This window comes from Trematomus bernacchii, unplaced genomic scaffold, assembly GCF_902827165.1.
Source record: "Trematomus bernacchii unplaced genomic scaffold, fTreBer1.1, whole genome shotgun sequence".
Classification (NCBI taxonomy): domain Eukaryota; kingdom Metazoa; phylum Chordata; class Actinopteri; order Perciformes; family Nototheniidae; genus Trematomus; species Trematomus bernacchii.
The window spans coordinates 10,136,662-10,197,722 of NW_022988043.1; the positions used below are offsets into that span (position 1 = coordinate 10,136,662).

The 61,061-nt window shown below is 39.9% G+C and overlaps 2 protein-coding genes across 10 annotated transcripts; both read right to left on the reverse strand.

Moving 5' to 3' along the window:
• Positions 1-254: 254 nt before the first annotated feature.
• On the reverse strand, positions 255-13,643 carry rassf2b (Ras association domain family member 2b). The gene is given in 12 exon segments (XM_034118400.1): positions 255-2,044; positions 3,456-3,553; positions 3,682-3,803; positions 3,930-4,083; positions 4,242-4,384; positions 5,554-5,672; positions 6,404-6,456; positions 6,458-6,556; positions 6,999-7,074; positions 7,570-7,643; positions 8,958-9,000; positions 13,447-13,643. Coding segments are annotated over 10 exon segments (987 nt in total). The 5' UTR covers positions 7,623-7,643; positions 8,958-9,000; positions 13,447-13,643; the 3' UTR covers positions 255-1,974.
• Positions 13,644-14,503: 860 nt separating this feature from the next.
• slc23a2 (solute carrier family 23 member 2) lies at positions 14,504-59,583 on the reverse strand. 9 transcript variants are annotated; one of them, XR_004554956.1, is made up of 17 exons: positions 35,714-35,909; positions 34,644-34,692; positions 32,479-32,696; positions 30,886-30,984; positions 29,975-30,091; positions 28,428-28,585; positions 26,204-26,295; positions 25,690-25,757; positions 24,288-24,469; positions 23,332-23,452; positions 22,119-22,275; positions 21,642-21,789; positions 21,432-21,537; positions 20,437-20,704; positions 19,202-19,297; positions 18,494-18,826; positions 14,504-16,770 (listed from the first exon to the last, which is right to left on the reverse strand). XR_004554956.1 is itself a non-coding variant. In XM_034118052.1 (16 exons), exons 2-16 carry the CDS (start codon positions 34,690-34,692, stop codon positions 18,561-18,563), a joined length of 2,145 nt encoding a protein of 714 aa, XP_033973943.1. In that variant the 5' UTR covers positions 59,290-59,583; the 3' UTR covers positions 14,504-18,560. The 9 variants fall into 9 exon arrangements, 8 of the variants coding, with proteins under 8 accessions (XP_033973943.1, XP_033973944.1, XP_033973942.1 ...); XM_034118052.1 differs by lacking the exon at positions 35,714-35,909 and adding an exon at positions 59,290-59,583 and having other exon boundaries at positions 14,504-18,826; XM_034118053.1 differs by lacking the exon at positions 35,714-35,909 and adding an exon at positions 59,286-59,583 and having other exon boundaries at positions 14,504-18,826; positions 32,479-32,693.
• Positions 59,584-61,061: the final 1,478 nt, after the last annotated feature.

A 61,061-nucleotide genomic window follows, 5' to 3' on the forward strand; every position in this document is an offset into this window, starting at 1 on the left:
GCCCCCTGCAAAAACAGTGCTGGAAAGAGCAAATGGAGCGAAATGAGGCATGGCTAAAATGCAGGATCTGTTTGGTATTTTGAAAAAAAAACTATATTTATATACTTTATATAGGTATGGCCCTACAATATATTGTTCAAATATAGCATGATAGGTGTCCTTTATCTTTCGTTTTAATTATTCAACCTAATATGGAGACCTCAACACCCCACAGACCTGAACGATGAGAGATTACTGATACACACAACAAACGCTTTCTCAAGGAAACCTCTTTATTTGTTAAATAATAATCATTGTACGAAACAAAACTACATTTTCCAAGTAGTGGCATGAGTTCTTCTCATTTTACAGATCATTGTTTTGTAAAAAGACAATACAAAAGCAGTCACTAAAAATATAACATGCACGCTCTCAGAATCGCACACACACTGACACACACACTCTCTTGATGACACTTAATGCATTGTACGGCAAGATTATCAACAATGCTGATAAGAGATACCAGGCAGACAGAAGCAAAGCGCTGTACATGTGGAGGCAAAAACATTCTTCCAACAAAGATGATCATCGGCTAGTTCACAGTCTTGTGGGATTTCATTGTGTTGGATGTAAAAAAAAAGAAAGAAAATGACCTCCATGAATATTATTTTGTGCAGACCGTCCAACCCTGTCCAGGAGTCATTGTGTGAAGGCGATGCTGAAACGTGTTTTCCTGTGCTTTTTGAAACCTCCTCATGACATCTTCTCGTCATCTTTCATAAGGCAGGATTGCAAGTGAGAACTACAGTCCAGAAATCAAACAGGGGCCCCACTTTTCTTTGAAAGGGGCAGTGTGTGAGTTTTAGTGGCATCTAGAGGGGAAACAGCAGTATGAATACTCCAGGAGCGTTACAGAATAGTGGCCTTCAGGATTTCTATCTGGGAAACGCCCAGAGCTGACAGGAGATCATACTTTCACCACACGATATCTCTTCAGTGATCGAGAGGATTTATTGTTTTTTCCAGCCCTAAATAATGAATACTATCCTCCTTTGTTTTAAATGTGGGTTCTCAAACAACACAGAATGGTTACCCAGCTTCAGCATCAACAAATTCTTTTTCTACTTTTATTATTTACCCACTGGTGTTATTTATTGAGCTGTGCTGGTTTTATTACCCTCAGACAGAGCAAGCTGTTTCCAGTCTTTGTGGTGTGCTAAGCTAACCAGCTGTTTTTATACAAATATACAAGAAACATTCAACTCTATTCAAGAAAGTATTTGACAAAAAGCCAAACTTCTCCTTTAACCTCAATCATAAAATGTCCTTAACATTCAGTTTGAACGTCTGCAGCAGAACAACAGACTGACGGTCACAACATAAACAGATTACGTGTTGACTCAACCTTGAATAATCCCCGCAGTGAACTTCACAGCTCAGGGTCGGTTCAATTCCTCCAATCACAACATTACCACGTTCTCAAAGAGCGAGGAACATGAAAGGCACGCAGCTGGTCGTTTCACACCAACAGACACTGTGCGTTCTGACGTTGTGCTGAAACCACTACAGGGACTTTATTTCAGTTTCATTTAGTTTGTACATTTGTGCTTTAAGAATACCATTTACAGGCACCTTATTAGAGCCAAAGTACATGATGTTTGTGCTTACGTTGTGGGTATCAGCTTGCAATCTGAAGGGTAAACAGAAGATGGGTGTCTCATTTTGAAAAATACAGCACTGAAGTAGAGGAATGTCTTTCTGTGTGTGAGGACAAATATAAAAGAAGACTATTGCTGAGATGGTCCCACTTAACATGCACATGAATAAAGCATGTTCAACCTTTGTCTGTAGGTTGATTTGATTGAAGGGTTTAGAGAAAACAGGACTCCATGCAGGGCAGGAGTTCAGGAGGAGTAGGGTGACCACTGAAACACGTACTTCTTGTCATGTTGTCACAGACGGTGGGGGGTGTGGTCCTCTGACAGTTAGAGGAGATCACATACACGTCGAGCCCTCTGGAAGACACCCCAGCTGCTTCTCAATAATACACCGCAGGTACGTATACCTGCAAGGAAAAGCAGAGACATTAAGAGAGAGAATAATTAAATAAGGGTGATGTGTGACACAATTATTAGCAAAAGGCTCTACTTTATGGCGCATTTCCATTACAGTTTAGGAACTGGGGTAGTATCTATAGTAACGCAGTGTAGGCGGAGCCGTGACGTGATCTTCAATGAGAACCCCAGAAAAACAACACAGCCGTTAGCTGTTAGCACTCAGAGCTCACAGCTCCTCATATCTGTTCAGAAACTAGACAAAAGTTAAACAAGTACAAACCACAGACTGCCTGTGTCATGGCGAATACAGTCGCTGCTTTATTTATGTCTGTATAGGCCGTTGTTGTGAGTGTGGACGGTCGGAGCATATACTGCGTTATCTCCATCTAGAAAAACACGCATTTTGAAAGGTTTTTCGCCTGCCGTCTGTCTGCAGACTTGACAAAGCATTAATTCATGGTTTTTACTAACCGGTATCAGTATGTTGTTACTTCGGCATCATTTTGAAACGTGTATTACAATTAAATCACGGTCAAATATGTCCATCTTGTTGTAGTTGTAGCCCCCTTGCCAGCGATTCTCTCTCTAGTTTAGCATACTCAGCCCGACTCAGCCTCGTTGTCTCTGGCCCTAGACCCACGATTTTATGAGGCCAGAAAGACTGTGAATTAGGACCCGCCGGCCGGTACTAGGCCAAGTGGAAACGCAACCAAAGACGGGCCGCTGACGTCACAGCTCTCTTAAACCGTGCTCCGCGCTGTAGTGGAAACGCGCCATTAGACTCAAAAAACAACAACACATGTGTTCAAATGAATATATTATTCAGATCAGCCACAACCCAATGGACATCCAAAGCCTTCAATATGAACCAGTTTAATCTTAATTGATGCTTTATGTCAATGCCATTTGTTGATACTTAGAAATAGTTATAGTATTTGACAAAAAAGGCAAGCAAGCAAATTACAACATGATTGTATTATTTCTCCAAAGATAGAGTTTTTTTGTTGTTGTTGCAGTTTTTAGATGCTCTTTTCATTTTGTTCTTGTGTTTAGGTATTTTAATGCCGGTGAATTTGAACTTTGTAACATTAATTATGGTATAGCTTTTGTACTGCAATCTTTCTTCATTAGCCGTTAACAGATTTAATGCTGTTTTGCTTTTGTTCAACACACCAATAGAGTTGTAGGTATTTCTAAGAGATCTGTGTTTACTGTTACAGAGAAGCCGTGAAAATGTGTGACAACAAAGAAAAAGTGTTCACACATTTGCAAGAGAAGTCTTCTGGATCCCAGTTTCCTAAAGCGTGTCTCAGTGATCGAGAGAAACTGTAGATTGCATTTTTAGTTCGCTCATAACATCCGATACACGTGTTGTAATTTGGATTAAGAGGAAAAAACCTAAATTATATTTTCTTGTACCTTCTCCTGAGTTTCTGCACTTCTCTGTCCTCCTCCTCCTTCAGTTTAGTGATGAAACTCTGCAGGACCGGCATTTCAAATTTGATATACTGCGCCACCTGGTGGATGGGAGCAGAAAGATAATGACAAAGCACAAAAACAGGAAGACTAATGTGAGGTAACAGGAACACAGAGGAAAGGAGGAAGACATGTTCATATCTCTGTGACAATGAATGCTGGGATTTACATCATATGTGACTTCTTCTCCGAGGTCCGCCTCCATGAGGAACACCTTGCAGACCTGCTCACAGGGACCCTGCATCACTCTGAGCACCAGAGGGTGGTCCGTGCGCTTCAGCTTCGCACGCTCTGAAACACCAACACACAGAGAAATCAGTCAACAGAACAACAACAACTACTCATAACAAATACCATTGAAGTATTTTCCTCATTAACAATTCTTTCCCTTGACAAACAAGAAATAAACTCACTCACCTCCACTTGTATGGACCAGGTAGAGCGCAAAATCATCGGGGCTGTTTTCAATTTTGAACTTGTTGAGGAGCACTCGCAGCACCTGAGGCGTCCTCATGCAGCTGTTGATCCGGACATTAGTCACTGAGCCGAAAGAAGGAGTGAACACCGATGTCTGCAAAGAAAACAACACATGTTGAGCTTTCTTTACACACTTCATGTGCGTATATTTGTGAACAGATTCTGCCAAACCCAGCCTCAGTTTAAACTCCCTGAAACATCTGTCCAGTGTTTACTTCATGTCCCAGACTCTATAGAGATCCGCTCGATCACCTTATGGTTGTAGAAGTGTCCGTTGATGGAGAAGCGATGGCGTCTGATCTTCCTCTGGTCGCTGGGCGAGCGCCGCTGCCCCCGTCTCAAGATGCCGGCGTCGCTCTTCGTCCTGAGGAGCTGAGCCGAGCTCTCACTGTCCTCTGTCCAATCAACAGTCAGTATTACAGTCAATCAGTGCTAATTCATGGGAAATGGACTGTATTTATATGGCACTTAAAGATTTTAATTGCCATTTCTACACTGTAACTTATGAGCATATGACATTAAAACCTTTGAATCACTTTATCCAGTCTTTACGACCCCTCAAAGCGCTTTACTTACTACAAGTCATCATTCACCCCTTCACACAGAGCAACGTGCCACTTCGGGAGCAACTGAGGGTTAAGTGCCCAAGGATACATCGACATATTGACCACATGGCTAGGAACGAACCCACAACCTCCCGATTGAAAGGCAACCACACTCCCTCGCAGTTCAATTACAGTTAAATTAAGCAGTGGTGGGCAAAGTACTTAGGTATTTAACATAAGTACAAGTAAACATACTGTTATAAATAAATAAATAAAAAAGTCTTCATTGAAATATTTGCTTAAAGGAACTAAAGTACGGAAGAATTGACTTAAAGTACTCATTCAACTTAATTCATTCTGCTTGTGTTTGAATTTATGTTAGAATTAATCATCTAAATCTGCACAGAGACTAGTTACTAATAATGTGCATGAAATGTATAACATTTAAAAGTACAATATTCAATTTAGAAATAAACTAGCATAACATGGAAAAGCTAAAGGAAAGTACCTCACTATTGCACTTAGGTACAGTACTTGAGTAAATGTACTTTGTTACTGTCTATCACTGGAGGGAAATGTAACATTTTGTATCACCGTTGTCTTACGCAAACCTTGTACTCCCATGAAATGATACAGTATACCCCTTTAAGTGTTGAGAACCTCTGATCCAACTAGACAGACTGAAAATAGGCTTTAATTCCTTCCACATGCAAAGATGCCATTTTAGATGCAAGAGGTTTCCACCCCACAGCAACGTTTAAATAAAGCAGCTGAGGGTTAATCAGAGATTTGGTCCAGTGTCTTTGTTAAGGTTAAGTTAATTTATTCTGATGGCGTAATGCAGTCTTTTTTTGTCGTGACTTTCAAGCCAAATAAAACAAATGAAAATGATTTATTAATACAGTTTGCCTGGGATTCATTTTGTTCACGGTATCCCATAGTCATGAGATTGATATACCATATGTTTACATATTTATAATGTTATATAAATAGAAATTATATAAAATGAAGCCCCTCACCTTCTGCCTCCTCTTCCTCCATCTCCCCGCCGTTCTCTGGTTGGCTGTCGGGGGCTGTCACCTCCACTGTGGGGGGGCTCTGCTGCGTCGTCTCTTGACTGTCAGTGCCGTTGGGGGAACTTCAACAAGGAGAAGGGAGAGACAATAACGTCAACACCAATTCCACAGTCTTTCACAAACACACACACCACCTAAACACACTTAAGGTACATCCCTGTCGTTTAGTTTCATCTTGTGACAGCGGTTCCTCTTTGTTGATACAGTATTTTGTGACGGTATTTCCTTAGATATTAAAAGTAATATTTATTTATTTTTGAATTTATGTTCAAGCATATTAAGTAAGTTGGCCTCTATGAAACTTTTTGTTTAAGCGGTTGTATGCATGTTTCTTCTTGAAACTGATAGTGGGACCTTTTAGTTGCCAGTAATCAATGCCCCTAATAAACAGCAACTTAACAGCTTTGATTTAACTGTGATTTAGTTACTTTAAGGTTAACGTCCCTTCACATGAAGGGTTGATGTTATTTTAAATGTCAGCTGCATGCCCGTGAGCTCAACAAGAATAGCTTCTTCAGATGAATGGGATTACAGAGCAGTAATGGGGCTTGAAGTCTAATGACACAAAACTCTAAAATCCAAAACTGAGCCAGACGTGGGTTAAAAGGTTCACCGTTGTCTCTGTAGCATTGCCAAGAGGATTTAGCAAACTGAGGAAATCCATACATCTTATTGAACCTTATTTTCCATCAGACAAACCAGATACATAATCTATATCTGCCGCCCCGCTGACCCCCTGTGTATCACCATTTCCGGTCAGAGAGGTGTAACGGGATCCGTCTGGACCTCTTACCCCTGACTGTCCAGGTTGCAACCCGAGTGCCAGGACGTGGAGGAGGGGGGGGGGCCGGATCCGCTCGTGGTCATCCTGCATCTGAAGCCTGATTGGTCGCCGCAGGCCCCAGAAGATATTCAGCAAACCCTCGACGATCAGCTCCCCCTCTTCCTGCTCAAGAGAGAGGAGCCGTGGTCAATGCAAACACATAAATAAACACACACAATGGACGTTTATTACCCCTTTGGGATGCAGCCTATAATGGGTAGGGTATATTAAATTGCACTGAATGAGAGAGAGAAAGTAAAAAGGGAGACAGGAAGGAGGGAGACAGACGGTGAGGAGAGCCTCTGTTGAAAAGGCAGATGATGAAACCTTCAAATAAGAACACACACACACACACACACACACACACACACACACACACACACACACACACACACACACACACACACACACACACACACACACACACACACACACACACACACACACACACACACACACACACACACACACACACACACACACACACACACACACACACACACACACACACACACACACACACACACACACACACACACACACACACACACACACACACACACACCTCTCTGTGTCTGAGCTGCAGATTTTGTCCATCATAGTAGAGGTTGTACGTCTTCAGATGTGAGAGGACGGTTGCCCTGGAGACAGAGATGTTGAATCACTGAGGAGGAAATGCTGCGTCTTTTAAGCAAACTTATGCTAACCTATAAGTCAAGTATATTTTAATGAAATGTCAAGCAAACTGTAAATATATAAGTGCTTCACAAAAACAGACATAGATTTACATGCGCATAGACGTTTTTTATTTTTTGATCTTCTTGAAAATATTATATTTGTTGGTGTCTCGTAAGTCTAAAGTATATGGGCTGGTACTTACTGGTCAAATACTTATTTACTGCATCCTTAAATCAACCAATAATTGTATGCATGTTCGGAAAATTGTCAGAAGTGTAAAGTAAAGTTAGCTTTAACATGAAATGATGAACAGGCTATAAAACCATCATTATTTCACACAATGTGATTTAACACCATACATTGGATGTTTTAACAAAGGTTTACAATGGGGAAAATAAACTGTTATAAGCAGGCGTTTGTATACAAGGGTCAGAAACAGCAAGGTATTTAATCCTTACTTCCTGATGAACTTGTTCTCTCCGATCTGAACCCCAAACTCTGTATCATCCATCGTCAGTCAGCATGAGAGGAGCTGAGGGACAAAGAAGCAACACAGAGATGAGTTCAAACTTTTTCATCCGTCTGATACAGTCTCATGACTCCACATGACCAGCAGCCAGCAACAGACACAGAGACAAGAAGCCCACAGAGGAGGAGGAGGAGGAGGAGGAGGAAGAGGAGGTGAAGCTCCTTACATTAACAATAACAGCAGATCATATCTAGTTCCCTGTCAACGTATTTCCTTCAGGAGACAGATCAACTCATAGTTAACAGCAGACAATCCAAACACTTGGTGTGTGATGGAGGGAGACAGCTGCTCTCTTCCTCCACTTTCCTACAATATATATATTCTCTTTCCTGTCAGCCCTTTAATTCTCTCCTCGTGCACACTTGCAGCTGTTTTAAATGGCACTCAGCCATCGCCCTGTAGAGTTTCCCTTCCCTCTCTGCTGGATGTTTGTGTGTTTCCGTCTTTGAGGAGGCAGGACAGGAAGGAGAGGAACAGGTGGAGGACACATGTGATACTCTGCCGCCAAATCCTTTCAGCTGCTTTAACGTTTATCCCAGAGCAAACCATCATATGCATTTATCGATCACATGTGTTCCCATGCACACAGTATGTGCAGTATATCTGTGACATAAAGTCATGGAGGAATGAAAAAAGCTGTTTCATGACTCATCCAAGAGGAGTCATCTCCAACTCCCAAATAAATGAGTCGACTTTTTTTTCCTGGAACGAATATTGTTCTCTGTCTTTTAAAGCACTTCAAGCACTTCCAATGTACCTAAAGCAACATTTACTCACTCCCAAAGCCTTTATCATCACATCTAATATTAAGATATTTTATAAAGTGGCTTTACATGAGTGCTTATGTAGATAAAACACTAAATGTGTTGAAAGTCAAACATTGAGTGAGTTTATTCAAATTCAAGATATTCCTAGATAAGGAAATATGAGAGAGAGAATGTGTTGGCAAACAATTGACTAAATGATGTTGTTTAGACTCACTGAGCAATGAAATGCTTCACATCTGCTTTGTAGCGTCCATGTTGTTTCCACATCACCATGACCTGATTCAGCATTATTCGTGTTCTTTTTGTACAAAGGTACCAATGGTTTCCATTCATGCTGGTATAGGATTCAAATAAATGAGGGGTCTTGAGACATTTGTGTATGCTGTGTAATCCATTGCAGTGAACATCAAGTTCTCATTGATTTTAATATTATCGTTGTTACAGTTAAAGTGCAGAACACAGTGACTGCCTCTATGACATATCAAATATCCAGACATGCTGCCAAATAAACGTGGTGTAAATATCAGTAGCAAGACTACAGTGATCTTACCGTAGTGAAGACGGTGTGATGTTGATTCACCAGAGAGAGGGAGCTGGAGAGAGAGAGAAATGTTTAGGCAGGTGGTCTCTTTACGTATCCTCAGGTATTAGCAGATTAGTGTTGTCTTCAAACGTCTTTTCTTGTGACAGCGATCAGACGAGGAAGAAGTGGGGGCGTTTAAAGGAAGTGCTCCCCTTCCGTTAAATCGCTTCCTCCTTTGCTCAGTCAGTCACACAGGAAACTGACACTCGCCCTGACATGGCCCAAAACTTCCTCAATTTAAGCAGCTCGGATGATTTATCATGCACAGCCAAACAAATAGTTATCACACACAGGAGTACAGGTAGAAAAATGTATAATACACACACATAAGCATTTTATGCTCTTATCAAGCTCCACTTTTGTGGAATCAGCTTCCAGTTTGTGTTCGGGCGGCAGACAGCCTATCCGTTTTTAAGAGTGCACTTAAGACCTTCCTTTTTGATAAAGCTTATAGTTAGGGCTGATTAGATTCAGCCAGAACAGATTACTCCTGTTCTGGCTGCCTTACACTGGCTCCCTATAGAACACAGGATAGAATTTAAAATTCTTCTTCTCGCCTACAAAGCCCTTAATGGGCAGGCGCCATCTTACCTTAAAGAACTCATTATACCCTACTGTCCTACTAGGGCATTGCGTTCCAAGAATGCAGGGTTGTTGGTTGTTCCTAGAGTTTCTTACATCTTACTTCTTCCTTCTCTCTGTCTGTACCTGTGTACTCTCATGTTCCGCATAACCCAGCATCCCGACATTTCTTTTTGGTGTCTATCTACGCTGGGATCCTGAGTCGTGGCTGATCCTGAGTCCTGATCTGAGTCCTGGTTTTCGAGTCGTGGCTGAACCTATCACTGCGGTCCTGCCTGACTCTCATCATACTACTTCCCTGATGGCTCCCACAGGATTGTTGACATCCTTGTGGATTCATCTTCTTATTATAGACACATGCATTTTCGAACATTTGGTCTACCTATGTTGTAAATGTATTATCTTTTCAATTTACACACGGCATCTATTGCACATCTGTCCGTCCTGGGAGAGGGATCCCTCCTCTGTTGCTCTCCGTGAGGTTTCTCCCATTTTCCCCTTTAAACTGTGGGGTTTTTCTCTGGAGGTTTTTTCTTATACGATGTGAGGGTCTAAGGACAGAGGGTGTCGTATTGTCATACTGATATTCTGTACAAACTGTGAAGTCCACTGAGACAAATGTAACATTTGTGATATTGGGCTATATAAACAAACATTGATTGATTGATTGATTGATTGACATAACTGCCAATATCCTCATCTAGATCACACACATGCCTAAACATTGTAAACAAAGATATTTAAAACCTGACATGTGGAGTAATGTAGCAGCTTTCAACACACAGTGCTGATATCAAGAGCCTGTCAATCTCTGAAATAAATGTGTTCAGTTATTGTGGATTAATTAATTATTAAACACCAATCAGCCCAGCCCCCTGCCAAGGCCTATCAATATTTCAGCACCTATATTAGCCCTGTCAAGCGCTCTGAAGCTCCGCCGTTCAGCGACACAAAGGAATCATTAGTCTTTAATACTGCCGCTGTGGTCAAGGGCGCTGTGCTCGTAGCGTCTGAACCAGCGGTCAGACAGAAGGGCGGCCGGCTGTCCAACCAACACAATGTTTTAATTGTGTCACAAGACCAACGTGAGTCAACTATCTGACATCTGATAGCAGCGATCCCTCTCTGATGTTACCTCAGGATATAAAGATCAAATCAGACATTTAACCTTTAAAGCTGATGAGTATCATTCCCTGTCGTAAATAATGTTAAGTATCTGCTGTTGGTGTTAGGATGCCGAATAAAAGTCATATCATCTATAGCAGACATGTATTCCCTTGAATAGAGAAAAACATTTTAAAATGCATGCAGCTTTCATAAAGCAACAGCAAACGCAAGTTCTGCCTTGACATTTTTACTTCAAGTTTAGAGTCTTCTGAAGATGTAATTGTTTTAAATACTTGTATGGTTACCTAGGTGCATAACAAAAAACAGTTTCAGACCAGTCATAGCTGTTCTCAAGTTATAACCAGAGGACCTGGTCTCTGTGGAGATGATCTGTGTGACATTTGATGGCTGCAGAAAGCCACCGCTGTCTCTGCCTTTCGATAGAAACCAACAGCAGCAAAATAAATGCAGCCAGACGCAGACAGCTGACCCAGTCCTGTTTCTTCTCCAAATGTGGATCTCATTGACTTCCTGAATCCCCCTGTGCCTCATTAAAACATCAGCCAATCCTCAGCCTCCATCTCCTCCTCTCTCCGTATCTTTACGTCTCTTTGTTGCCTTCATCTGTTCAGTTGTTCCTTACCTCACTCACTTGATTTATCCATGTTTTTCAGATTTGTGAAATATGTCCTCTCCCGTCGTCTGGACTGTTTTTCCCATTCAGTTCTCTGCTCCGTGTCCTTTGAGATTTCCTTGTGAAAGACTAGAAGCCATCCACCATGCTATTAAAACTCATGACCACAACTTCCTGACTTCCCCGCCCCCCCCTCCACTCTCTCCCTCTCTCTTTCATTGACACACATGCAGGCTTGTTTTCTGCCCTCTTGCCCTGTTGCCTCTGAACCTCCTCTGTCAAAGTCTCTGGCTGAAATGCACAATGAATGGCTCTAAACCTCCTCCTGTCCGCTTTCAAACCCACCACCTCCCCTGCCTCCAGCCTCCGCATTACTATTGCTCTGCCTCACTATTGTCAGCATTGTCATAGCAACACGAAAAACATCTGAGCTCCAGAAACTAGTCCACAGCACCGAGCCAAAAATAGTGTGTGTGTGTGTGTGTGTGTGTGTGTGTGTGTGTGTGTGTGTGTGTCTCCTGCTCCTCGTTAGGAATACTGAGGTTGTCAGAAAGCGCTGCAAGAATCTAAATATGGCTTCCAGATTTTCTTGATAAAGCAGAAAGTATTCGTGCCCCCTTGCTGACTGTAGAGCTGCAACGATTTGGAAGAAGATGTGTTTCTGCAGCTGTTTTGGTGATTGATCAATCATTATTACAGTGTTTTTCAAAGCCATATATGGCTAAATATTCACTGGTTCTAGATTTCTAACACTCAGTGTTTAATTATCTGCAAATAGGGGTCTCTTGATCAAACAATAAAGAAAGACAGTTTTGGGGCATTCTGAAGAAGCATGGGATCATGGGAGTTTGCAACTGCAGTCAGCTTGTCCTGGTTAGGTAAAGTATACAAAGGGTAAAAGTCGACATTACAGGCAATTACAGATTACATGTTACTTGTTAGACGCTTTTATCCAAAGCATACATACTCAATACTGTGGGCAATCCCCACAGGAGCAATTTGGGGTGAAGTGTCTTGCCCAGGGACACAACGACATGCTGACTGCAGTGGGGTTTGAACCTGTGCTCCCCTGATCCCAACACCAAGGCTCTAACCACTGCGCCACACGCCTCCCAGATGAAATGCTATGTTATTTTGGTTAAAATGAGATATTTGTTGGAAACATTTGGGATATTGGACATTACGGTTTGTAAATACGCAACGTAACAGTATATTTAACATAGGTTTACTCGTTTTTAGACATTTTAATGAGGAATAGTTAAAACTTTTAATTAATTTGAGTGAAAATGTAATAGTGTTGTATTCTTATATGATGCTAAATCAAATATCTTCAGGTTTTGGACTGTTTGGTCGGACAAACAAGACACTGTAAGATGTCACCATGGACTATTTTTGCTATCCATTGCAGTCGTTGTTGACTGGATACTTCATTAAAGATTAAGAGAACACTCAGTTACTACCTTATCAAACACCTACCTAAAACTAATGCAGTCTAGTATCACACTGCTTCAAAGAATCCTAATTATAGTCTTGTTTAATACTTAGGGTTGTTAATTCAACTGAACAGTCATTCTGGAGCTTGTGGTGCTGTATGATTGAATGCAGACCTCTCTGAAACAGTCTGAACAAACACTGAGCCTTACAAGCTTCATCGAGGTTTTGTTTATGGAAAGGCTGTTATAGTTTCACAAGCTGTACAAAGCCAGAACATTATTCACTTTCTGTCTATCCAGCCTTATGTGTGCCGAGAGGAGTCTTATTGCTTGTTATGTAACCTGTTTTTACTAACACAGCTGTATGCACACTCCCTGCTAGAAACCAAATGTAACTAAAACAGAGTTTTTTTTGTCATTTTATGCCCTAATTTTAGACATCAGTGCTACCGAGCATGCCTTTCATCACTGCATGTGATTTAAATTCACCACACAGCTCATACTAGAGATTGTTTACTCCATACATTTATCGAGTGTGCTTTTATACAATAAATACATTTATCTAATTTGCATTTAATGTCGTGAAAACATTTTAAAGTCTTCTTTCTTGTAAAAACACACCAACGCAGAGACAGCATCACGCTACAACGAGGCTCCAGCGTGATTCCTGCCGACTTTAAGAGCTCATATCTCGGCTTACCTAACCCCGTAAACGCAGGTTCTCCGGTTCTCCTCCTCGGTACGGCTGGCCTGTCTTTTAACGGTGAAATCCTGGGTTAACTCGTTCGCTTTTCCTGTCGTCGGAAACAATCACAGGGGCGCGTGCATCCAGGAGGAGAGCGCGAGAGGTCCATCTGCTGTGGCGGAGCTCGCGCACAGCAGCTTCGGGGGGCCCGGCCACGAGCCAATCAGATCGCGACCCTGACGCCCCTTTGTTCGCGCAGCGTGCGGAGATCAGTGAACATGAAAACAATGGCAGAACCGAGCATGCGCAGTGTGGAGACACATTTGGCATTTGATCTTAAATGTCCCGTGATAAACTCAAGCGACCTATTCAAAATAATAAACAAATGTTCAGTTTTGAGGTAAGTCAACATTTTGTTTTAACATAATTTGATAGTCATCATTTTTGCTTGAGTTTTTTTAAACATCTGATGATATTTTGGTAATTGCTAACATTCCATACATGTTTTCTACAATAATGACATAAACATTTTGATAAAATAAAAATATATTTGATCTTGGACCATTAGCAATGATGGTGATGGTTAAAAAAAACATGTTATCTTCAATTTGCTTCTGGGGAATTGTGATGGGTGATTTTCACAGCTTCATGTTTCATAGACTTAAGTCATAAATAAATAATCTTTAGTTGCAGCCCAAGGACTAGTTTTAACACCCAGTTAACGAGAGGAGCTCAAGATTTGTTAAAGAAAAATTAAAGTCCCTTACTGTTTTAGTTAATGTACATTATAAGTGTATATTCCCAAACAAAAATCACAATAAATTACATTACCACACCAATTGCAATTAATTGTTATCTCCAACTGTACAATATTACTTGTATTATTTAAAAAAGGTACATTCTTTTATATTTTTATCTAAATAAAAAAAGGCTTTGCTACCTGAATCATGTCCTTTAACAGGGTTACACTGTATTCTATAGAAATGCTGTATTGGTAGTTAAAATGCATTTCTAACAGTCACAGAACTGGCTACATATTTGAGTTTAATTGCAAAAAAGACAAAAGACTGCATTCATTCAGTAACATCTTATTAAATAGATTTAGGAACAACGAATAAAACATTTTGTAGCTACAATTAGTTTACACAATTTCTCTTCCAGAAGGTTTAGCAAACTTTACTGCATTAAATATACATGTTTTTAGTTTTTACATCTATTTAAAGTCTCATCTTGTTATTTTATATATATATATATATACACTGGTAATGTGTTAACATGAACAGAAAGCAATGTTAAGAGTAAAAAATGTAATATGAAAAGGTCCTAACAAAACACAAGAAAGGATTCCACCAAAACACAGATTCAAAATAGGATCGACATGGATTTACTTTTCAAATAAAAAGTACAACATAATGGTGCGTTTTCCAGCATGATTTAAGATTAAAAAGGTATGATTTGTTTCTTACAAATATTTGACATTAAAAAAAAAAAAAAACATTGAAAAAGACAAAACACTTTTACACAAGTATATTCTTAAGGTAGCACCCCCTTCAAAACAACTGAAAGGGATATATTTATTTGTGTTTTGCACCTTATGGCCACCATCCTAAGAGCTGCTGGTTATTCTAACTCGTGTGTGATTCAAGGACGAGAGTCTGTGCTTGTGAAATTCAAAGAGTTTTCACTCTAACTGTAACAACTATGTGATCAATAAGAAAGTACAATACAAACTGGCGGGTAAAAGCTAAAAACAAGAGGAAGCTGCCTGTAGGCAAAAATACATTTTGCTGTTAGGTGATAAGGCAGGTTCACTCACAACAACCAACAGAGTCTTAATAAGGTGGCCAGCCGGTGTCCTGCACCCAGTAACATTAACAGTAAGAGTTCCCGGGAGAAAACCAGGTACAGTAAACATAAGAGGACACCAGTACACTGCAGGACTGAGGGGTTAAACAGAGTTTGTATGTGAGTGTGGAGAGGAACATTTGACCCAGAAAACAAAGTGACACATTGTGCATGTGATTTTTATCTGTGCATGCCATGATCTACAGAATCACTGCAAGGTGTGCTGAAAACATTTCAAACCACCTCAATTGCTCTCCTCTGTAAAAGAAGAAGCATTAGGATGAGGGGTCTGCTCTCTGACCTCTCACGTGAACATCATCTCCACAGCACATATTAAGATGATGACGGTGAGGTTTTAGATTTTCAGTTTCTGCACACATCAGTAGCGGGTTGTCAAGCCTACTTTGTGACCTTACCAGTCTTTTCTTTCTCCGCCATGAGATCAACATTTAAATCAAACATTTCCACAGACTGCAAGCCATCAGTTTGTGACCTGAATTTCAGCAATTATTACCACCATTTTCTAACTTAATTACATACACCTGAAAAATGGTGCCCCTGTAGTGTCTGGACTTTAGGCTGTGTTCAAAATGCATACAAATATATATTCTAATATATATATATATATATATATTCACACTAAGTATTACATAAAATGACTATGTAGTGCGTTCCAGCTGCATAGTATGTTGAATTTGTGTACGTTGATACGGCCTGAATGTACACTAGATTTTCAAGATTTCTTTTAACATTAAGTGAAAGAAAGTACATTTACATTTGCAAACAACTGTTTTTAATTAACAGAAGCTGGGACCGTAAGTATGCGATTAAAAGTCAAACACATTTTGACAGCCTCGATTTCATAGTTCTACAGGCTAGTTCAATGTTATCTAGCAAAGTAGTAGAGCAAGGAGGAGCATCACAGTCTGTGGAAATATAAGATTTTAACTTGGTCCTGGGCAAACATTTTTATTATACCCAGCGGCACAAGACATTTACAAGATCACTAAATATCTTTAAAGACCCAATTTTATGTTTTGATTCTTTTTGCATTTTGCGATCGAATCACAAGAATAGTATTGTTGTAGGTGTCGAAGTCATAACTGGGGCCACAGCTAACCATGCTGTTATAGACAAAGCTCCAAAACTGTTCAATCACAATCCGCCCCTTGATTTCAGGTCATTCAACAAAACAACGTTCATACTTATACTTTTGACATTTTAGGGTTTCTCACTCTGACACCCTGATCTTGTTGGCACCATTACATGTGCAAACAGTACTTGTAGCAAAAAGGCATTGATAATGAAGCTTGACTAAGCTATCCAGTTGTAACATTTAAGTGTTTTTCTCTTTTTTAAAACATCATGACATAAATGGAATGAAATAGAAGCAGCTTATATTAGGAACCATCTTTAGAAAGAAATGCTGACGCCAGCTGTGAGTTTGTAAACGCACGCCTGTAGCTGAGGGTGGTCCATCGTCCTCACACCGATCTTTAGGGGGCATGAACAAGTAGATTAATAAATATACTTTCAACATTGTGTAACAGACACATAAAACTGCTTCAGGTAATCTCTAAGCATCCACTTTCTGCTCATAAATAAATAAATAGCTTTAACGTCGTAGATAAAAAAGTGAGGACATTTGGGAAGAGATGTAAAAATAATTTCTTTTTAAGTTTCTAAATAGCAATAAAAAGCCAAAACTTGTAAAAGAAGTGTTGGTACAGTATGCGGGAAACACGCGATCAGATGAAATCAAAATAAAGAGCTTTTTGGTTTAGTAAAAAACTAAATATTTAGTGTATTAGCTGTCGTTTTTCTCATTCTACGACTCGTTTCATCGTTTACCAAGATTATATTTCTGCAAACTCTTTAAATGGCGTTTTTAAATTGCTGTTTTTCCAATTGAAAACACAAAAGGCACAACGTGTCGAATTAGAGACTAGCTCTTCAGGCCTAATAAGTAACGGGCTGCTGATGCTCTGAAACTTTAATCATTAAACTCTACTCAGCTAAATGTACCGCCACAACCTGAACTACAACAGACAGAGACAAACATCAGCAGTTCATTAAAGAGGGATAAAAGTGGGAGGCATGCGAGGGACCGCAGATGGGAGGAGGAGGAATGTAGGGGAATTAATAATCATCAAACTGCAATAACATTAAACTCTCCCAAACCCCTCTGTTCTTTGAAAATACTCCATATCCAGACAAAACCACCACCTTTACTTCCTAGTACAATCATGTACAGGCTTACTGAATGTACTAATGTGAAGTGGGTTTGGACAGTGTCGGTGGGGTACTATTTATGGGTAGAGCTTGTTTTGTAGTTTTGTAATCAAAAAAGGATTTGTTCCATAAGTGTGAAAAGTCATTTTAGTGACTGATGCATAATATTGACACATTGAAGAGATGTAAACTGGTTTTGTGAAGATAAAACTGAAGCGTCTACTGCTTCAGAGAAATGGGGGATGCGAGTTTCTTTACCGCGAGATGAGTGGATGTTTTGCGTGCTGAACAGGTCTCTGAGTGGGTTTTACTGAAGAAACGGGGGCATGAGCTGCGGAGAGACATTCTGCTTTTGAACTCAGGAGGCAGATAGTGCAAAAATAAAAAAACTCACAATCACTTTGCATGGCTAAGGGCACCTGACGAACAACTCCCATCAATCTGAATGACCCAACGTGCATTGTAGCGCTCAAGCTAGTTTTGTTGAGGCTGAAGGTGTGTGAGCACATATGTGTGTGTGTGTGTCTCTCTAATGAGGCTGCATAACAAGTTAAGAGGCAGATGATCCATACCAGGAATTTTGCATAATCCTCGATTGACATAACCTAATCTACTGAGTTTTCAGTAAAGTATGTTTTATAATATTGTTAAATTAGCAAGTAATGATCCAAACATTCAGCATGAATGTTTGATGTCCACCTGTCTCTTCCTGGATTATAGTGCAATTAAAATAATGCACAAAGACGTTTTTCTCTAAATGCAAACACACATGCACACACACCAACTAACCTCCGCATGGTGACATCTTTTATAGCATGCTGTGATTTGCTATAGCATGCTTTAAATAGCATAGTGGGAAGTGGGAAAAGACTGACACGAGCTAAAGAAAACACATACTGGGGGTGGGGGGGGGGGGGGGATTGTGCATCACACACAGTCCCCGAATCCTGCATCGCTTCAGTCCTCTACTCTCCCATCCATTTACCTTATTGTACCATCCCTTGCTCCCAAACTTCAGCCACATTTTGGATGTTGTGGCCCCAGCCTGTTGGCTATACCCCACTCTCCCCTGGAGCTGCGCCTCCTTCCCCTCCCTTCACTGCATCCCCATGTCCCTTTCTGCTCCGGCAGGCTCCCCGTAGCTTCCCCCACTGGTAGCCTTGGAAGGTGGGGCTGATGGGGAAGTACTTGAAGACCGGGTGTCTGCGGAGAAAGTCCATCCCAAACGGCAGATCATACGATCTCATCCCTTCCAGCTCTGCTGTGCTGACACCAGTGCCACGCTTCAGCTTCTTGATGCCTCGCTCTTCAGCGGTGCCTGAGCAGGGAAGAAAGAAAGATTAATCATAGTTTTTACTTTGGAGATATAACTGCTCCGAAAGAAAGCTATGACTAAACATTTTAATTAATGAAATTTTTTCCATCGTTCACACGAAACAGCCAGCCCATACTTTAACGCCCAGCTTTTCACTCAACGTGTACAAATAAAAACTGTATAAAAAGGTTCACTTTTTATGATATAAATGAAAAAGGACATTTGACACAGGACTTGCACTACATACAAAAAAAACTGTCAAATTAACACATTGTCAAGTTGATCCAGCCATTGCATTTATAGCCCAAAGATCATTTCAGGCTGCATTTAATACGGAGTTGGACAGATGTACGAAAAAGAGAGTATGAAACCCCTTACCAGGTATGGTATTGTCCAAAACGAAGGCTACAGAGCCTCCGACAAACATGGCAGTGGTGAGGAGCACGTTCAACACTTGATCTACGCCAACTATTCCTGCAAATTATGAAAAAAGACAGGGGCTTAGTTACTCTTTAAAAAAACAATTAAATGTCTCTCAGTTTCAGTAACACACATTTTGGAATATCCTCACAAACTCATACCAGTTATAGTTCAGTAAATGCCATCCTAAGACAGCCTGTCAGCGATGTATCTTTACCCAGAGAAACTACTCACTGGGTGTATTTGCATCTATTGGGTTTGTTTATTCACAAGTCATTCATGGATCAGTCTACAGAGTGTTAGCAGTTTGAATGTAACCGCGACAGAAAATGTCTCAACATGTTTAAGAGAATGCAGTTGGAGGTCCAGATGTGCAAGACTTGGGAAAAAACGATGTGATAAATGTAAATGCTTACAGCAGAAACTGATCTATTTCTAATCAATAATGCGAGTGTGGCTGAGAAGTAACAAAAAAACATGGCTGAAAATGTCAGACACAAAAGCAGAGGTTGCGCTAGATGCCCACTGCACCTCGTGGGAGCGCGCACAGCGTAAAGCCAAAACTCCCTGACATTTCAATGATTTGTACGGCAAAGTTAGGTTTGGAAACGGTATCATTTTCTTTTGGGCGGGCATGCATAACACGGCATAACACCGGAACTATTATTATTTTTGCATTGCTCATGCTCTTATTGTTATTATGTTATTATGTTGCATTGTTGGAGAAGCCTGTGACATAAGATTTTCAACTACATAATTACTCTGTAACTATGTCAGATTGACAATAAAGAACCTTGAACTTTGAACCTCGCTGCGGGGAAACTTTGTCAACATGTCGAATCGGCGGCGGAAGGTGTCGGCACGGCCCGAAAAGACACGACGGTGCAGTACACACCAATCTGAGTAGGGCGACACGACGCTCATCGACGGCCCGACATCTATCGAAAATCGGCTCGGTGTGTAAGGAGCTTTAAACCAAAGTTACTCAGAGTCATAACTCAGTATGTTACTCCTGTTAATCACAAATAATTCATAAGAGGTCCAGGGTACAGAGAATCTTGGGCAGAGGAATATTTGAAATGCTCCATTAATCGGTACTGAGCTAAATGTGAGTCACAATTATCCCTCATGATAATTCTAAGTACACGGCCATTGTGTTTCTTGTGTTTCTTGTGTATCTATCCCCGACTTACCGGTGACCAATGGGTTCTCTTTGAGGTAGCTGGGAAGCGTCAGGCCGAAGAAGATGGAGAAGCCGAGAACAAAGAGGTTCCTGGAGGAGTTGAGGTCAACAAACTGCAGGTTGGAGAGTCCCACGGCTGTGATCATCCCAAACAGGGTGCAGAACAGAGCTCCCAGGACGGGGTCGGGCAGGGAGGCAAACAGGGCGCTGAATTTACCCACGAGCCCCAGAAGCACCATCATGGCAGCTCCATACTGAATCACACGTCTGCTGCCCACCTGGGAGACCAATCAGAAATCAGAGGTCAGAGGGAGCAAAGACAGGTCAGCCAGGGCGGGCTACAATATCAATTAAACAAATAATGCTCCCACCATCCAGTTCATAGCACGTGGTAATGTGATGCTACACATTATGTTATTTATAGAACATTATAAAATAGCTGAATGAAAATATTCAATATCCTTATGTATCGTGGCGGATGTTTCCTGGGCATGATTTTGAAGCATCTCACAGTGTATTTGTACCTCGACTTTAACAGAATCACACTTTGTAAGAAGGGCGAATGGGTAAGGATCAGTGTGAGGAACTTTGAGATTTTTTATTTAATGCAATGTAGGGCTGAAATGATAACGATAACGACTGTTCTCATTATGAATTCATGTGACTAAAATGTAATCTATAAATGAGAGAATTGTGAAAAATGCCCATGAAAACTTCCTAGAGCCCGAGCAAACATTTTGTCAAACCAACATCCAAAACCCGATCATATTTCATTTTAACAGTGGAAAAGGAAAATATCCTCACATTTAAGAGAATCAGCAAATCAGGTATTTTTTCCGTTGAAAAGGGTTAGGGTTAAAACAGTTGAAAATTATTTGTCTTTCTTTATGTTTTCCTATTCCATATAGTCACTTACCCTCTCAGATCCTGTTTATTTATTTTACACAAATACACCATCACAGTAAATAAATAACATTATTAATTGCAGTGAGCAAACACTGTTACCTTTGTGATTCCAAGAACGCCTATATTCGGACTGGAGGAGGTGGAGCCATTTCCTGTCCCGAAAACACCATCCAGCACACAGGAGATCCCCTCCACAAATATCCCCCTACATAGAAAACACAATGAAAGTATTTTAATTTCACTTGATTTCCAAACAAACTCAATTATTACAATGATGAAGAACAGAGACTATTTGAACTGAAGGGTCACCTATTGATGGCGTGGATGGGGGGTGGAGGAGCACAGGAGAGACGTGCGCAGGCGTAGTAATCTCCGATGGATTCGATGATGCTGGCCACCACAGCGCTCATCATGCCGATCACACCTGCAGCCGTTACTGTCGGGAAGCCCCACTGGACTGTGGAGGTAAAACACAGAGTGGGTCAGAGAGGAGAAACAGCTGCATTCATTATGGTATGATTTACAACACTATGATCGGCCTTCCCTCCAACTATTTTACCTTTGGTTCTATTTATTGGTTTCTGTCAGTAGAGTCCTGTGATATATACTTGTTTATATCATAGTTAAAGCATTTTCACATGTTCTTAAGGAGAGAAAAGTATTTCGATAAGACTTGGAAAATCGATTACCAGATTGCTTTTTAATCCATTTTCCTCTCAGGGCTCCCTACAAAATTGTCGAACACAGCACAACACCAACAATCTGTTCCTCCTCACAAACACTTACATGGGTACGGTATCTTAAACCACGGGGCAGCTTGGACGATTCCTTGACGTGCGTCTGTGCGGGCTTGGTAACCGTATTTGTCTACTTCCGGCGGGAAAACGTCCGTCACAGTGAAAATGAAACACAGCAGCCATGACACGAGGATGGCCATTATGATCTGGGTCAAAGAAACAACGCTTATTAGATATTCATATTGCAGATAAAGTTAAATAAATAAAAACAATTTATTCATTTGAGTCCTGCACCAAAATATGAATTGATAGATATATATATATATATATATATATCTATCAATTCATATTTTTGAGGAACACACTAATAAAATCACTTTTCGCTTCCTGTAAAAACAGCTGCTGGATAAAAAAAGTGCGACACCTATTGGTAAAATATGGTATTCCAATCTAGAACAGTGTTTGGTTTAATGTCAAACTATATAAGAATAATATAACGTTTAAAAATACTGAAAATAAAGATGCTCTATCTTTAACTTTACCATGACTTAAAACTTTAATAATTTAATTGATTTAACAAATTATAACTGCGAGAAAAAATGTATTTAAGTTGTTTGCAGATTTACAGCTTTTCCAAAGTAAAAAAACGAAGCACTTTTTAAGCTTTTCCAGCACATTTCAACTATGGTAAATTAAATGTGTATGTTTGTGTATAGATGTAATAGATAACTGAATTTAAGAGAGTTTATATTTAAATGTGTCACCAGGTGGCAGGAGAGGACTGGTGGTTCATATACTGCACATACGCATGCAGACAGAAATACTTGTACCTGCTCCCAGGGAGAATTAAATTAGCAATATTCTTGACTAAGAGGGGAACTCAGTTATTAGTGAGGGCAAGGGGGGAAGATGCTAATAAATAAATCAATTAATCAAACGCGAACATTTACCAGTCAAGAGGCATTAGGCAACAAGCTAAAGTATGTATGTAACTCAGGCCCGCCCCTCCCTACACGCAGATCACGCAGAATGCTTGGGGCCTCACCTCGTGGCGGGGGCCTCACATCGCGAAGGGGGCCTCACCTGAAGCGCAAATGTGGCGCACCTTTATGCGCGCCACAGTTCAGAGGCTCCGGCGCTCCGGCGCGTGCTCCACTCCCGTCGACGCTCACGACAGAGGGCCTCATCACATAACATTGCGTGGGGCCACAAGTTGGCCAGGGGCAGCCCTGATGTAACTGTAGGAGGGGCTATGTACTTACAGGGAACATTTTGAAGACCTGCAGCCTGTAGAAAGTCCAGCCTTTCTTGTGCTTGTAGACTGGCAGAGGGAAGTGAACGTTTCTGGCATATTGAGAGAAGAGCAGCACCAAGAAGATAGTCCTGCAGACAGAAACATTAACTTGTTATTTTCTCTACACAATATTCTCCTGTGAGGAAGCTTATCCTGTGCTAACATGTTCCAGACATCTACGTCCAACACGGACCCCAGAGGCTTCAAAGCCAATCAATTATCCTAACTGCCAGTGAAAAAGCAAATCAGTGGCAATTACAGGCACATATCCCCTCTCCCTGTGGAGACAAACGAGGAGGCCCCCGGCTACAGTGCTAAACAGCAGGAACTGATGTCACAGCACATGAATATCACAGCTTTGAAGTGGATCTTCCCCCATGAATCAATCCTGTTTCTTTACATCATACAGTATGTTCTATCCTTAAAGGAAAAACAAACGCTTTCTTTACGTCTCCTGATCAGCTCTATTTTTAACTGTACATATTCTTTGTAAAGGAAGAGCACTCGAAAGTTTATTTGACTGTAAATCAGTCAATGAGCTACAGGCTACCATGCAGATATAATACTCATATTTGTACAAATGCTTAAAATAACACTCAAAATATGTAGTATAAAGTATTTTGATGTAAAAAGCTGTCAGTTGAGTTCTGAAATTTGGAAAATGGATGTAGGAGTGCCGAGTTTCAGCGGTTTCCAATGGTGACAAAATGTATTTATAGACACTTAGCATTCCTACAGCATTGTCTACTATAGCAGATCATCGGTATATTTAGTATGTTCCTGAATATTTCCACTAACTACCATCTGTATCATCAGTATGTACTGAACACATAAAGGGATCACTAATATTCCCAGATGAGGGTCACTATTAGGACGTTTTTTAACACCTGAATGTGCATTTCTTTGTGTAAAGTCTGAACCTACAGCATAGCGATGCCCCAGTGTTTTCCGGCCCTCTCCCCCGCAGCCTGGAACCCAGACAGGCCGATGAGCGTCACGGTCGGGGTGATGGTCAGAGGTCCGATGAATCTCAGCAGGAGCCCAGGCAGACCCAGCGCTCCGATACCCACCTCGACCAAAGATGACACGATGATAGCCCCTTGGATCTGGCAGAACATTGAAATTATAGAGACAGATGTATACATAATTATGAACAAAATGTATTAATGAAAACAAAAAGCAGGGAAGAAATCAGAATGAACATGTTGGATTTGTTATTAAAGTGCAACCCAAAAAGAGCAATCCTTAAAGAAATCCTGGGAAATCACATTAAAGGAGCCATTGTTTTCTTGGTTGGAGGAGATGAGGTTACAGAATCAAAATCCTGTTAGTCCTGTCTTAATCCTTCTTTGTGTTCACGCCGCTCACTTTGTTATCACATCCTGCCCTCAGACCATTGATGTCTCATTCAACAATTGTATTTGGCCGGATTGAGTTAAGTCTCATTCATGCGTCACATAAAAATCAATTGCTCAAATGGCTTACGCTAACAGAAAAAGGTTAATACAAATGAACAGCTTCGTTCACGGAAACTACACCCTGAAGCCATACAGAATGGGAACTTGATATTTAGAATAGACCGCTTTATCATCCGCTTACGTAGAGATTTGACTTCACAGACACACAAACATTTAAACTCTGCCATATGAGATACATAACAATATATAAGTTATAAGAGAAAAAAATTAAAATATCCTTGTTTAAAACATTGTTGTCTATTTTGATGATAACTAAATAATTGGTCATTGTTCATGCTTAAGTAGCAGAAAGTACTGTTTTCAACCTTTAAAATACAGAGATGACCTGCTTTTCTCTGTTTTATATCATATTAAACCAAATGTATTTTATTTTTAATGGACAAAATCTCAAGACTTGGAGAAACTGGGATGTTTTTTTACACTAATTTATAGACCAAACCATTATTTGTAAAAAAAACAAGTAGTAGATTATTATTAATGAGTAAAGATTTATATCTGCGTATGTATCACTAGCAAATGACGAAGTGAACCAAGCGCTGACTACAACAGAACACATCTTCTCAGGCTCCTATTATAGTTACTGTTGATGTTGATGTAACCTGCATATTGTCTCTTATCTTTCCACTGTGCATACACACAGTACGCACAGTCCATCCTGAACTGTACATCCTGAACTGTTCATCCTGAACTGTACAGTGCCCTCTCCTAGTTTACCCATAGTTGTGTACAAATGTCCATAAGGAGTTATTAAGCTGACTGACATCTTTCTCTCATATTTTCTTGACTTCAGTTTCCTTTACTCATGAACAACAACATATTTTAAATTCTTTAATTTGTCTTTGGCTCACCTCTCGTATCCTGGGGTGCCAGATGTGCTCTGTGTTCAGAAGCTCTGTGCTGTTGAATAGTGGAACCTCTGATGATGGAAAAGACAGGGAGATGAATAATTAGAAAAGGGCTCACTATATACGTATGTATTCCCTACAGTCCCTGCAAGCTTTGATGCTGACAACATTTGGAATCAATGTAAACAAAGATCAAATAACATGTATAATATGTTTTTATCATGTCTACCCTCACAAAGCAGACCGAGGTAGACATGAAATACAATCGATCCGTCTTCCATCGGCTCCTATCATCATTTTTCTCAAAATTCAATCAACAGACCCAGTATACCAAAAGGGACAACATACTTTAAAAAAAAAAATAGGAAATACATGCAGACAATTCTTCTAACCATTTGGTCTATTTACATTTTTAAATGATAGCTCGATAATCCGTTTTGCCAGTAACAAACAGATCTAAAAAGGAAGAATTTCAATCCGTTTGATGTTATTTGTATTGATAAAACTCTTTAGTTACCTCCTGTGTTATTACACTTCCATTTGTCCAGTGACAGGATTGCTCTGGCTGGTGCAAGGAAGGCAAAAGCACTGGCCTGAAACAAAGGCAACCTAAACAAAGGAAAGCACTGTTAAAAAAAAACATGTATATTCACTTAAACTTATAACAAAGGAGTGTTTAAATCAAGTGTAGAAAGCAGGGTCACTGGGCGACATCATTTCAGTTGAGTCATCATTGTGGGATACACAGTTGATGAACTTATGTGAAGTAAGAATAACCCTGACCTTTTGTCCAGATCATGCAAGATCACATGATGCGGTAGGAAGAATAATTATTGATATCACAAATGTTCTCCTTCCCCTTTTATCTTCCTCTTTTCACTCAAACCATCCCACATGATACATTTGCTGTAACCGTCTTAAAGATCCAGAAACTAGTCGGCAACATTCTACAGTAAGGCTGACCTCTAATGAACTGTAATAAGCGGTGGTGGCAGTATAGGGATATCAAAAAAGATCAAACGATAGAGAATAATAAAAAAACTCCTATGAGGTCATACAAGTTCAAATGCAATGAACATCTATAAAGGCTGTGAATAAGTTGAAAAAAAGGGATCAAGGACATTTATGTTCTTAAGAAAGAGGAAGTGAAGATATAGTATTTAGTACACCTGCTTATTTGAAGTTTAACCTGCCCGCAGACTACAAACTGATTTCCAAATGTTATGTATTTTCAAATAAAACATGACAAAAATCACATTGGGATGGACCCATTGTTGTGTGCGTGTAATTATAACCCTTTTGTAAAGCTGCTTGTTTCCAATGAGTCTGACTCGTGTCAGAAAGCAAGGAAAAGACCAAGAGAAAGACCGCCAGAGATCATACGATGTCCTGTTTGTTGCCATGACAACATGCTGCACATCGACTTCACACACACAAAAATGACTGTTCCACTATTATCTGCAGACATGTTGCTACTGGGTTTGCGTAATGGGTTAGTTATCAACTGGTAATGCTAACAAAGGTAACCGTCTTCTTGACTTGTTGTACTGGCACTTGATGCAACGAAGATATGGCGTGAGTCCCAGCTCCGATATCTGACTGTGAAGGATCCTGCATTGTTGGATTTTGAGCCATACTGTGTCAGAGACTGAAAGGCATTATATTTGTACCTTTTTGCAACAATTTTGACTATTAATTTGAAACATGAAAGGACGGCATGGCACCATTGCAGCGGTTTGCAATGCGGTTTTAATTTTATTTTACAGAAAATCTAAAACAGAGGATCCTAAAAAGGAAAACAAATGAAGAAAAAATAAGACAATGCTTGCAGACCATTTATCATTTATGGAGGCACCAGTCAAGGACATGGAGTTGGTGTCAAAAAGAACAGCGAGTATCTGTCGGTTTGGGTTTGTGTAGGTTGAAAATGACTCAAAAAACATCAAAGGTAGGAAAAGTACTGAGAGGGAAACATGACAGAAGAAGGGAGGAGGAACAACATGTGAGGGGTGAATATTATGGGAAATATTTTCAGGCAGGTGCTTATTCAACCGATTGTAATTAATCTTGGAAGAACTGAGTCAAATGAAGAGTTCCTGGTATGGCTTCAAGCAGGCTACTCCCTTCTTGGTTAATATGGTGCAACAAAAGACATGTGACTGTGTGTTTAATTGATTATAGCTTGTCCAGTCATGCAATCATTGAACTTGTATGTCCCCCCTCTGGTCTGCCGTCAAATTCATTTCTAAATCTCTGTTGTCTCAATTATGAAACAAAAAGCTACTTCTTGGGAGGTTTACTTTCTACAACTGCAGTAATATGAACAAAACAAGGAACTACAATTGTCATTTAATGCATACAAAATAACTGTCACTGCTTTATTTATATGCGAGATATTTACAATACAAATATGTATTAAATCTGACTAATAAAAGGACGTGTATGCATATACTAAAATATGTGCACACACAAACACACTTAAGCCCACTCCAAAGTGACATGTAGAGGGAGGATGGAGAGAGAGGTACTTCATGTCGACAATGACCCTTATCTTTAAGTGGTTAGAGATGAGAGGGAGAAGAAAGGGGAGAGAATAGAAAGGGTGGAGGTGAGGAAGTGAAAGACAGAATAAAATGTACGAATTGTAGAAAACCTGTTCATACAAACTGTATGCCTGGGGGTGTGTTTGTTATTTAGGACAGCCTTTCCCTAAGTATTTAGAGACAGTGATGTGAGTATACCTGCAGCCCAGTGTAGTCTGAAGCAGGGTGGTGATCCCCACGCAGAAGAAGATGGTCCCAATGAGCTGGCTGATGACCCACTGATCGAAGCCCACGCACATCGCATCAGCCAGGAGAAACGGCACGGCGATGGTTCCACTGAAACATGTCAGGTAGTGCTGCAAGACAAGAAGCCACAGTCAGCGGGGGGGTGTGACAGTCAGTACTTACGGACACTGATTGTATCCTCAGCACAAAACACCATAGTTATAGAGCATGTTCCAAAAATACATCAATCATCAGTATCAACCTTTTTTCTTTAAGATCCTTATCTTATAGGTAAATGTATAAAACTCCTACCCGTTTTTAAATAGCCTTGTGATTCCCTTTTAGTTATATTAATGCCACACATATTGTGCCAGGAGAATAACAAGTGATTTGTTTTTTGAACAGTGTCGCTGTGTTTAAACCACTTCACATGTTGCCTTATTACTTTAATAGAACCAATGGTGACCCTCTGGCTTGATTTGAATCTTTTAGGGGGTTTGTCCTGAAAAGGTCCATCCATTTTGCAAAAAAAAAATTATTTTAACTATATTTTACTTTACTGCTAAAAGTTTTGTTTTGTTTACACACAATTATCCTGCTGGTGGCAGGATAATGCTGCTGGTGGCAGGATAATTGTGTGATCATGAGAAATATGAAGGAGTTTCACCTTTACCCACCCTGACTGCCTTGTGTAGGTGAAACCCCTGAATCTAAAGAAATCTTGCTCAACTAAGAAAAATCTGAACAAAGAAGCAGGCAGATTCACATGTATGCTTCTCTCCTTAACAATTTTGCATTTATTGTTTGTTATCGGCTGTATAAGTTACATATTCCATAGTTGAAAAAACACTGAATCATTAGTATATTTGGGCAATGTGTTTAAATTAAGATATATCTACATTTGTATCTACATTTATATCTAATTAATATAGTTGTGAAAAATGAAGGTGAGTAACAGTGTTAAATTAACTGGTATATACCCATCACCCTTTGCTAATCTGTCTCAACAGACAGGCCAATACGTTCTTTGGCATTTTGAGCCAGAACATTCAGAGCAGTATCAAGCCAAAAATATTTTACAATATGAGTGGATTTGTGTCCATATGTACACTTCTAATGTATGTGATAACCGTCTTCAGGTAAAGCAGTATCAAGTGTTTTGTACGACTGTCTAATTTGGAGGATGGCTTAGCCTTGGTGAAGCTTTCCCTTAGACATTGTGATCACACAGTGAGAACATTACCACACTGAACCTCCAGCATGACGATTACTGTGTTCATATGACTATTTTTGTGTCTGACGTCCGGTTGTGTAATAAGTATTGTTGACAGTCAGATGAAAAATACAGCATTGAGGTGACAAGTACGACCACAGTGAAAGATTTGACAAAGCCTGATTTACTGTACAGGAGTGAGTGCATGTTTTCGCTCTCATATCGTGAGACATCTTCGCCTATACAGTAAATGACTCACACATTGCAAATGAGCCATGACACAAAAACGTTAAACCGCTAGATCTACCTGTAAGCCCAAGAAAACACACAGGTACCAGGGTGGGGTGTCTTCAATGGTATAGATCATATCCATCCTCTGTGCGTCAACACTGTCTGTGCTGTCCAACGTCTCAGACATTGAGCTCTACACACGCACACACACAAAAGAAATAAGATTGATGTCATGTCAATTCAAAACGTTTTTAACATGTTTAATTTGTCCCGTAACACTTCACACTGTTCATGTCAAGTGTTTATGAGAAAATGAATGTAAAACTAAACAAGAAAGTGACAGAAAAAAGAAGGAAAATGCAACGCATGAATTAATTAAAAAAGAAAAATGCACAGTCACAGGGAAAAATAGGGAACGTCACACGGAGACTGTTTGAGAATCTGTGCCTGTGTTTCCCTGTTTTAAATACTAAGAATGAGGTAAATAGTGAAATATACCATCCGAGATATTACATATTATTATACAAACTAACCACTTTCAATAATTAGTCAAAAAACATGAATAAAGGAGGAGAAGCCACAGTGAGCTGTTGTGCTCTGCTGTTGGGTGGGATGCTACTCTGACTCCCTTAATAACAGTGTGCGTTTGTTTAGTTGCAATGTAAACGGACACGCCAGCTGATTTTCTGTTGCATTTTCAAAAGAAAAGCTGCTCAAGTTTGTGTGGGCTGAAAAACACACTTGATGTTACTACAGTAACCACAAGTTATAAACTCACTAGGACTGAAATCTGAGGGATTACATCTTAAAAATGTTGGGGAAAGATCAGGAAGGAAATGGAAAGCCATTGAAAGTGCGATTGCAAGTAAGCTTTTGGAACCATGTGACTATCTGTAGAGGGTTATTTTGGGGTAAAACAGCACTTTGGATGAATAAAAACATGTGAGGATCGTGTGTTTCACTTCTTCATTTTTTAACTCCAGTTACCTTCTCTGCTCCTTGATTTTCTTTAGTGTAGATGGCCATCAGCTCTGTGTTCTCAGTATCCTGGTCTCCACTGGCCCCACCCACGCCGTTAACCACCACCTTAACACACAAACAGACATGCATAATTACAATGTATTAAGAAAGACTGCAAATACTGGCAGTATAGACAAAATGCTGCAAGACCTGCAGAACCACAACAAAAGATGAAAGATAAAGAGTGTCAGGGTCCATCTGTGTGCTAAGCTGTCAACTCTAAAGTCTAATGAACAAACAAACAAGTCAGAGTTGGAGTTTAAATCCTTGTATGTCAAAAACATCATCACATGATTATTTGATCATATCAGACATTTGTGTGAATGTGTCATTATTAGCTAAGAATTACTCAAAGCGTTCCGGAGAATGGGAAACGATGAATGACACTCGAAAAACCTCATGGCTTAAAAAGCTGCACATGAACATTGGTTTCCTACAGTATGCAAATTCCTCGCTTTACAAACAAATATGTTCTGCCCACTGTGTGTGCAAGTCTGTGTGATTAACAAGTGTGTGCTTTTCCTGTATTTCCGGAGAGCATCTTTGTCACAGCACACATGATTTAAACTTACATTTAAAGATTATATGGGTTTGAATATCTTCATGCCTGAGAGACAAGATGCGAAGAATGCAGGTATGCAAAGTAGGGCTGTCCCGAATACCATTTTTGGGGCTCCGGATATTCGGTAGTAATCAGCAGCGAATATTCGCCGCGGGGGAGGGGGGGCGGGTTGTAATCAGCAGCGAATAGTCGGTGCGCGCGCTTCAATGCATGTATTTCGGTTTATTCAAGGCATTCATTTAGTTGTTCTCCAGTGTTGTTGTTTTATAGTTATTTGTTAATGTAAATAACCCAATTTGTGTTCTTTGAAATTGAATGGGATATTGCATTGTGTTTGTTACTTTCGTTGCAGTTGTATATATGCCTAAAAAACACTGGTTTTTAGGCATTGTTAATAGGAAACAAATATTTAAGCTTTAAGGAATTAAAAAATGAATATTAGCCAATTCACTTAATGTATCAATATTAATAGTCTTTCTGCAGAAATTTGCCTTTTCATTAAAGACCAGAAAAAAGAAAAAATATATACTTTGGTATTTCCATTCACTGGATTTATTTTATTGGTTGTGTTTTATCATTTTCACAAAACAAAGGTAACAACACCCATCTTAAAAACGTGTTTAATTAGAGCTTGCCTTGCCCCGTCTTTTAACACCTGTTCAAAACTTTGGATTCCCACGCTGGATTGTGCCAACTTTCAAAAACATTTATTTATCCGAAACTCTTGAGTCACCCTGAACTAATATAATAACTTGATCTCCATGTTCACTAAAGAAAGTAAATGTATCCGGCAGTTGCGATTGGTTGTTCCTCGTCACGACATGCGGTGTGTTCTGCTGCATTAACTCAGCGCGACAAATTGGCCCTTCTCTACATCTTCATTGGAAACAATGGATTTAAGCACAAAAACGCCGCATGTGTACAGCCACTAGACCTGTTCATGGTTTTGTCTTAGTGTTTTATAATATTATAAACATCCAAATAACACGCTTGATTACCGGAATAGGGTAGGAATCTACGCCATGCTTGCTCTCCTCTTCAAGTTTTCCTCCCTCACTACTGCTGTCCATGGACTTAGAAGTGGTGTTCTGTCCCACACCCATCCTTGTGTCTGGGATGTCCTTCTCCTCCTCTGTCCCTCTTTTGTCTCGCTCCGGTGTGAATGCAGTAGATGAATCCTTCAGTCCGATTACATCGCCGAGGACTGCCTCATCTGCTTGGAAATGGAAAGACATACAAACAGAGAGATTAATATCTCGATTTATTTCTTTATGGGCTCTAATATCCTAATCCTGAGAGGCTGCCAGGCCGCACTTCTTGCTGATTAGAAACTTATGTCAGCTCTCTTGTTGTTTTTGTCCCGTCTATTTTGGATGACAAAAGTATGTTAACGGCAACAATTTACCATATGTGAAGGAAAGAGAGAACTCAATATGCAGCATCAAATAGTGAAGCATGAACACGTTTGATGGAAAGGAGGAACAGAGTGATTATAGTTGAAGATGATTGAAAGGCAAGAGAGATGATGTCAGTTTGTCTTGGTGGTGGTAGAGAGGTATTTTCTACTTCCTGTCGGTTTGGTGGTTGCTTGTCGGTGGGTAGATTATTTTAAAAAAAAAACAGTTTAAGCTCTCATAACTTGACTACTGTGGTTAATTAATCAATGTAGAACTTAAACATGTTATCAAATAGTTTGATAATTGATTAATCATGAACGTTTTCAAGCAAAATTGCCAAGAAGTGACCAGTTCTAGCTTCTCAATTGTGAAGATTAATGGATTTGCTTTATCTAATGTCATACAAATATTAATAATGGTCTTAGTTTCTTGTATTAACTGACATTTTACAGACTTTTAATTGCAGAATGATCAAATAATGAATCTGCAGAATAATTACTCCTAAAAGTAATTGTTAGTTGCAGCTCTACAACAATCCTTAAATAGTAAAAAGATGATTGATAAATAATTTGTTCCCTTTCAAATAAAAGTGTCAAGGTTTATGTTTTAATCAATGTCACCAACAGGTTTGAGAACGGAGGAGAAAGCAAATTCACAGAGAGGTGAAATAATGCAAGGAGTTGGAAAAGAGTGAACCATGGACAGATGTTTGGTGGAGAGGAGTACGTTTGTCCTAGAAGGGATGGAGCACTATAGTCTAATTCCTCATGGTGTGTGTGTTGTGTAAAACAAACCGTAAGTTAAGTAGCATTATCCGACACCTGACCTTTGGCTGACACTGGCAATCTCTTTGTAACAGTCAGTGCCTCTTGCTCAATCAATCACTAACTGTCAGTTACCAAACGTATTAGAACCAGAAGTATGAGAAAGTTGGAATAAATATTTTGCCACACACTGGATTAAGTGAGCATTGCTGATATAAAGTGATGCACACAAAGACACAAGAACATCAGGGTTCTATTGAGAAGAGGTGTTGAAACCGAAAAAAAGGTTCTAAAGGATCACTGAGGCCTTCAGATGTTGACCTTGGCCTTTACGTAAATATTCTTTGACAGGCGACCTATGGATCCGGTTTCCTTCATCCCCCCTCGGCACCAAAGCAAAGCGAGTTTATTACATGAAAGGTAATATCATATCTATTATACTAAGAAATTAAGCAAACTTTTCAAAAACACAAACTAAGTAACCATGTGCTTGTTTGTTAGATCATAATTTTCTCATTTACCATTATACGTCTGCTTAGATGGTAGGAGAGGAGTATGACATCCATTGCTTTTCATACTCTGATCATTTGTGCTTAACATACTTTTAAAGGTTTTTGCAGAGTGCTTGTGTCTACAACCAAATACATCTTTTAGGTATATTGGCCAAAGTAAGACCCAAATTACCAAATTTAATGTAAATTAAAAAAAGAATTCTTACCATTTGATAAAAAAATTAAAATTAAAAAGCAAGAGTAACTGTTACTTTTAGTTTAACTTCATTATTTACTATCCGACAAGATGAAAACATTTAGTCCGAGACCGTTGACTCCGTTAATTAATTATTGATCGTTCATGGTAAAAGAAAAGGCCCATAAAGACTTGGAGATTAATTGACACAAAATAATGTAACTATAAAAGGCAATGATACCTAGCCTTATATTTATTTTTTCCAAAAGTAATTTAATTTGTTTTAATTGTAAAATGTTGGGATAGGTGTAATACCTAGCTGACACATCCCATCACTCCTGTCAAGCTGGGCGGCTGGGAGCATCTGTGTGGAAGGGGCAAGAGATAGGGGGAAGGAGGAGGTAGAAGAAAGAGAAGAAGAAAGGAAAGAGAAGAAGAGAAGGAGAGAAGGGGGAGGAGGCAAAGGAAGGAGGAGGAGGAGGCGAGACATAAGTTAATTTGACAGACAGCATTTAATCACAAGCAAAAGTTAATGTGTATCGTATGACTGATGTGTTAATTAAAACTCAGATTCTCAGGTGAAATATGGCTTTAGGAAGACAGTAAGAGTCCAATTAGGTCTTCCACATACAGTATAAAGGTCACCTGTACTTTTAGAAAGGACAGAAAGAAAACCATGAAGCCAGGCAAGCCTAGGCAAACTGCCAAGTCATGATGGACTCGCTAATATAGGTCTTTAATTTAACTTCACACTTAAAAAGACATGCCATTTAAGAGGTTCCGTTTAATTTAAAGAAGAACTGTTGATCAAATACTTACTTAGAGGTATGTATATTCCTGTATTTTCATATTATAAACGGACAAAAAGGAATGGGCAAAGGGGCTCATTCATAAAAGATCATTTTGCTTTTTAAGAATGTGACTTTTGTTTCTTATGAATTTGGCACACTTGTACTTAAAGAAAATAATTAAATTAAGACATACCCTAGGCAAGAAAAATGAGTCGCATGATCTTTTAAGATTTTAAACCGTGATGAAAAAGATCTGAGGGTGACCATCCAATTCACTATTCATTTTTTAAAACATTTTAAAGATTTTAAAGTCCTGTCTCCAGTATCAACATGATAACATTTACAGGTATACTGCAAACTGCACAGCAGAAAGGCAGAACTGAGTACACATTTATATTTTATCACAATAACTATAATTCTCGCTATATTCAACCTTTTGTCCACATATAGTGCAGCCCTAGCATAATGTTGTATTTGATAGAAATGATGGCCCAATCTTAAACAAAGGAGAACAATCCTTGGTCAATGTCATGATTAGAAAATCAACCCAAAGTTAGCCTATCAGATCATTTCTGCATACTGCATTGAACTCACACACTGAGTGCTGCCTCGCCTCAGGATCTCCGTCAGTACTGAGTCAGTTGTGAGATGTGGAGTGTGACAAAGTATCCCAGCAACCTCTGTGTGATAAAAACTCAGATGAGGCATATGCCAACACCAGAGAGACATGCTACTTTAGCATGACCGTTCCCTTTATACATCCATGAGCATGACATTGTCTCAAAAGCCCTTTTCCGCTAGTTGTCCAAGAGACTAAATGCACACATTCACACGAGGGAGAAAACAAGAAACACAGGGAACTGTTGTGAGAGAAGAGAGAACTGAAAGCGAGCCAATTTAAGAGGGGAATTCTGCAGTTTCATAAACAATAAATAACTTTTCACAATATGTTAAAGGGGACCTATCATGCAAAATGCACTTTTGTACGTCTTTTATACATGAATGTGTCCCCGGTGTTCCAGGGAACTCACCAAGTGTCAGAAAACACAACCCTCTCTATTTTCCTCCATACCCAAATCTCTAAAAAAGGGGCTGCAACGGATCTGATAAAAACTGATCCAGATTTGAACACTTTACTGACGTCAGTGAAGTGGCGCTACGGCAGGGCTCTCCAACACGTCGATCGCGAGCTACCGGTAGCTCGCGGGCAGCTTTTCAGTAGCTCGCCGCTCGATTATTGATTATAGCGTAGTAAGGTTGCTTATTGATTTTTCGGCCGCGGCTGGACAATAACGTTTTTTTATTTTAGAATTTTTTCTGTCACACGAATATCAAATGGTCGGTGACGCAGAGATCAAGGAACAGACGTGACAGCAGCACAGCGACATCACACACGGAGCAGTCTGCTTTCTCCACCAACACCAGTCCAGAACTAACAGCAGAATGACCCGCTCTGAATCAGGCCCTGTCGCTGCGCCTCAGAGACACACAGGGAGGGATTTGTGTTTTTTGAAAAACACTCGTTATCGTCATGTCAGGTTTTTGGTGGATTTAATCAAGTCTTGGATTGCAGAGTATGAATGTCCTCTTGCTATTTTCAGTTGATAAATACTTGTGTAAAGTTTGTGAAGGCAGGAGGAAAGCTTCCGCGATCACCGTCTCCTCTCCGTTCCTCCAAACCCCGCCCCCTCCCTGAAAATAATGAGTGACAGGCTGATAGTGACCCGATAGAAACTTTATTATTCACTTAATCACTGATTGAGATATGATGAAGCTAACTTAATCTCATACATTCATGGGATTTATGTAACAGTAAGACAGAGAATGTAAGTGTGCACCCACATGCACTATTTTTGTTTTTATAATGCTATTGTAAATACTCCTGCTGTTTTCAGACTCAAGTCCTGTGTGTGATGCATTCAAGACATTCAGTGTCTTTTTTTTTAACAGAAGACTGTAGCTAGAAGCTGCAGCTAGACTGCAGAAGTATTAGTTTTTTGTTTTTGAGGATGGAACCATTTTCACACACAGATATAGGGAGGCTAGACCTATACAATTAATTTATTATGGTTTATAATTTAATGTCAAGACGAAGAAGAAGAAGAAAAAGATGGCTGAACAACTGTTCAGTGTCAATCCTGTGGAGATCTCCAAAATAATGTTCAGCTTAAGTCTCAGCAAAACTCACAACATTTCTGGAGCCTTGTAGACCCCGAAAACTATAGAACATTCACCAAGCAGCACTGAAAATGTCTGCTTTATTTGGTTCTGTTCTACATACCTTTGTGAAGCAGCTTTTTCTGACATGAATGAAATCTAAATACAGAACAAGACCAACTGATGAACATTTAAATGACTCTATTCTATGACTCCAGCATACACATCTATGGTGGACTGCATGCAGTGCCATTCATCTCACTAACAAAAGAGTGAAATGCTTGTAAGGTGGTGATTAAGGACACTTATGTGAATGTTCAGTGATGTACTTATTATGTGGGCCATAATAATATGTGAGAAATCTTCGTTTTCTTGGACCTTATTTTTGATAAGCTTTAGGTATTGCAATTTCACACGTGTACAAAAGTATAGCTTAATTCAACTGATGAGGGCTATGTGAATAAATGTAAGCGATGTGATGCAAGTAGCTCTTGGCCACTTTCATTTTTTGAAAGTAGCTCTCAGATGAAGAAAGGTTGGAGACCCCTGCGCTACGGCTATTGGGCCAACTCTCCACCTATCAGGGGAATGTGAGGTTGGGCCACAGCCGGCCATTGCCGCTCGAAAGCGCTGGAGACGCTGTAGTACATATGCCAGGCCTGTAAGTGGCGCTGTAGTCTGCCACAAAAGCAGCGAAGAAGACTTCCCGCCCATAGTTACCATGGTTACCCTTCTGTTTATTTTCCGCTGTGGCTTTTTTTCTCCCTCCCCGAGGCAAGCGTTTGCTCCCGCTGCTTTAATTCAATGCAATCCCTCCCCGTCGAGGCAAGCACTGTAATTCTCTCCGGTTAGTCCACCAGCAGATGACAAACACCCACCTCTCCGCCTCTTCCAAGGAACGAGGGGACCGTGCGGCAGAGTTTCAGTTTCAGTTTGTTTCGCCGGTCAAGATGTCCGTTACAGTTTAAATCTTCCGGACAAAATTAGAAAAGTGCCGGTCAAAGGTCTTCTTTGTTATTTATTGAGCTTTAAAACAAATGAATAACGACTCTATATAATAAAACACGGAGGACGGAGATCTCTTTTTCTCCCCCTCTTCTGACAGCCCAGCAGCTGATCAGAGCACGGCTCACCTCTCCTGCAGGGGGGCGTGGTCAGCAGAATCAGACCCGTAGACAGCAAACAGCACATAGAGCGAAATGAGGCATGGCTAAAATGCATGATCTGTTTGGTATTTTGAAAACAGAAACGTATAAATATACCTTATATAGGTATGGGCCATACCTATATAAGGTATATTTATACGTTTCTGTTTTCAAAATGCAAATTCCCTGTCCCCTGCTGGAGGACAGGGAATCTGCACGTCCACAAGATTAAATGGAAATATAATACAAATATAATACAAAAAAAACGTATTTTCGGCCTTGATGTTCACATTCATAATTATTCACATTCATAATTAAGTAAAGTAAAGTACCTTTTTCACCTCGGTTACATTTTCCATGTGCCCTGAGAGGCTCAGTGAGGTAAAGGACTCTGAGTGTTTAGATAGTTCACTTTAGTCTAAGTTATCTCAGTGTGTCTCAAACGGTTTTATCACAATTTATGTAAACAAATATTTCCAAGGCACTCAAAAAATAAAAACAGGTTTTAAATCATTCCAATGTATACTATAGGACAGTAAACCAACAATATCCTTTAAAACTGGAGAGATTAAAAAATATGGATAAATAAATAAATGTTAACTGGTAAAATAAGATATAAATGAACCAGCACAAATCTTGCCTAGGGCAGCAAATTGGTCAGAACCGGCCCTGGTGTCATCCCCACAGCACCCCCCATTTGAAACATGTTCCCACGGCTATGTACAACAATACGCCCAAGCTGCCCCTCCTTAAAAATAATGACAGCTAGTATCTACCTCATTGTTTTGTTTTTAGAAAAACAAAGACTAGGTGTGTCTTGTTCTTGTTCGATCAGATGTTTAAAGATTCAACATGTTTTTACACTTTCCTGTTTAGATTCTGCCTCGTGTTTGTTCTCATTGGGCCGTATGAAACAACATGTTCTATTCCAATGCTCAATTGCTCTAGGTTGGATTTCCTACTAACGTAATAGACACTTTGGACATTTATTAATCCTAGTAGATTGTCATCACTAGGCAAGGCGAGGCAAGTTTATTTATAGAGCACCTTTCAACACAAGGCAATTCAAAGTGCTGTACACAAATATAAGACAATAAGATCGAACAACACTAACATGTGTAGTCAAATTTGTCTGAAAATGATTTAGAAATGTTGCTTCATTTGGATGGAAAATTTGCGAGGCGAAAATGTACCTCACTCTTAGTTTATGAAATCATCAACTCACTATATAAAAAAAGAAAATTGGCATCAACAGCACGAAAACAAAACCGGTTGCAACCATGTTGTCAAAGTAGCAGCAAAAAGAGCCGATGTGATGTACTGCCCGCTTGTTTGTTTGAGAGCTTGAACAACAACTGACAAGTGAAGACATGCATGGATGAAATGTTGATGTGTGGTTCAGTTGCCTCGAAATGCATTGAATAAAAACTGATGATTATTTGCGATGCATTTATGTGAAGCAGTATTTTATTGGTGTTGCTGGTTAAGATAAGTATGATGTCACTATTTTATAGACTAATATGTAGCTTTATCAATAATGCCGTGCCACATTTTATAAGCTATTTGTTTTGAATGTAAAGTAGTGAAGTGGGAGTTTAAACTAACAGAGATTTCATAAGTAGAGCTACTTCCTTAGGCCCGGGCAGCCGAAAATATGTTTTGTGTGCACAATTTTGGGCCTTTGGGGACTCCGTAGAATCACCGCAGACAATTACATTTCAGGAAGTTACTTTGGAACTTGCATGTAAAGTTTCATGCTATTTTTTGCTAAATGAAAGTTAAAACGTTTCACTATCTTTCACTATCACTCATATCATTCTCTGTCTGATTCTGAGTCTCTCTGTCTGATTCTCTGTCTGATTCTCTGTCTGATTCTCTGATTCTCTGATTCTCTGTCTGATTGTCTGACTGATTCTCTGTCTGATTGTCTGACTGATTCTCTGTCTGATTGTCTGACTGATTGTCTGACTGATTGTCTGACTGATTCTCTGTCTGATTGTCTGACTGATTGTCTGACTGATTGTCTGACTGATTGTCTGACTGATTGTCTGACTGATTGTCTGACTGATTGTCTGACTGATTCTCTGACTGATTCTCTGACTGATTCTCTGTCTGATTGTCTGACTGATTCTCTGTCTGATTGTCTGACTGATTCTCTGTCTGATTGTCTGACTGATTCTCTGTCTGATTGTCTGATTCTCTGTGTGTGTGTGTGATTGAGTTTGTGTGTGTGTGTGTGTGTGATTGAGTTTGTGTGTGATTGAGTTTGTGTGTGTGTGTTTGAGTTTGTGTGTGATTGAGTTTGAGTGTGTGTGCGCGTGCATGCGTGCGCACGCGTTAGTTTCAAAGACCCCCATAGAGCTCAGTTTATAACTCGAACCCTGGGTATGGCCCTACAATATATTATTGAAATATAGCATGATAGGTCTACTTTAAAGACAACATTTAAAAGGAAAAAAGCAAGAAGTGTGAGTTTAAAAGACTTTTAGAGGAAGAAGAAAAAAGAAAGGAGCGCAGAAGACAAACTAGAGTGAGGTGAAACAAAGGCAACTGCAATGGTAGTTTTAAGTCATCCCAGAAAAAGCAGGCCGGATCTATACATGGTAACCTGATCTGTGGCTCCTGTGCAGGCTTGTACCTCGCAAGTGTTGGCAGGTTCATCTCTAATGCATAATGTGTGTGTGAGCGTGCTTACATAAGTGCTTGTATGAACTGCATACTATCCAGATGTCAGTCTAAAGTTCACACACATTCTAAACTGCATGTCAAACTCAAGGCCCGCGGGATATGGCCCGTGGGGGATTTAATTTCGGCCCGCAGAATCATTTGTAATTACTATTAGATCTGGCCCGCCGGTATATTGCACGCGGCACACCTTCACTCAATCCTGAGGATTTCCTCAGCTCAGAGCCTGACCCCAAACATTGATGAACTTGCACCCAAGATGAGATGCCAAGTATCTGGCTTAGTGTGCATCACAGAGCAGCAAACTGAGTTTAAATGGATGTTTCCTTTTGCACTTCTTTTCTTGCGACAACAGGGCATGTTTGGTTTTTTCTTTGAGGGAAATTGTTTTTTTGAAGCTGTTGGCCTATGGAAAAATGTAATCATAAGAAATGACTCCGGAAAAGCTGCAGATTATAGAGCCTTAAGAAATTAATGCAACTGATTATTTAATGTTGTTTTTATAGGCAATAATTTAAGCTTTGTTAGTTCCAGGTTTAATACACTACACAATAAAATCATTTCAATACGTTTTGCAATAAACATTGAACCAGTCCGGCCCTCGACTAGTACCGATTTTTTTGTTTTTGTGTATTTGAGTTCGACACCCCTGGTTTAAAGTAATGTGCGAGTTGTCAGAATTTGTGGAATTACAACAATCTCACAAAAAAAGTGTTGAATAACAATACAGCCGTGTGGTGTCTGCTGAAAGATTCCAACAGAGGAAAGCTGGGCCAGTTTCCCTCCTGTTAAGTTTAGTAAGCAGATTAACAAATCCTATAAATCACAAATAGTTTCACAACTGTTGAGAAACAATTTGAACATATAATATTTCAGTACCTTTACCGTGGCTAATATTAGGATGTGTGTACAGTGTGTGTGTAGGAGGGGGGTAAAGGGTGGATTGTAAAAAGCAAGCAAGGGCATGTTTACATTGGTCAACATACCGTCAGTGCAGTGGAGGTGAATGGAGATAAGAGTGTGTCTCTTAAACAGTTACAGAGGCAGCAGGCCAACAAAATACATGTTTCAATCGAGGGGTATTTTTTACAATAAATACATCTTATTTTTATTATCACATCTTAAAATACCCTTTACAATTCCATGAACCCAAGTGGAAGTCTTCATACTGTATTTATTGTTAATACAAGTCTCAACAACAAGAAACAACATTTGAAGTTTTCAAAGAGAAGTGTCTTGAAAAGCTATTTAAAATAATGTTTAAATAATTTTCTGGCGATAAACTCTTTTTTACATTTTTAATGATTAACCCCGTCCATTCAGAAGTTGAACGCTTTGCCCTAAATGTTCCCACACACCGGAGGCCTTGCTTTCAAAGTCAGTTTTGCATTTCAAAGGTTAAAGCCTTGTTTGTTTAAGTAGTTTACTTTTCATGCATTCTTTTCATGTATTTCACTTATCTGTGTTCCCAACCCTTTGGATGTGATTTATTGTGTTTTGTTTCTATATCAAACGCATACGCCTCATTCTACCAACACATTTCACATAAGGATTACTAAATGGAAATAAACCACTGTCACAAAACAGTAGAGCAAATTGTAAACTTACACTGCCTTGAGAATAAATATGTTTTGTCATCAGAAAAAAAAAGGAAGGAAGTTCACAAAGAAACTCAAAGTCATTTTGCAGATTGTGTAAAACTAAAATAGACAAAGCACATAAAGAAATGTGTGTTTGTGTGTCTGAAACAGAAGTTTCATGGAGTCAATAGGCCCATATTGAATGAGGAATGTACATTTAAATGACAGAATAAAACCCCTTTGATGGTATGATGAAAAGCATAAACTAGTAGGACGAGGGTTAAGCTTAATTGAAGAATATTATTATACAATAAAAGTGACAGTTGTCAGTGAAAATAATGAATGACCAAAGCTCTTAGCAAGCACTTTTTTCACAATTTACCGGAATGACGGCATAGTTTATAATTTACTTCCCGAGTCATGCAAAAGGTAGCCTGGTTTTTTGTAACTCGAGTAAGTAATCTGAAACGTGTCCAAGTTAGGGCGAGCCAGGTACACTGACTGCTTCAGTCTTTGGTTACATACACCTTCAATTCTCACGTATCTTTTATTTCCCCTTGGCCTTGCAGTAAGGCTTAAACTGGAAGAACAAACTAGCATCAATAACATCTTTAAACACTTTAATATGCTTTTCAACAGTTGGACATTATCTGCATCCAAACCTCATTGACAGAGATGTGTATGATTCATGTAAGTCCAACTTCTAGTAAGCAGTTACATCTGAAGTATGTATTCAAGTTCTTCATACATTTTTGTCATGAATTCAAATGAATTCAGTATTTTTTAGTCCCACTTGAGAAGAAATCTTGGAAATATAATAGTTTAAAAGGATTAAAAACCTAAAACACAAACTTGCAAAGTAACAGCTGAAAGTGGGTAGTGGGGATCTTCAGTATTGTTATATTGAAAGGAGACCATTGTTGTCAAAACCTGTTATTTAAATGTACTGATTTAAAATGATTCCATCTGTCATGTCTGCCTGTAAGACAAAGGTGGATGTTTGACAAAAAGCCTGATGGAGGCAGTAACAGAAGGAACGCTGGCAAATTCAGTGGCAGGGGGCTGTACTTTGAAAACTGTACAGAAAGCGCCACTAGAGATGTTATTCTGACTAATGAGTTTTTATTATAGTACATGAAAATGAGTCGTCTTCTAGATAACACGTACAATTAAACTCGACCTATGCTGCTGCCTTTTTTTATTTTTTATAATTTGGGACAATGTAAAGCCCCAGTATTCCTGCTTTCCCTGGTTCTTAGCAGTTTAACAGCAGGTGGACTCCCATGCTGTGAGGTACAAACACATTCTTTAGTTTAAGAAACCAAAGCAGCGGGGAAGACAGTTACATCTAGATCAGTGGAATAGAGATTCAGCCTTTAAATGCATTTCCAGCCCCCTCAAAAACACCTACACCCACACAGCATGCTGTCAGTAGCATGTGAATAGCGGTTAAAGGTTAGATTAAAACACTAAAGTTTCCTTTTTTCTTAGACAGAAACAAATGCATGTAATGTAAGGTTTCTTATATCCCCACAGCCTCAGGCCTTTTTCCATCAACTCCAGCGGGGATATTTAAAAGTAAAAGGCATCCATTATTGCTTTAAGTTGATGAAATCTTTTAACCTCTTAAGCCCGGCGATCCCCCCATTGGACCCCTCCCACTTTTTTTTTTTTAGATAATGTCTCAGGGCTTCTTAAATTTATGACACTATTAATGTGTAGCACTCTCATAATAATAATAATCTCAGCTAACTGAAGATATGAACCATTTTTAGCTAAAAAAAAACACAAGAGTAATACCAAGCCTTAGAATTAGCATTTTGCGAAAAAATGCTAACTAATGCTAACGGAGTTTTGCACAGCACTCACTCTCAAAATGCCCTTATTACTTATCGTAACTGCACAAACAAGATATCCGATTAAAGCTGAGACTCCACATATTCCATACATGTAGTGTCATCACTGTACGACCCCGAATTTGCGGAGCTTTCAGCCAGAAAAGAGAAAGTAAACAACATCCGGTTTCAAAAATATTACAATAATTACATCTTACCTTTTTTGATTTGTGATCAAAAGTTGTGTTCAACGGAATAAAAACGCCGCTCAAGGTTAATCCAATGTGTCTGTGTCACGTAGAATTTTTTACTGATAATACATCATCATATTTATGGCAATAAACTGGGTATAAAGTTTTGCAGTCAAGGCTTGTACTTTCAGATGTGCTTCGTTTGTTTCTCTATTACCTCCGCAATGGTAATGTTTACGTAGATTTTGGAACTGCCCATCGGATTCTATTGGATCTAATGGTTAAGAAAAAGGTGTAAATCACTCAAATCGACCAATGGGTTCCATAGATATGGTCCTGCGTAAAGTATAAATTGTGAATGCCAGCGGCACACACATTACGCAGCAGACTCTACGCAGTGTTTACTACGTAAAGAAGAGGAATTGCAGCAGGACCCAGAGCGCACAGAGCGGACAGCAGATAACGGAGCAGACTACAAGATTGGCGTTTAGGACTTTTGCTATACTTGCTCTATACTTGTAATAATGGCTTGCAGGAAAGAGATGCTTACGACTTTACAGGCAATGGAAATGGTGACTAATGCTGACAGCGATGCAGACATGTTACCTGTTGATTCTGAGTCAGACGACGAGGACCTCTTGCAGCCAGAACGGAACCCGGAGCGTTGTGACTCTGATGATGAAATTCCACCACGGGAAAGGTATGTAATCTCTCTGTTTTTATCTATTACTTAGTTATTTGGTGTACGATTATTCATATAGTTAATAAATAATAATACAGCGCTATAATAAAACTATTATTTTCTGCCTTGCTCATGAGAGTAACAGCTGGCGAAATTACAGCCTCGCCTACTGATTTTAATTTAACCATATATCGATCGTCGATTTCAAATGTGTGCTCTAAAATGGTGTTTATAAATGACTATTATCATTATTATAAGCAAGACAATAAATGGCAAAAATATGTAGAAAATAAACGTATTTAGTTGGAGTTTAGTTCTGTGGGAACATCATTTTTAGGAGACAGGGTTGGCATGTTTACTGCCAAGGAAACAGGAATTACAGGAATTAATCTAATCTCTTGGTTTTTCCACATTTCTTTTCAAAGTGATGTAGATGAGAATGAAATGGCTCTATAGTCACTAGATGTGTTGCCTTCACACATTCAAAATGGCATGTTTACTGCCAAGGAAACAGGAATTACAGGAATTAATCTAATCTCTTGGTTTTTCCACATTTCTTTTCAAAGTGATGTAGATGAGAATGAAATGGCTCTATAGTCACTAGATGTGTTGCATTCACACACTCAAAATGTCATGTTTACTGCCAAGGAAACAGGAATTACAGGAATTAATCTAATCTCTTTGTTTTTCCACACCACACCTGCCTCACCATCACATTCCTCCAGAAAGAGATCTGCACCAGTATTGGCCACTCAGCCTGCATCCAAAAAGCCCTCACTTCCAAAGCTACCATCGTCTGGTTTCTACCAGCTTTCTGCAGCGTCAGATGCATCTGTCAACCAAAGGAAGCGTGGCCGAGGTGGGGCTCCCGCTCCTCAGCCAGGAAAAGGAAAAGCATCAGATAAATGTGTAAAACGCAGGAAGCGTGGCCGAGGTTCTTCCTCTTCCAGAATGACAGAAGAAGAACTCGGGTGGCACAACAGAGAGGAGAATGACCAAACACCAGAGCCACTGAATTTCACACCAGCCAGGGTCCCAGGCCCAGCGCTCGACCCCACTGTAACATGGTCTCCCCTCTCCATTTTCAGACTTTTTTTTAGCGCTTCAGTGGTTCATACAATCATTTCCAACACGAACGCCAACGGCGGTCAGACGGTCCAGCGGAAAGTGAAACAGGCTGGTGTGTGGCAGACTAAGACTGTTCCCGTTCCTGACGCTGTGTTGGACTACAACAGAAGCATGGGCAGCGTGGATGTGTCTGACGCTTTGATCGGGTACTACAGCGTTCTCCACAAAACTATGAAATGGTACAAGACTTTTTTTTACCATTTTGTGGACATTGCAGTGGTGAACAGCTTCATTCTCCACAAGGAGCTGCACAAGATGAGGAGTGACCCCAGCAGGACAAAGCCACACACCCAGAAGACTTTCAGGGAGCAGCTTGCTGCAGAAATGTTGGAATTTGGAACACCTCCACCCCCCCCCCCACCACCACCCCCACCACCACTCACATGCGGGCCCAAGTTTTATGGGAAAGATGTCCGGATCAGGAAGAACTGCAGGAACTGCCATGATGCTGGCAAAAAGAAGGTGAAGACAGCTGTGTACTGCAGGAAGTGTGAGGTCCCTCTGTGCTTCACTTCCAAAAAAAATTGTTACGAGGAATGGCATGCTAAATTGTAAAGTTTTAAATAAATCTGCTCCAGTTGGAGTCAAACTTCATTTTGTATATATTTTTTTATTTTTTATTTTTTTTTACAACAGTTGTATTTGGATGGAATGAATACCTATAGTGATAATTCAAAGTAATAAAATGATTTTTACAGTGAAAAAGGTCAAATGGAACTGATGGTTCCCAAATTACCCAGAGGTGAGTCCGCCAGGACTTTATTTTTCTAAATCTCTCTAAAAAGGTCAAATTTATCTTGTTTTGCATCAATCTTGATACAGGGTACTTATTATATTTTGTACTTTGGATTCCTATGCTTTTAGTCTACTAACCCATCATCCAAGGGTGGTTTTCACTATCTGTAATGGGGTTTTTTTAGGCGGAGATAGAATTTACATGTTTTTACTATGTTCCATATGAATTTATTTTAAAATAAAAACATCTATATTGATTTCTGACACTACTTCATCCAACTCACAGATGTAACCTTGCTTTGAGAAAAAAGATTATTAATTTCCCCCTTTTAGAAGTGAAGATATAGTCTTTGTTGTGTAAGTGGCATTTTCGAGCCTGAAAGCTGAAAAATAGGCTCAGGGCTTAACAGGTTAAGCCTACCTGAGCCGACCCAGACTCCTGCTGTTGCTCCCAGTGGGAAACCAGTTTCATGGGCTTGTACAGTAACTGTGGAGACGGATGACCTTCCTTCAGCACCACAACTTCATAATGATCTGGAGGATTTACTAAGTGTGAGGTAGCTAAGAGCAGTTTAAAAAACGCTCTTGTGGTTTAGCAGTTCAGTGATGTTTAACAGACTGTGGTACTACAGATGTAAAGCCGCATTTCGACTACAGGTTTTAGCGCGGCTCGCCATGGCTCGGTTCACCTTTGCTCGGTTCGGCTCACTTTAAGCTGCGTTTCCATTACAGTTAGTAGCGAGGGTAGTAACTATAGAAACGACGCAGTGTCAAACCACTTCCATGTTTTCCTACTGGAACCACTCCGGCTGTAATCACTCATTTTTGTAGTTTTTCTCTACACTGCTGGAAAGTCCTCGTGAAGACGTGTGCGGCTCCTGGGACACTTTCTCGTTGCGCTGTCGAGCTCCCGCTGTATTTTTTCATCCGCAATGAGATGGAGGAACGTCTGTACCTCGTCCAACGACCACGGCGTGCTTTCTTTGCTGCCATTTCTTTATGGATTTGTTGAAATTAAAAATACTTTGTTGAAAATAGAAATACTTGCTGACGGTAGCTCGTCTGTTTTAAAAATGGTGCTTATGCGACGCTTGGGGACTGTCTCGCGCAATCATTGTGATGATTCTCTCTGACAAATCAGCGGTCGGCAGTCTTGTACGTCACTAGCAAAGCATATTTTCAGCTCGCTTGGAACCTCGACTGAGGTGGTTCTAAAAAAGTACCAGTCAGCCTGTACTATCCCTCGTGGAAAAGCAAAAAAAGAGCAAGCCGAGCCGCACTAAAACCCTGTTGTCTAAATGCGGCTTAAGATACTTCACGTGTGTAGTAGAGATCTGCCACTTCAGATCATGCTGATTTTCTCATACAAGACACTGCAGGGGTTGCAATAAACTATTATTTTCATTACTGATTCTTTTGATTAATATGATAAGGTTCTTGTGACGGGTAGTGGCATAACAGATAATATAACAAACAAACAAACAAACCCATAAGGCTGAGAGAGATAAGGAGACATGTGCGACCCTGGGAGAGGCTCCTCACATGCAGACCTGATACCAGAAGTCAATGGCACTCAAAGTTCACATTGATCCACATGTACACACAGTCAGAATACACTGAAGGTGACCAGCAAGGACTAAATGCAGGCTATTATAATGTTTACATTCTTAACTGTTGTGACCATCACACAGACGAATGCCCTGCAGTTCATTCATTTGAGTGTACAAGGACAAACAATTAATGTGAGCTAAATGTGAAAATGTTCTGCCTTTCTCTGTTTTATAAATATTTAAATGTTTTTTCCTTTGGGTTGTAGATAATGATTAGACAAAATGGGGAAGTTGTCATTGGCATTTTCCACAATTTACTTACATTTTTTAGATTAACAAAACAACTACTTTGTGTTGATGTAGAAATGAACCAGTACACAGATGGTAACTCAATCCATAATAAATGCTCTTTAGTCTGTTGCTACGTGTCAATCCATCATCTGTCATGCAGCTGATTAAATGTTTATTATTACACAAACAATGTGGGTCATTGCTCAGCTGCAGTGCTTTCAAATCCAAACTGATTCCCTCAAAAGGAAATACTTAAATCATTTAACTGACTAAAAGTGAGTCACAAAATCTGGGTTGTGGCAATGTGGCTGTTTAGATTTGTTTTAAATAGAGAAAGATGGACATCATTTCTACATCCTGGCATTTATTCAACTACACTGATAATAAGCCAAAAAAGGTTGAGAGGCCAGATCCTTCATTAAACACTATTCACAAAAAACGTAAATATGCTTTTTGTTTATATGACCATTGAACATTATTATCTTCATCTTAATTCAACTGCTTGAAATTCATTACATTGATCTATTTCATCTTTCTAGCAGTATATTTATTTTATTTGGATTTTACTACTGTTTTACCAAATCGATTTCCTTTTATTGAGCTGCTCTGTGTTGTTTGTATTAAAGCTCCCATGTCATGCTTTTCCAGTTATTACCCGTCCCCTTGTGTGTTATGAAGGTTTTTATGCATGTAAACGGTGTGCAGAGTCAAAACCCTCAAAGTACACCCTGTCGCGAGTAAAACTCTAACACAGAAAATACCTCCCCAAAACGCCTCGTTGGAGATACGTCACTGCCCATTTGAGTCTTCCATTTAGTTCCGGGTACCGCCTGATGTCATGCGGTACCCGGAACGAAATGGACCAATCCCGAAGAGCTATGGCCACACCAGCAGCGGCGTGTTCCTCCAGAGGTTCGAAGAACTGGCATTTCACAGACGAAAGCTTCCAAAACATTGCCCAGTTTGAGGCCGGATATGCACAGCTTGTTTGGACCATTTGGAGCAGGGGAAGATCTGGGTATACAACCTGTAAGTTTGCATTGTTATTTGTGTATTTATCAAACAAGACTGTTTAAATGTGTAAACTGTGTTGGACTGCTAAGCCATTGACACAGTGCTAACTGTGCTAACTAAGTTGCTAGAGTTTCCATATATCAACTCTAATATCAGCAGATGGCCTTGCATACATGTATCTCATAGCAGGAGAATGTCTGCATTCACACACAAAATACCTATTGACAGTATACTCCGGGTGATTTGCCGTGCGGTCAGTCGCGAAACGTAATTACATTATAGCTGGCGTAGCGTGTATGCAACCGATCTAACACACGGAGCTAGAGCTAGGTTTGGTCGGAAAAACATTTTTGTGATGCTACGTTGCTAGCGTTTAAATATATCCACTACAATGTCAGCAGATGGCCTTACATGTTTGTCATGGCAGGAGAATGTCTGCAGTCACACACACGGAATACTCATACAGTATACTCGGGGTGATTTACCGTACATTGTGACAGTACATATACTGCATGTATAGCTAACGAGGCTAGCTGTATGCTAGCGCAAAACAATGTATTCATGCAAGTTACATTGTATGACCGAACGTAGCAGAATACCCGTATACGATTGCAATTATAAACACGTTATTGCTAGCCTAATATGAACCACTAGCTTTTGTTCATAGTAGTTTTATTACACTGCATTATAGTTGCCTTTCGTCCAAGCTAACGTTCATATCGTGTTAGCTACCAAGGTAAACAAAGCTAGGTTAGCATATTAGCAGGCAAGCTGTTCATTACACTCCTACCACAACTACTACTAACGAATCTAAAACAACTAAGTTTCTCTAATATTTTGTGATTTGCATTTGATTTTGTCCAGCCAGATCCTGGCGGACAATCCATGACGGGGACGGGATTCTACTACTACTGAGGCCTCGTGCTAAAAGGCACCGCACCGGCTGTGCGCAGGCAAGATGCGAGGAGGAATGGATGATATACCGTGTATATATGTATATTTATGTTCATTTTGTACATTTCTAAAAATAAAGTTTAATGGAAATACTTAGTAGGCCTATCCTTTCTTCCCTGAATTATTTGCTCCTATAACATATCATTCATATAGCAAACCATGATTTGATTTCTCATCAAACAGTAGTAGTTTATTACAGGTAAAAATAACTTACTCTTTGTTATGACCGGCTCGTAGGCCACAACGGAAAGGCAAGGAGACATACACGAGTTTACAAAACCACGGCACATTTATTGTGGTAAATGCAGAGATAGGTGGTCGAGGGGAGAGAATCGCCGAGTTCGTCCTTCTGCAGCCGCTTTGGAGAGAGACTCCGGGCCGCTGGGATTAATAGCACCGGCTACGGAGGTGTCCGTGATCGCGCTGATTACCCTCTTCAGCTCCACCCCACCGTAAGCCCTGCAACACACCTGCACAAAGGCCCTGGGGCCGTCACACTCTTCTATAACAACAGTTGTAGGTTCAGTTCGGTTAGTTAGTATAAAATATCAGCTGTACCGACGCCATTATTACACTGATGTTCCCCGAAAAAAGCGGGCGGAGCCTCTCTGGTGGTTGACTAATCAGAACAGAGTGGCCGAGCTGACCAATCGGAGCACACTAGGCTCACAGGGAGGGGGGGGCAAGAGCTCCAACGAGTCGTTTAGTGGAGAGAGTGAATACTGCTGAATACACATGCTTGACAGAGATGCTGTATGCGAAACCAATGTGAGTTTGGAAAATTGCACAGTATAAATCTATTTTAGTATACCTCAACAATGTAATTATGATCAGTGGAAATGGCCATGACATGGGCCCTAAAAGCAAAAATATGAGCATATTTCAGGACAACTCAAATACTAGCATCTGCACCAAATATTGATTACTAGTGATCTCCAATAAATCAATAAGTGACCCCACTGGTCTCTTTCTACAAAACACCCTCCCTCACATTCAGTAAATCTTTAAAATACAAAGAAAAATCTATTGAATTTGCATGTATTTACTAACTCGGCAGATGTGGCCCAGCAAAACTAGGCACCCATGTTTTGTTTTTTTAAACAGTGCACATAGACAGTTATTTAATGTAACAATAACAGCAGCCACACTGACAAAAAGGACATTCCTGTGTTTGGGGGCAGATTAAGGGCTATTGTGAATTTGCCATGGGTCACATCCTCAACAGAGAACGGATATCCCTGAAAACATGACCTAAAGTAACAGCTAGCAAACATCTCTGCCACCGAGGAGAAAAATATTGTCCTCTGCATTATTATGTTTAAGTGATTGATGTAGCCTAACTGTTTATTAATGCAGATGATGTTTAATGCTTCTAAATGTTAAAACTAATGTGGTAAATATTGCTTAGGGTGTGTGCATGAGCGGGAGAAAGAGAGAGAACGTTTAATGGGGATTCTACTGTTGATGTTATTCAAGGTGGGGAAACATATAGTGTGCTTTGGCCATTTAATGTCCTTTTAAGTTAATGTCTTCCATCACAGCACAAATTGACAATTACAAAAGGCTCAGTGTGTAGACGCCAACAGTGGAAGTCTCTTTATTCTGCAGCAAAATTCATATACCAATATCTGCAAAGAAAATATACCGATGTGCAAAGGAAAAAAAGTTAATATTATTTCAGGGCAGACCATGTCAAAAAATAACCAATAACCACACACCATGCATCCACACACACACACCTTTACCCAAAACAGTGGGAAGAACCAGCATGACCACGCACTACAATGTAATCTTAGTCACATGCTGGCAGCAGCAGAAAGAGCCAAGAATCCAGTATGGTGATCCAGTTCACCTCACTGTGCCTGTTCCTTGGCCGACATCCTGTGAGGTGATCCTCTGTATCCATTTAGCCTACTGAGAGTCAGAGAGAGCTACTCTGAATGGCTGCAAAGCTTGTTTTTAAATATATTGACACACTTGCTAGCACATTTTTTTACACGTCATTTCAACAAGAACCCTTAAATCGGCTTTGCTGTACAAGCTAAACTCAACTGCTGATTAACTTCTTCCTTTGTGTTAGTGCACCTTTCCAGTAAAAGTAGAATTACGCATTCATCAGCCTGTTTACAGATTGATTTACAGTAAAGGCAGCGACTCAAGACCCACAACTCAGTAGCTTTACCTTCATGATGCCCAGTTAAGAAAAGTGGCACTGATGAACCCATGCACCCTGTAAATTATGTGTTGGCTGATATTGAAAATAAAAGGCTGCAGAACCAATACTTACAAGGAAATTAGGACAAGGGAAAGATGGGTGGCACAACTTAAACCCAAATGCAAACAGTATTTAAATGTAACTATTTCAATAACAAGAACAATACAAAATATACAATTAAGTTAAATGTATTGGTGAAAATGTAGTGTTTTGTTGTAGCTTCTTTAAAAATGATATGTCACTTCTATTAAAAATCTGACAATTGCGTCATTGTTTTTTCAGGCAAGAATGATCAACCTTCATAGATTATAGCTTTCCAACTGTTGCGATTTGCTGCAACATCATAAAACAGATTTATTTTGTTGGAGAAAAGACACTGCCACTGGGTCTATGTAGTTATAATGCAATTTTCATCAATTATCAATAAATCTAGAAACTAAATATCGGATTACCAGTGGAAAATAGTGAGGTGCAACCCTAAACACTGCCAGATATGAATATGATTTTCAACAAATGTACTGGTACACTACCATCTCTGAATACATAGTCTTCATCTGTTAGTTATTTCCGTCTAATATCCGTCTTTTGGTTTGGGGAACCAACAAACCATATAATTTCAAACCATTTTCTTCTTCCTCTTGAGCAACCTTTGGACTCCAACCGACTCATCCAACCCACACGCTACTGAACCTGTAGTTAGGACTCCTAAAGAAGATGCACGCCAGCACTTTCGAACAACAAAAGAGTATCAAATCACCTGCTCCAAACAGCTGGTGACGTTGCTTTCTGTTTTGGTTGTTCAACCATCACACTGGCTTACAAACAACAATCACTACAGGTCTGAATGTACCTAATAGCTGGTAAAATAACTAGTGGTCACACATGGCTTATATCCACATTTGGCTGTAATGTCAACTTGTGTTCAAACCCTTACAACCATCAGCTGATCAGTCTGGCACCACCTAGAGTTATCAGCTGTGACTACAAGGCTTTACATATGATAATATGTATTGTTTGTTCTACATGACAACTGCACCTCTGAGGTCCGCCCGGTCAAAATCCTATATTTATCATACACATATTTGAATGCTTGTTTTGGAATTGTACTGTATTGTTAGCTACTTAAAAGTCCTTGTCTGCACACTTAACTAATAAAACGTATTATTGTTCTTTGATTAGGTCCAACAGTTATTCAGCGGGATAATAAAAAGTACTTTGTACTGAAACTGCTAAGCAACTCTTTGAGTCAGGAAAAGTGAAGTTATATTATTTTATTTTGTCTTAATATTGAGTTTGAATGAAAAGCTATTTCACAGTTGTTTAGATTTAAGGCTCAATGTTGTGCAGAATACTGGTATTACATATTGCTGGTTGACTTTTTATTCAAGCTGACAGTGTATTTAAAATAAAGCGGATAGGGATTGGCAGACACTTTGGTCAAGTGTCATTACCAGTCATGAGTCCATTGTAAACAGCTGGCACAGGTGCAACAGAAACTATTTGCATTAGGGGTGCAATGGTATCCGTATTCGTCCCAAAACGTCACGGTTCGAATGTCAAGGTTCGGCACATGCAGTCACACGACGAATACGCCTTTTTTTATGAGTGGGAAAAAAGTCTGTCACTCAGGGCAGTATCCATTACACTATATATAATCCAGGGGGCTGTATTGCGCCTAAAAGCTGTTTGCCTGCCGCCCTTAAACAACAAATGAAGAACAAGAAGAACGCACAACAAAACGAACAAAATGCAAAAGGAAGAAAACTTAGTATGGCGATTTCAGATAACACACAGGAGCTAGAAGACCCACCTGCTTCTTTTAAATCAGCTCTGTGGGAACATTTCGGGTTCCCTGTGGACTACAACAACGATGGAGTGCGAGTGGTGGATCGGACGAGGACGTTGTGTTGGCGTTGGTGCGGTATGCTAATGGTAACACACGCCAAACATGCTAAATCATATCAGAAGGCATCACCCAGATTTGCCAATCACCGGAGCCCGGCAAAAGACAACAGCAGTTCAACAGCTTATCCCCGCTGTTTTTAAGAAGCCAATAGACATGAAAGCCGAGAGACCAAAATAAATAACGGAAGCTATATTTGAACGGCTATGCGCCCTTGAAACACTTTCTTATTATTTATTTTGTAATATTTTCAAGACATTCTTTTTAGTTTTACAGCTTATTGAACCTTTTTGTTTGACATCAGCCATTATAGATAATATGGCCATCTGAGTGTGTGTGGTACCGTTTGTGGTTTGTTTTTAACTGTGTAATACAGTTAATTATTCAAAATGTTAGAGTTCCTTATTTTTAAACTGAAACTTGCACTACTGTTCAAAAATAAACAACAACAAACCTGGAATTATGCATTTGGGACTTTTTTTTGCTTTTTCTTGTTGTACCGAACCCGTACCGAACCGTGACCCCCAAACCGAAGTACGTACCGAACCGTGAATTCTGTGAACCGTTACACCCCTAATTTGCATGCAAGAAAATAGATGTTTTGCCACAAATAACAATCAAAACCTTTCAACTGCATTGAAAAAGAAAAGTATAATTTGAAAATTAATCAATACGAGGCGATCATCTGTTGATAGGGTATACAAATACTTCAAGCAGTCATCAACTACAGGCCTTTTTCATACACTGAAGATATTTTCAGACTTGCTTTTATTGTCCCAGTAAAGATAACATTTATTTGGATTTATGAATGAAAAACTCAGTTACAAGATTAGAAGGCTGTTAATTAATGAGTTGAACTCAGTGTGCGAAAAAGCACACGTCCCACCGCCCGGGACGTGTTATTTACAATGTCGGACAAGTAGATCTTTCAATTGACTTGTCCAGCGGACAAGTGACGTTTTTAGCCCTCATTTATTGACAAATTATTGATAAACTCAGTTTACAAAAGGCAGAACTCATTCGCAAATTGTCCGTGGCCGCCATTGTTCGTTTAGAAATGTTAGTTTCGGTTCTGCTTGTCGATTCCTAAGGAAATGCATCTCGCCGCTTTCTGTACTGTTAAACGGGGGTGGGGCAGTGCGGGACGTGTAGCACAGTGGCAGGGTTGGGAAGCAAAACTCGGTTCCGAGTAGGAACAAATAACAATTGTCCGGTACCGGGATTAATAAGAGTTGTGAGGACAGGAGGCCGAGCCCCGCGGACCGCAGCTCTCTCTCTCTCTGCTCCGGATCATCTGATCGCTGCACGGTGCAGTTCAGCGTCTCTCTCTCTCTCTCTCTCTCCCTCTCTCTTTCTACACACAGCGGACCCGCTGCCCGTTTAACAGCCTAATCTTTGTCAAACTTTCTTATGTTCTTTCTTTAACACGTAATGAAGGTTATTAAGCGTTTTAGCTCCTACATTGTTAATATTGACCGCCATTTCCTTTATGAAGTAAAGCAGCCTCCCTGTCTGTGTCCTCGCGCTGTCCTCACATCCCCCGACCCCCAGACTCGGAGGAGCACAGGGATGTTAGTATTGTTTATGAAGCAGGGTATAGAAAATACATTATTGAAATGAAAATAGTATTTATTTACTTTTACAAACAGTGAGCAGCGGCAGCATGTGTATTGCAGGACATGTGTAAGCATGCAAGCGTCTTTGAGTTGTAGAAAAGCGCTAGGCCTATAGGCTATAAATATAATGTATTATTATTATTAGGCCTATGTGTTGGACATGTGTGGTTGGACTCTGTCTCACAGGCAGGTTGCAGTGTAACATCAGAGGAGACTGGGCCAATTGTACATTCTCAAACTGCACCACATAGAACTAACTAAACAATGCAGAGATTATTTTTATATAATTGTATTCAATAACCGTAAGAAATTAAACAGTATGAAGTGATTTCTAAATATGAATACAGATTTGACTTAATGTTTTCATAAATATGTTTTTCTCCCAGTTTGTCATGGGACTTATTTTTACCCTCTCAAAGAACCGGAATCGAGAACCGAAAATAACTGCAATCGAAAAGCAGAACCGGAATCGTTAAAATCCAAACTATACCCAACCCTACGTATGTGTGATGCAGTAAAATCTTACCGCTCACTTACGTTAGCGGTGACGTAAAAATCGTGGGGAAAAGTAAAATACGTTGGCGAAGAAGAAGATTCCAGTGCCCCCAATTTTTGTCCATTCTGGACAAATGAAAAATGTATTCGGACAAGTAAATTGCCAAACTCACTTGTCCATGGACAAGTACTCTCTAAAAACTTTTTCTCACACTGGAACTGATAGAGTGAAAGATAACTGTTTGTGCAATGATGGTCATCACACCAGTATCAAAGCATGTCCCATTTTATAGCTGCCAGTGGGATAATTGCTCGACTGTGAGAGCAAACTCAAGATACATTTTAGTTTTAAAAAAACAACATTGTAATGGCTCCATTAAGTTAGAAAAAAAAACATAATTGTGGTCTCTAAAGCTAGATTAATAGTTTAAGAAATAATATTATAATGGCCTTATTCAGGCCTGTAGTTTTTAATGATTGGGATAAAAATAAGCATTGGTGTCACAATTAAGTTCGTCGTTATAGAATATGTTTTAGTAGCTTATTCTCCATTTCAATATGTTTATTGTTCTCAAAGAAACCTTGAAAATGTTACAAAAGTACCGACAAGATATACAAAAGTTAAGGAGAAAACCTCACCATCCAGATAAGACAAAGGTTATTTAAAAGCCAAGCTAAAAACTTTATTGGAAAAGGTCACAGAGTCAGGGCTGGTTACAGGTCTGTGTTGCAGGATTACAACATTCTCTGTTAACCGTTTTGGTTCTAACTCCTGGGGCAGCCAGTAAGCCAGCCCAGTATGACAAAATAGGTCAGAGGAGAGAGATTTATAGAGCAAGATCAAGTAGAAGATTATGAAATGAATTTTCTGAGTGACTCGACATTTTCAAGTTTTCTTCAAGCCCCTGGCAGCAGTGTTCTTAATTACTTGGACTAGCCGATGAGTTGGTTGAAGCTGGACTGGAAAACAGCGTCTATATCCATCATCATGACATAATTACTTCCATACTTTGCATTTCATCTTACCCTTCCAATAATAATGTGTTTGCCTATGACACAGACACACGCACACGCACACACGTTTCCAGGACGTTTCCAGGACGACCCCATTATCAGGAGCCAATAAATCCTAATGGCCAAATAAGCACTGGCGTCCCAGTTTTCTTCTTCTGCTGGCTATGTTTGCCTTATGTACAATCTGCATTAGTTCATATATTTATCTTCAATTGTTACATTGTCCATAGTAATCAGTCACTTCTTTACCCACCTGACATTTTCATTTTCTCGAATAATACTACAGTGACAGATATTTGTAGTAGTTCTGGTGGTTCGACTTCTTTTGGTGCGAGTTATTTTACTCTTTATTCAGGTGTACAGTATTCAATTTACATTCTGTTTTTAGCTCATCTTATTTTACATGTATACAGGTTACTTCTTAAGCATTTACCTGCACATTGGTCATTATTTTATTGGTTATGTCTTATTAATGCTGCATTGAGTCTGGTTAGATGTTCATTGCCATAACTACACTGTAGCTACTGTGCATATGACAATAAAACCTTTGAATTTGAAGTGATGCACGATTATTCTTCCTATATTAGGTCATACAACATATATAAAGTCACAATAAAGCCCTCCTATCGAGTTGTAAACATTGAGACGGTTGGGCTACGCACTAAAAAAAGATAAGCAATGTTTTGTTTAGGTATTTTCTTTTCCACATTTTGTCGTTTTAGACAGGGTAAAGGTGACGACTGAGGAGTAATGAGGCCTTGTGTTTCACGGTCACACTCCGGCGTCAGCAGACAGATCGACACACGGTCACACAGCCCGTCGCTCCGGTAACGAACATCTCTCACCGTTACTCGTTATCTCCCGCCGGTTAGCATAGAGCCGGGGCTTCTAAGTTCTACATGTGCGGCTTCCCAACACCTCCACATGTGTGATATCAGTGTCTAATGGGATTAAAGATGGCACGTTTTGCCCTCACCTGCCTGATGAAAGAGAAGCCGGAGCCCACTTCCCTTCTCGGCTAACGTTACGTCCGTCGGCTTGTCCCCGTGTTGTGTGTTGTTGCACGGTGAGGAGGCGGAGGCTGCAGCTAGCTTGTAGCCGAAGGATAACCAACGCTGGGCGGACTGCGGTGAACAGATGAGACCGTCTTCTAGCCCGGTTCTTCCGAGACGAGCTTCTTCTTATCCTACACCAACCGGTTCCTTTAGACAGCTGCTGCTCACAGAGGGATTTCGCCTTTCATAAAGACACGGGGTTGACGTTCGTCCTCACGCATGCCCACATCCACTTGTGACGTAAAGCGCCTTCCTCTCGCCCCGCCTTGGAACTGAGGCTCAGCCAATCAGAGGCGGCACAGTGGTGACGCAACCGCCCCCTCCTTCATTGTGAGGATGGTCAGTGACAGCGCCTTCCTCGGCTTTTGTAATGTTGTTAACCTTTCTTGCATAAGCTTCTCTTTTTTTTCTGTGCAGTTACTTAACCAGCACGTTCACCCACCTCCTTAAAAATTGAAATGGGCTCTTTCTGCTTGTGTCATCCTCTGTGCTGCCTAGATGCTGATGTATTCCACCACACCGCCACCTGATGGTTGTGTGTTTTGTACTGTCTTTTGCATTTCCACAGCATATTTGTATGATATAATACAATGTTCGAGTTATCATTTGAGCTTTATGGGCTTCTTTAAAACTAGCGCGCACACACACACACACACACACACACACACACACACACACACACACACACACACACACACACACACACACACACACACACAGCAGCAGCAGCCCTCTATACTGCTGCTGGTTTATAAAGCTTTGAATGGCCCAAAATACATTTCTGACCTACTGCTAAATTATGAACCATCCAGATCTCTCAGGTCTTCAGGGACTGGTCAGCTTTCTGTCCCCAGAGTCAGAACTAAACATGGAGAAGCAGCGTTCAGTTATTATGCTCCAAATATCTGGAACAAACTCCCAGAAACCTGCAGGTCCGCTGCAACTCTTACTACTTTTAAATCCAGGCTGAAGACTTTTCTTTTTGTCGCCGCTTTTAATTTAACTATTCACATCTTAAACTGCACTGTAACTTTTATCCATGTATTTTTTCTTTTAATGTTTCTTTTATTATCTTTTCTTTTTAATGACTGTTTTTAAATGCCATTTTCTTAATGTCTTTCATTTTTTGTAAAGCACTTTGAATTGCCTTGTGTTGAAAGGTGCTATATAAATAAACTTGCCTTGCCTTACAAACTTAAATATGAAAAGGTTCAACTACTGTACGCACATAACACATCATCTCGGCTCGCGCAGCACGCTCACAGGCATAGATTGCGCAATAATTTATTGCGCACCTTGGAGGTGAAGTGCAGGCATATATATTCAAGAGAGAATACGATGCGTAGTTCTTTTGGAAAACATGTTTTTCTTTTAGCCTATTTACCTCGTTAACGTAAATAATACTCATTACATTGACACATGCATTATTTGTGATTAAAATAATGTTTGTATGTAATGCGACCCCCACAGATGTATGATTTCACTGCTTTCATATAACTCGAACCCTGATATAATACATTTGCCACAACGTTGGATAACAACGGTTATTAAACCAGCAAGCAGAAACACATTTTCGGTGGGGTGAGGTTGTAGTACTATTTTCGTTCGAATTTCCTCTGGGAACATAACACTTTTGTTGCTTACCTTGTCTTTTGTTCTGTAGCCTACTTGTTTTAGTATTGTGTTGTTGTCACCTG

Excerpts from the sequence above, each read along its gene's own strand:
- slc23a2 (XM_034118049.1), bottom strand. The coding sequence starts at position 35,848 with ATGTCTCTCTGGTGTTGGCATATGCCTCATCTGAGTTTTTATCACACA. Across the intron at positions 26,296-28,427 it reads CAGACTACACTGGGCTGCAG|GTTGCCTTTGTTTCAGGCCA; the intron begins GTATACTCACAT and ends TCCTTTGTTTAG. Across the intron at positions 20,705-21,431 it reads GCGTTCTTGGAATCACAAAG|GTGGGCAGCAGACGTGTGAT; the intron begins GTAACAGTGTTT and ends TTGGTCTCCCAG.